The 70,160-nt window shown below is 50.2% G+C and overlaps 2 long non-coding RNA genes across 2 annotated transcripts; both read right to left on the bottom strand.

Annotated features, from left to right (window-relative positions):
- Window positions 1-23,435: 23,435 nt before the first annotated feature.
- On the bottom strand, window positions 23,436-24,958 carry LOC132209036 (uncharacterized). Its single transcript, XR_009445103.1, has 2 exons — window positions 23,769-24,958; window positions 23,436-23,659 (listed from the first exon to the last, which is right to left on the bottom strand). It is a non-coding gene; the product is annotated as an uncharacterized LOC132209036 (long non-coding RNA).
- Window positions 24,959-26,329: 1,371 nt separating this feature from the next.
- Window positions 26,330-57,105, bottom strand: LOC132209038 (uncharacterized). Its single transcript, XR_009445106.1, has 4 exons — window positions 56,945-57,105; window positions 40,990-41,126; window positions 32,046-32,314; window positions 26,330-26,720 (listed from the first exon to the last, which is right to left on the bottom strand). It is a non-coding gene; the product is annotated as an uncharacterized LOC132209038 (long non-coding RNA).
- Window positions 57,106-70,160: the final 13,055 nt, after the last annotated feature.

Raw genomic sequence — 70,160 nt, forward strand, 5'->3', positions numbered from 1 at the left:
CTGCTTGACTTGTTGTGTTCATCCAGCTCTACACTTTGTTATCTCAGATTCCCCAGCATTGGCAGTTCCCGCTAACTATGTGGGCGCTCCAGTTTCCTCCCACAGACCAAAGATGTGCAGGCTAGGTGGATTGGCCATGCTAAATTGCCCGTAGTGTTCAGGGGTGTGTGGGTTCGAGGGGGATGGGTCTGGCTGGGATGGTTCAACGGGCGGTGTGGACTTACTGGGCTGAAGGGCCTGTTTCCACACTGTAGGTAATCTCATCTCTGAGCATGTGCCTCTGTCTCAGTTCTATCACGATTGCATTGAGACTTACCCTTCGTAATGGCCCTCTAATAATGGGGCACTTCCTCAAGACTGACCATACAGAATTGAGTCGCTGCCTCAGCATTGACCGCTTGACAACAAGCCACTGGTTCGGAATAGAGCTGCAATACCTCAGTCCTGACCCTCCATTCATGGGGCATGCCTTGAATTCTGACACCTGCATAATGAGGCACTGCCTCTGACAGCAATGCACTCCCTCAGTTCTGACCCACTCAGCACTGAAGATCTAACAGTGCTTCAATGTATCAGTGTTGATCCTATGAGAATGAGGCAGGCAGTCAGTGCTGAGCCTCTGATAGAGCTGCATAAAGCTCATTCCTGATGATTTAAACACATGCATACCCTCAATTCTGACACTGAGGCACTGCCTCAGAATGGACCATCTGACAATGATGCAATACCTCAGTTCTGACCCTCTGACAGTTCTGCAACACCTCAATCCGCACCCTTCAATCAGGAGGCACTCCCTCAATTATGAGCCCTTTGTGGGTTCGTTCTGTGGCAATACCTCATTGCTGCAGTGTCAGTGCTGAGAGCGGGCCTTTTTATTCACTCATCAGTACCTAAGGCACTGGCTAATTGTCAGCAGCTCAGTTCTGAGGCAACGTCTCTTTGACAGAGTGTCAGCACCAAGGCAGACCCTCACTGTAATGGTGTCAGAATTAAAAGATTGTCATTTAGAGGGTCTAAGAAGTGGTGTTTCAGATCAGTCAGAGGGTCTATACTGAGGCATTTCAGATCAGTCAGAGGGTGCCTCATTTTAATGCACTAAGACTTGACAGAATGCCTCATTGTCAGAGGGTCAGAACCAAGTCAGTGCCTCATTATCAGACACAGTCCAAAGAGAGGGCCTTGATGTCAGTAGCTCTGTTATAAGGTGATACCTCATTGAAGGATCATTCTTGAGTGTGTGCCGCATTGTTCGTGGGTCAGTACGGAAGGAGTGCCTCAAAACTGGGGAGAGTCACGTAATTAGAGATTTGGAGCTGAGGTCAGTGCCTCATTGTTACAGGGTTAGTTCTGAGGCAGGCTCACATTGCTAGAGGGTTAGTTCTGAGTGAGTATATTAGTTGCACACAGTAAATACTGAGTCAGTACCTCAATGCATTGGGTTCAGAGTTGATGGAGTACAACATGATCAGAAGTTCAGTCCTGAACGATTGCAGCTCTGTCAGAGGGTCAGAACTGAGGGGGCTGTGCTTTACTGTCAGTGGATCAGTTCTGACACAGTACCTCATTGCTGGAGGGTCAGATCTGAATGAGTACCACATTGTCAGAAGGTCAGTACTCAGCCAGTGCCTCAAACAGAGAGTACCCATGCAAATAAGCAGTAAAAACACCCATGTAAATTAACTCTTAAAACACAGAGGATCCTGCAAACAAACGCGAAAACAGAGAGCCTCCTGGAAATAAACCCAAAAACACAGAATGCTCTGCAAATAAACTCAAAAACACAGATGGGACTGTAAATAAACCATGAGACGTGGAGCTCATTGTTTCAGGGGGTTTTTTAAACAAAGACCCAACCGTAACAAAATCATGAAATGAAAATCCTCCTGTAAATAAATGCTAAAACCTAGAGCTCACTGGAAATAAATCCTAAACTACGCTGCTCACTGTAAATAAACCAGGCAGCCTTCTGAAAATAAACCTTAGAATACAGCCTTTTCATGTAAACCTTAAATCACAGAGCTCTTTGTAAATAACCCTAAAACACAGGCCTCATTGTAAATAAACCCGAAAACAGAGAACTCCCCCCCGCCAGTGTATAAGCACTGCAACACAGAGCCCCCTGTATAGAAGCCATAAATCACAGATCTACCCTGTAAATTAAGTCAAAAACATACAGGACACTGTAAAACACAGAGCCCCCTACAATTGTACACTCAAATACTCAGACCCCTTTAAAATGAACTCTAACACACATCCCCCACGAAGTTGAGAGGAAAAGACACGGCTGAATAAAGCTGAAAACACAGCGCACCTCTTCATGCACCCGAATACTGACCCGACCTGTGAACTATCTGTCAGACAGGGCCCTTCACAAATAAACCCTAAAAGACAGAGCTCGCGATAAATAAAGAGCGCCCTGTAAATAAACCCTAAAACACTGAGTAAAAACCCAAAGAACTGCGGATGTTGTAAATCAGAAAACAAATACAAAGTTGCTGCAAAAGCTCAGCAGGTCAGGCAGCATTTGTCAGCTGAAAAACAGAGCTAACCGGTTCCGGTTCGGTGACCCTTCCACAGAACCTCCCTCAGTTCTGCTGGGCTTTTCCAGAAACTTTGTTTTTGTTCTTGATTTGCAGCATCCGCAGTTATTTCAGTTTTCAATTCACCAGGCAGTCAGTAACATCAAATGGTTGTGTATCACATATTTACCAGTCAGACTCAAACACGCCAAACTCGTTCGCTCACGTGGTCTGAGAGAACAAGGTGTCGAGCCGGATGAACACAGCAGGCCAAGCAGCAGGAAGGCCGACGGTTCGGGCCTAGACCCTTCTTCAGAAAAGTGGTCACTTGTTAATCTTGTAACCTTTGGCCCTGAATATCCTGTGGTCTGCCCTGTTTACTCATATCGGTTAGCACTTAACAAGGCTTCCGGAGGTTGGCTGGTGTGTCTTTAGTGATACAGGGCCAATCGCCTTCAAATATCCTTTTGTGTGGTTTTTCTGTGACATTATATCATAAGCCTCTTTACTGTTGCACTGAAGGTCCTCTTCACCGAAGTACCCACAGCGCTCCATGTGACCACTATCGCGCTCTCATTCATTCATAACTTTACTGACCACTCACTAGGGTCCTCTGTTTACTGTTACGCATTTCATTCATTCATTCATAAAATTGCGATCTTGCCATACTTTTCACTAATAAAGGGAGACTATAAATTAAAATGTCCTACCACGCATTACTGCCTTTTCACAGTTTGAACTCGTGTTGCTGACAGTGTCCAAACCTGTGTCTACATCAGAGTCAATCCCTGACTATGTTAATTTTCTAATTTATTCAGAACAATATCTTCCCATCCATCGTGTCACCCGAAACTATGAATAATTATAATATTAATCAGCCCTCAACAAACGTCTCCCAGGACTTGAATAGCTGGCGGGACATCAAACAAGTTTCTGCTTTACCACGTCTCTGTTAGATACATATTGACTAGGGCCCGCGATCACTTTCAGAAAGTTCCTACTCTCTCTCAAAACAGCTCTTCCGTGAAATTGAGTGAGAAGAATGAGAAGGTCGGCAAGAGTGAAATCTCAAGTCCCGGCCGCGGTAATCAGGCCACTGACCTTTCTGCTGTCATCAACTGATTGTCAGCCCAATCAAATCACATCGGGTTGATAATCTTTCTGGTGTCGTCTAATTTTAAAAAAATAAAAAGGATCCACACCAGTCATTGCCCTATTTCAAATACCTCAGTCCTGTCCCTGTAAGAGCCCTCAGTCCTGACCCGATTGGCAGTCAGACAACACTGCACGTCTACGGTACTGACCCTCTGACCATGAGGTACTCTCACAATGAGATGTTATTGTATAACATCCCATTGATTTCTATACTTCTACAAATTAAAGTCTTTCATCTGCCTACGCACAGGGATGCAGGCACTGCCCTGAAGCTTCCTGCCCAGCTAGGAATTCAGTGTAAAACTTCTGTAACTCTTTGTCTTCCCACACATCGGTATGCAGACACTGTCTTAAGCTTCCTGACTGAATACAATTAGAATTAAACTGTGTCAAATAGGGTTCGGTGGGGAACATTTGTAAAGGTGTGAAACTTCTAAAGCATGCAATTTCTGTCGCTGACAAAGGGGCCAGGGCACTGAATTTGTGATTTCAAGTTGCCAGTGTGTCTGGTTAGAACAATCTGTCCGGATAACAACTTGAAATCGCCTCATGCCATCAGCAGCCACTTCAAGAGCAATCGATACTATATCCTGTGAAAATGGGAACTGCAGATGCTGGAGAATCCAAGATAATAAAATGCGAGGCTGGACGAACACAGCAAGTCCAGCAGCATCCTGAGATGTGCTGTGTTCATCCAGCCTCACATTTTATTATCTTCGGGACTACATCCTGGTCTTTCACGTTCTTGATGTAATAATTGTTTGGTATCCTGTCTTTGTCTGTTGTAGTAATTATTTTAGGTATCATGTCATTGTAAAATGTGTAATTATTTTATGTATCATGTATTTTGTAAAGTATGAAGAGCGGGGACTGTCCGCTGCTCGGGGAGAATTACCTGCGAGACTCTGCGCTCTGTGCCGGGTTAAGTACTGTGATTCTCCACAGCTTGTACTTGCTTGGTAATAAAAGGATTCGTGTTTTCCGAAACAGGTCAGTGTGTTGTTATTGCAACAAATCCGTGAGGGTCTCCGAAAACGAACATGACAACAGTACTGATTCGCTGACAGTGAGGTCCTCCATCAGTACTGACCCTCTGATAATGAAGTGCTCCCTCAGTACTGACCCTCTGACAGTCAGGTTCTCCCTCAGTACTGACCCTCTGACAGTGAGGTAGTCCCTCAGTACTGACCCTCTGACAGTGAGGTTCTCCCTCAGTAGTGACCCTCTGACAGTGAGGTTCTCCCTCAGTACTGATTCTCTGACAGTGAGGTACTGCCTCAGTACTGACCCTCTGACAGTGAGGTACTCCCTCAGTACTGATTGTCTGACAGTGAGGAACTCCCTCAATGCTGACCCTCTGACAGTGAGGTACTCCCACAGTACTGATTCTCTGACAGTGAGGTACTCCCTTAGTAGTGACCATCTGACAGTGAAGTACTCCCTCAGTACTGATTCTCTGACAGTGAGGTACTCCCTCAGTACTGACCGTCTGACAGTGACGTACTCCCTCAGTACTGATTCGCTGACAGTGAGGTACCCCCTCAGTACTGACCCTCTGACAGTGAGGTGCTCTCTCACTCCAGTACTCTCACAGTGCTGCAATAACCATCATCCAATGGTACTCCCTCAAATCTGACTCTTTGACAAAGAGGCCCTGCCTCAGAACTGACTTGCTGACTGAGGTACTAACTCAATCCGACTAATTCGCAGTGCTGCAGTGGGAGCTGTGTTTTTTCATGTTGATTTACAGTGGGCCTTCTGTTTTAGGCTTTATTAACTGGAGGTCCTGTGTTTTGGGGTTTGTTTACAGTCGCCTCTGCGAGTTTATTTGCAGGAGGCTTAGTTTAAGGGAGGATTTGCAGGGGGCACTGTGTTTCAGGATTTATTTACTCGGAGCTCTATGTTTTACACTTTATTTACAGGGACTCTGGCTTTTATGGTTTCTTTTACATTTTATTTCCTGAATGACCCTTCTTAGGATTTATTTAAAGGGGTGTCTGTGCTTGAGAGCATATTTACAGGGTTAACAAGGTGTAGAGCTGGATAAACACAGCAGGCCAAGCAGCAGCAAATGAGCAGGAAGGCTGGCGTTTTGGGCGAGACCCTTCTTCAGAAATGGTAGGGGGAGGGGGATCTGAAATAAATAGGGAGAGGGGGGGAGGCAGACAGAAAATGGATAGAGGAGAAGATCGGTGGAGAGGAGACAGACCAGCCAAAGAGGCAGGGATGGAGCCAGTACAGGTGAATGTAGGTGGGAGTTAGGGAGGAGATAGGTCAGCCCAGGGAGGATGGACAGGCCAAGGGGGCAGGATGAGGTTAGTAGGTAGGAGATGGGGCTGGGTTTTGAGGTGGGAGGAATGACAGGTTAGGGACCCTGTACCCCAATGGTGTCAATGTGGACTTGACAAACTTCAAAATCTCCCCTCCCCTGACCGCATTCCAAAACCAGCCCAGCTGGTCCCTGCCTCCCTAACCTGTCCTTCCTCCCACCTATCCCGTCCTCCCACTTAATTTCTCCTCTATCCGTCTTCTATCGGCCTCTCCTCTCTCCCTATTTATTTCACAACCCCCTTCCCCTCCCCCATTTCTGAAGAAGGGTCTCGGCCCGAAACGTCAGCTTTCCTGCTCCTCTGTTGCTGCTTTTCCTGCTGCGTTCATCCAGCTCTTCACCTTGTGACCACAGTCACAATGATCTTTAATTGTAAACTAATCTGTCATATTATTTGATCTGTTAAGGTTACAATGGTTCCCGTGCCTCCTATGGAATACACAGATGCTCTCCCTCAGCTCTGTCTCTGGGAATGCAAAGCTGCTTTCTTCTACGCTACCCTCAGAGATAACACCAGCTTTAAACCTAAGCCTAACCTCAGCCCTAATGTTCACACTTGCATAAACATGAAACCTAGCCTCAGCCCTAAATCTTATTTACTGGGGGCTGTGCGTTTATGGTTATGTACTTTATGTACTTGAGCTCTGTGCTTTAGGTTTTATCTAACGTGGGTTCTGTGTTTAATAAGAACCAAAAGAACTGTGGATGCTGTAAATCAGGAACAAAAACAAAGTTGCTGGAAAAGCTCAGCAGGTCTGGCAGCATCTGTGGAGGAGAAAAACGAGTTCACTTTTCAGGTCCAGCAACCCTTCCTCAGAATGGAAGGGTACCCAGGCTCGAAAAGTTAACTCATTTTTCTCCTCCACAGATGCTGTCAGACCTGCTGAGCTTTTCCAGCAACTTTGTTACTGTGTTTAATAGTTTATTTACAGAAGGTTCTGTGCTCTAGGTTTTATTTACAGGAGGTTCTGTGTTTTCGGGCTTTTTACAAGGGACTCTGTGTTTTAGGAAAATTTACGAGTGGCTCTTTGTTCTGAGTTTCTTTTTTACAGTGATCTCCGTGTTTTAGGGAATATTTACAGTGAGCTCTGATTTAGAGCTTGTTTACAGAGGGCACTGTGTTTTAGGGTTTATTTACAGCTAGCTTTGCGTTAGGGTTTACTTACAGGGAGCTCTCTGATTGAGGGTTTGTCGGTAGTGAGATCTGTGTTTAGGGTTAATTTACAGTGAGATCTGTGTTTTTAGAGTTTATTCACAGGGTTTTCTGTATTTCATGGTTTATTTACAGGGTTTTCTGTGTCTTTGGGTTTGTTTACAGTGATCTGTGTTTTAGGGTTTATTTACAGTGAACTCAGCGTTACAGGGCTTATCTTCAGGGCCCTCTCTTTTTTGGGCTGATTTACACGGTACTCTGTGTTTTAGGGCATATTTACCGGAAACTCTGTGTTTTAGGGTGTACATACATATGAGAGGGTCAGTATGGAGGGAGTGCCAGGCATCAGCCCTCACCCTAACCTCAGCCCAAACCCTCACCTTCACCATTGGCCTAACCCTAACCAGAACAGGAAAGAGCCTAAGGGGCCAAATTGTGGGTACGCACCCTTAAATGGAAGGAGAGGGGCACCTTCTTCCCCCTCTCCCCCAACCCGACCTACACCCCCACCCCCACACCCTATCCCATCCCCCATCCCAAAACCCTATTCACACTCCCCCTCTACTTTTTATTCTAAAGAGGAATCCAAAATTAGCGGTGTGCACCCATAATCTCTATTTCTGCGGGTGCGGGAATGCTAGATAACCCCCAGATTAGGGTTGCGCCAAAATAAAAGCAGCCTCTGGCACCCTCTCGCCGTGCCCCCCCCACCCCGCAACCTGACCTTTCTGATAAGGGGTGGGTGCCTTCCGCCTTGAAAGGGTTGGTTTGTCGGGAGGGCGGAGATGGGGAACCGATGCTGCCTTTCGGGGACCGAGCCGGCAGATCGCAGCAAAGATGAGCACCACCACGGGCGGGCCGCCAGGGGGCTGCAGTCACAAGAAACAGCGCATGGGCCCAAGCTTTGCCTGCCTTTTTGTGGGTTGCATGGAACAGTCCCTCTTCCGTAGCGACACTGGCCCGAAACCCACCTCTTCCTCAATAACTTAACGACTGTATCGGCGTCGCCTCGTGCTCCCACCAGGAGCTTGAACAGTTCATCCACTTCACCAACACCTTCCACTCCAACCATAAGTTCACCTGGACTATTTCTAATACCTGTTCACCTGGACTATTTCTAATACCTGTTCACCTGGACTGTTTCTAATACCTGTTCACCTGGACTATTTCTAATACCTGTTCACCTGGACTGTTTCTAATACCTGTCTCACCTTCCTGAACCTCTCTGTTTCCATCGCCCGCAACCACCTAGAAACTGATATCTATTTCACCGATTCACACAGCTACCTAGAATACATCTCCTCCCACCCACCTTCCTGCAAAAATAACATCCCCTGTTCTCAATTCCTTCACCTCCACCACACCTGCTCCCAGGATGAGGCATTCCACTCCAATACATCTCAGGTTTCCTAATATTTCAAGGACCGCAAATCCTCCCCCCGACCCCCACAGTGGTCGAGAACGCCCTTGACCGCGTCTCCCACATTTCCCGTAATTCATGCCCCCTCTCCGCAATAACAACCAAAACACAATCCCCCTCATCCTCACGTACCATGCCACCAACCTCTGGATCTAACGTATCATCCTCCAACCATCATCTTCAATCCGACTCCACCAAAGACATATCTCCCTCCCCACCCTTATCTGCTTTCTGGAGGGACCACTGTCTCTGTGACTGCTTTGTCTGCTCCGCACTCCCCTCCAGCCCCAATACAGCTGGCACATTGTTCCCTGCAACTGCAAGAAGTGCTACACCTGCCCCTACACCACTCCCCTCACTCCCCATCCCAGGCCCTAAGAACACTTTCCACCTCAAGCAGATGTTCACTTGCACATCTGCCAATGTGGTCTCCTGCATCCACTGCTCGCGTTGTGGCATCCTCTACATTGGGGAAACCAAGTGGAGGCTTGGGGACCGCTTTGCAGAATACCTACACTTAGTTCGCACTGAAAACTGCGCCTCCCAGTCGCGAACTGTTTCAACACCCCCTCCCATTCCTCAGACGACATGTCCATCTTGAGCCTCCTGCAGTGCCACTACGATGTCTCCCAAAGGTTGCAGGAACAGCATCTCATATTCCGCTTGGGAACCCTGCGGCCCAATGGTGTCAATGTGGGCTTCATAAGCTTCAAAATCTCTCCTCCACCACCGCATCCCAAAACCAGCCCAGCTCGCCCTTGCCTCCCTACCCTTGTCCTTCTTCCTACCTCAAGCCCCAACCTCCGTCTCCTACCTACTAACCTCATCCCGCTCCCTTGACCTGTCCATCCTCCCTGGACTGACCCAGCTCCTTCCTACATCCCCATCTACCCTCACCTTTACTGGATCCATCCCCACCTCTTTGACCTGTCTGTCTCCTCTCCACCTACCTTCTCCTCTATGTATCTTCTATCTGTCTCCCCCTCTCTCTCGTTATCTCAGAACCTCCTTCCCCTTCCCAATTTCTGAAGAAGCATCTCGGCCTGAAACATCAATCTTCCTGCTCCTCTGATGCTTGACCTGCTGTGTTCATCCACCTCTACACCTTGTTATCTCAGATTCTCCAGCATCTGCTGTTCCTACTATCTCTGCTAATGCAGAAAACTTGTTTGATATCCTGCAAGCTATTCAAGTCCTGGGAGACGGTTGCTGAGGGCTGATTAATATTATGCTTCTTCAAATGATGACACGATGGTATTGTTCTGAATAGGTTAGAAAATTAACATGTACTCAGGGATAGACACTGATGTAGACACACGTTTTGCAGCTGTCAGCAAAATAAAGTCGTGAGGATTAAAACTGTGAAAGGGCTGTAAATGGGGTGGAAGGAGCATTTTAATTCAGTCTCCCTTTCATCGTGAAAGGTATGACAAGATGGCAATTTTATGAATGAAATGCGGTAATATTAAACAAGCTGTGCCAGTAAGAGGTCAGTAAAGTTATGAATGAATGAGAGCGTGAGAGCGCTAATATGTAGTGCTTGTGGGCGCATTGGTAAAGAGGACCTTTCGTACAACAGTATAGTAAAGAGGCTTGCACCAGTAATTATTTACCAAAATTCACTGGAATCTGGGCTGGTTCCCGCAGATTGTAAACTTCCTTTTTAAACAGTGGTGTCACATTGGCTGTTTTCCAAAAAGCACGTAACTATAGGTCAGTTAGCTTAATTTCGGTTGTTGGGAGAATGCGTGAATCCATCATTAAGGAAGATAATAGCAAGACAACTGGATATAAATTGTCTCATTGGGAACAGCCAGCATGGGCTCATGAAGGGGAGATCGTGTTTAATTACTTTGGTGGAATTCTTTGAGGACATACTTGCATGGTGGACAATGGGGAACCTGTGGATATCATGTATCTGGATTTCAAGAAGGCATTTGACTAGATGCCAAGGCTGCGACACGAGATAAAGTTGCATGACATTACAGGTAATGTATTGGCATGGACAGAGGATTGATTGACTAGCAGAAAACAAAGAGTAGGGGTAAATGGGTGTTTATCTGGTTGGCGGTCAGTGGCTCGTCGTGTGTCTCAGGGATCAGTGTTGGGACTGCAATTGTTTACAATTGATACATATGATTTATAGTCGGGGATGAAGTGCTGTGTGTCAACATTTGCAGATGACACTAAGATGAGCGGTAGAGCAAAGTGTGCAGAAGAACTGAAGGCCTGCAGATGGTTATACAGTCTAAGTGAGTGGGCAATGGTCTGGCAGATGGAGTTCAATGTCAATAAATGTGAGGTCATCCATTTTGATAGGAATAACAACAAAGTAGGCTATGGTTCAAATGGTAAAAAAATTGCAGCATGTTACTGTTCAAAGTGACTTGGGTGGCGTTGTGCAGGAATCGCTAAAAGTAATATTGCAGCAGGTAATTATAAAGGCAAATAGAATTTTGTCTGTCATTGCGAGAAGGATGGAGTTTAAAAACAGGGAGGCTATGCTGCAGCTGTATAGGGTCCTGATGAAGCTCCACCTGGACTACTGTGTGCAGTTTTGGTCTCCTGACTTGAGAAGGGATATACTCTCACTGGAGGGGGCACAGAGGAGACTGACTTGGTTGATTCTAGACTTGAGAGGGTTGGAATATGAGGAGAGACTGAGTTGGCTGGGATGATACTCATTGGAATTCAGAAGAATGAGGGGAGAGTTTATAGAAACATACAAGATTATGAAGGGAATAGATAAGGTGGAGACAGGGAGGTTGTTTCCACTGGCAGGTGAAACGAGGAGGAGGCGGGTATAGCTCAAAATAAAAGGAAGCAGATGTCAGACTGAGGACAGGAGGAACTTCTTCACCCAAACGGTTGTGAATCTGTGGAATACCCTGCCCAGTGAAGCAGTTGAAACTACCTCGCTGAATGTGTTTAAGGCAAGACCAGATCACGTTATGAACATGAAAGGAATTTAGGTTGATGGTGAGCGAGTGGGTGAGTGGAGCTGAGTCTCAAAAAGATCAGCCAGGATCTTATTGAACAGCGGGGCAGTCTCGAGGGGCCGCATGGCCTACTCCTGCTTAGTTCTGATGTTTTTCTATTATAATGTTATAGAGCCTCACAGAAAAAGGATATTTTAAAGCAATTCACCCTGCATAACTGAAGACGCGCCAGCCAGAGGTTCTGAGGAAGGATCACCTGACCCAAAACGTTAACTCTTTCTTTTCCCTCACAGATGCTGTCAGACTTGCTGAGCTTTTCCAGCAACTTTGGATATTTTCCCTGATTTGCAGCATCCGCAGTTCTTCCGGTTTTTACTGTGTGTTTTGGTATTTATTTACAAGGGGCTCTTTACTTACAGCCAGCTCTGTCTTTTAGGGTTTATTTGTAAGGGGCCCTGTTTTACGGATAATGTACAGGTCGGCTCGATGTTGGGGTGTATTGACAGGTGCTCTGTGCCTTCGGCTTTGTTTCGAAGGAGCCCGGTATTTCACCTTTTACTTCCTGGGGGATATGTGTTCGTGTTCGTTTAAAGGGGTCTCTGTATTTGAGCGTATAATTACAGGGGGTGAAGTTGATATTGTAGAAGTTTGTTTAAACAGGACTCTGTGTTTTAGGGGTTATTTACAGTGAAGCCCGCTTTTTACGGATGAGAGAAAGGCGTTTGAGGGCCTCTGTGCAGGCGGCTCCGTGTGTGAGGGCGAGGAGTGCGGCTGAAGCTTGGTTTAGTTTGGGCCTGAGGCTCTGCTGAGTGCCGGATTGGGCTAGCGTGAGGGCTGAGCTTTTCCAGCAATTTTGTTTTTGTTCCTGATTTTACTGTATCCACAGTTCCTTTTAGTTTTTACTTTTTTTTAGTGTTTATCTACAGGGGGCTCTGAATGTCAGGGTTTATACACTGGGGTTCCTGTGTTTTCGGCTTTATTTCACGGGTGCTGCTTGTTTTAGGAGGCTCTATTGTTTAGTGTTCATTTACAGGGCCATCTGTGTTTGGGGTTTATTCACAGTGAGCTTCGTGTTTTAGGAGTAATTTCGTGGGTTCTGTGTGTTCGGACTTAGATACGGGGGCTCTGTTTTCGGGTTTAGTGAAAGGGGCCTTTTTTTTCAGGAGTTATTTACAGGGCGCTCCATGTTTTAGGGTTGGACATCAGCGACCATCTCACAATGATCACTCCCACAGATCTGACCCGCCGACAGTCCTGCAATCTGTTAGTCCTGAGCATCTAATCATGTAGCACTCCCATCAATTCTGACCCTCTGATAAAGAGGCACTTTCTCAGACCAACACAGTGACAATGCCACAATTCCTCACTACTGACAAAGTACGAACTTCTGACAGAGGTAATTCCTCAGTATTGAGCCTCCAATAGAAATGCAATACTTCCGTACTGACCTTGTGAATGTGTTGCTCACCATTAATTCTGAACCTGTTCCAATGAAGCTCCTCCTCTGTGATCAGTCTCTCATAATAATGCACTCTGGCTGTTCTGATCCTCTGACAATGCTGCAATTATGTATGAATTATTATCTTGTATTATCAGTACAGGACTCCCTCAATGCTTCCTCCATTACACTGAGGTCTATCCTTGAAATAGGCTCCAACAAACCTGCTCTTATTTAACGGGCCAGGCATTGCTTCACTTGTACAGATTTTGTCAAGTCCTGCTGATGTTTCTGGGAGGACTTTTTCTGACACCTCAGAATTGACCCCTGACAATGTTGCACTCCCCCCTCACGAATGACCGCACCTGAGCTGCAATACCTCGGGGCTAACCTCCTAATTATGTAGCACCCATGAATTCTAAGCCCCTAAAATGAGATGCTGCCTCAGTATTGACCCTCTGTTACTCATGCACCAAGTCAGAACAACCCTCCAGCAATGTGACCCTGCCTCAGAACTGACACTGAGAATGAGGCACTCCTTCAGCACTGCATCTTTAATCATACATTACATTGAGACATTCCTTGTGTACTGACCTTTGAACAATCAGGCATTCCCTCAGTACTGACAGTCTGACGATTGTGCACTCCCTCGGTACTGGACCTCTGATAATGAGGCACTCCCGTAGTACTGACCTCTCATAGACCTGTAACACCTCAGCCCTTCTGCTCTGACAGTGCTGATCTCCTGACAATGAGGAGCTCCATCAGATTTGACCACCTGACAGAACTGCAATACCTTAGTATTGCCCCCGTCATCAAGTGGCACTCCCTCAATTCTGACCCGATCACAATGAGGCTCTGCCCCTACGGAGTGCCTGAAAATGATGAAATCGCTCAGTGCAGACCCTGTGACAATGAGGCCCTCTCTCATTCTGACCATCTCACAATGCTGCAATACATCATTACTGATTGTGTAATGTGTGGGTCTCTCGCAATTCGAACCCATTTTTCATGAGGCACTGCGTCAGTTTTGACGCTGTGACAATAAAACAGCCCCACAGTTCTGATACGCTGACAGTGATTCAATACCTCCGTACTGACCCTCTGACAACGAGTCAGTGCCTCAGAACTGTCCCCCTGACAATAAGGGAAACCGTCATACTGACCCACTGCTTCTGAGGCCCTTCCTCCACACTGACATCCCAGTGAAAAACTATTTCAGTACTGGCCCTTGAAATGTGAGCAACTTCCTTAATTCTGTCCCCCTTAAATGGCAGCACTCCCTCAGCATTGACCCTTTGACAATAACGCACTCCCACATTTCTGACCCTGTGACAATGAGGCACTCCCTACCCCTGATGCTCAGACAGCGCTTCAATACCTCAGGACTGATACTCTGGCAATGAGGCACTCTGTCAGGACTGACCCCAGGATAGAACTGTAATATGTCACAACTGACTTGATAATTGTTTAGCAGCCTCTCAGTCTGACCCCACGACAATGAGGCACTGGATCAGTATGGATCGCCTCTGACAAATGCGCTCCATCAGAACGAAACCTCTCACAAAGAGGGACTGCCTCAAGACAATGCTGTGATTGAGTCAATCCCTCAGCCCTGAATCTCTGATCATGTGGCTCTGTCTCAGCTCTGTCACCATTACCTTGAGACTTACCCTCCGTAATGTTCCTCTAACAATGAGGCACTTCCTCAACACTGACCATCCAGCATGGAGTCACTGCCTCAGGACTGACCACTTGACAACGAGACACTGGTTAAGAACTGACCTGCTCACAGAGCTGCAATACCTCAGTTCTGACCCTCTCATCAAGGGACACTATCTGAATTCTGACACCTGCATAATGAGGCACTGCCTCAGCGTTCACCCTCTGGCAAACTCCTGAGGACCCCCTGTAAAGACTGACAGTCTCCCTGGACGTCCTATAAATACTGACAGTCTCTCCTGGACCCACAATGAACACTGACACACTCCCCAGGGACTCTTTGTAAATACCCACACACACACACACACACACACACACACACACATACACAGGGACACCCTGTAAATATTGACACACACACACAACCTGTGACACCCTGTAAATATTGACACACGACCTGGTAATCCCCTGTCAAGACCAACAGAGTCCCCGGGGACACACTGTCAATATTGACACATCTGTGTGACCCCCTGGAAATACTGACAAAGCCCCTGAAATCACCTGTAAAACTGACACACTCCGTGGGACCCCCTGTAAATATTGACACAGTCCCAGCAAATCCTGAAAATACTGACAGTCCCTGGGACCCTCTGCAAAGACTGACGCATTTCCCGGGGCCTCCTTTAAATACTGAAAAATTCCCGCGACCTACAGGGGTTCAGGGACTGTGTCAGTATTGACAGGGGCTCTTGGTGAGAGTGTCAGTATTTACAGGGTGTTCCGGGGAATTTGTAATTATTTACAGGTGCTCCCGGGAGTGTGTCAGTAGTTACAGGCGGTCCCATGGAGGGTCAGTATTTACAGGGCATCTCAGGGATTGTGTCAGGATTGACAGGGAGACTTGGGGAGAGCGTCAGTAGTTCCAGGGGGGCCCGTGGACTTTGTTTTTTCAGCGGGTGTTAGGGAGAGCTCCAGTATTTCACGGTGGTCCCAGGGAGTGTGCCAGTGTTTACAGGGATTCCAGGGGATTGTGTCAGTATGCACCGAGCCCCTATAAATTCTGACACGCTCCGCAGGACTCCCTGTAAATACTGACATAGTACCTGAGAATCCCTGAAAATGCCACCACACTCCCAGGGACCCTCTGTAAACGCTGACACATTTCCCAGGGCCCGCTTTATACACTGAAAAATTCCCTCGGCCTCCTCTGTATACTGACACACATACCCGGACCCTTGTACGTGTAGACACACTCTACGCAACTAACCACAAATACTGGGATATCCCGTAAATACCGACACACACCTCACGACACACTGTAACTACTGTCACATTCCCTGGAATCCGCTGTAAATACTGAGAAACTCCCTGGGGCTGCATGTAAATACGGACACATTTCCCAGGGACCCCTCTAAACACGAACACATTCCCTGGGACTTCACCGAAACACTGACACATTCCACGGAACCCCCGTAAACACTGATAAACTCCCAGGACCCCCTGGAAATAATTACACATTCCCCATTCCCCCTGTAAATACCGATACACAGCCCGGAACTCCCGTAAACACTGACACACTCCACCCCCGGATACCGATTCTCTCCCTGGGACACCCTGCAAATACTGATGCAATCACCGGGACCCCTGTAAATTCTGTCACACTCCTCGGGAAGCCCTCTAAATACTGACATATTCCCTCGACACCCTTTAAATACTGGCAAAGTCGCAGAGAACACCTGAAAATACTGCCACACTCCCCAGGACCCTTTGTAAATACTGATATATTCCCCGGGACCAGCTGCAAATATTGACACATTCCCTGTCCCCGCTTTTAGTACTGAGAAACTCCCTGGGACTCCCTGTATATAATGACACATTTCCCAGGGTCCCCTCTAAACACTGACACATTCCCCAGGAGCTCCTCGAAATACGGACACACAGCCCCAGATCCCTGTACAGACAAACTCCCTGCGACCCACTGTAAGTCTTGACATACTCCCTGAGACCCCCTGGAAATACCGACACACCACCCCTCCCGGGACCCCCTGGAAATACCAAAATACTGTAGGGATTCTCTGATTCTATTCTATGATGCCCTTGTCCTGTGAATGAATAAATAAAGAAACCTGGTGAAGCCGCCAAACAGCATAGCCAGCAAGTGATAGACACAGCAAAGTGATCCCACCATCAATGGATCAAATCTGAGCTCTGCAGTCCGGCCACACCTCGTCATTTACTGTGGTGCACAATTAAACAACTGATTGGACGTGAAGACTCTGCACATATCCCCATCCTCAATGATGGAAGAGACCAGCACATCAGTGCAAAAGATAAGGCTGAAGTATTCATAGCAATCTTCAGCCAGAAGGGCCAAGTGGATGATTCATCTCGGGCTCCGCCAGCATCACAGATACCGGTCTTCAGTAAATTCAATTCACCCCACGTGATGTCAGGAAACACTTGGAGACACTGGATACTGCAAAGGTCACAGGCCCTGACAATATTCTGGCAATAATACTGAAGACTTGTGCTCCAGAACGTGCCGCTCCCCGTGCCAAGCTGTTGCAGTGCAGTTTCAACACTGGTATCTACCCGACAATGTGGAAAATTGCCCACGTATGTGCTGTATTTCAAACATAGGACAAATCCAACCTGGCCATATACTGCCCTATCAGGCTGTACTCAATCATCAGGAAAGTGATAGAAGGTGTCAGTAACATTGTTATCAAGCAGCATCTGCTCAGCGACGGCCAGTTTGGGTTACGTCAGGGCAGCTCAGCTCCTGACCTCATTACAGCCTTGGTTCAAACATGGACAATACAGCTGCATTCCAGAGAGGAAGTGAGAGCTCCAGCCCTTTACAACAAGACTACATTTGACCAAGTGTGGCATCAAGAAGCCCGAGCAAAACTGGACTCAATGGGTATAAGGGGACAAATTCTCCACTTGCTGGAGTCATACCTGGCACGCAGAAAAATGAATGATCGTATTGGAGGTCAGATATCTTCGCTCCAGGGGATCCCTGCAGGAGTTTCTCGTGGCAGTGTCCGATATATAACCATCTTCAGCTGCTTCATCAATGAACTTGCGTTCATCATAAGGCCAGAAGTTGGGATGTTCCTGATGATTGCACAATGTTCAGCATCATTCATGATTCCTCAGATCCTAAAGCAGTCCTTGTCCAAATGCAACTAGATCTGGGCAATACCCAGGCTTGGTCAGACAAGTGGAAGTTACATTCACACCACAGAAATACCAGGCAATAACCGTCACCAACAAGAGACAACCACCCCTTGACAAACAATTTGTTACATTCACTGCATCCCACACTGTCACCGTCATGGGGGTGAGCTTTGAACAAAAACTGAACCAGACGCACCACATAAACACAGTGACTACAAGGGCAGGTCAGAGGTGAGGAATGCTGCGGCGACTAACCCACCTCCTGATTCCCCAGAACGTGTCCACTGTCTGCAAGGCATAATTCAGGACTGTGATGGAACGCTCCCGATTTACCAGGATGGCTGCATCTGTAACAACATGCAAGAAGCTTGACTCCATCCAGGACAAAGCAGCCCAGTTGACTGGCACGATATCGACAATCATCCACTCCCTCCACCACCAATGACGAGCGGCCTCAGCAGCACTGTGTATGATCCACAAGATGCACGGCAGAAATTCGCCAAAGCTCCTCATGCAGTCCCTTCCAAACCCATGACAGCTTCCATCTCGAAGGACAAGGGCATCAAGTACACGGGAACACCTCCTTCAATCCCACTCCAAGCCACTCGTGATTCTGATTTAGAAATATATCCGGAATCCTTCACTGCGACTGTTCAAAAGATGGGAATTCCCTCCCTCATGGCACTGTGGGGGCAACCCACAACAGGCGAACTGCAGCGGTTCGAGAAGGCAGCTCACCACCAACATCTCCAGGGCAATTAGGGATGGGCAATAAATGCTGGACCAGTCAGTGACACACACATCCAACAAATAATTGAAGAAACAAACTCTTATTAATTAGTGATTTTTCACAGTCTCACAGCCAGCCATGCCTCATATACACACATCTTAGAGACAATGTGGTGACCGTAACCAGACCCACAGTGAGCCTGGGCTCATCCACACTCCTCCCAGTCACATTTCTGATTTGAAAAATACACCTTTTTCACAAGAAATCTCTTTGTATATGTACAATGTCACAACTGCAGTTGCGTTCTGTCCAGCTGCGTATCAAATAAACAAATAAAGCATTGGACTTTGGCTCCACCCAATGAACCAAAGACCTCTCTTAGACATACAACAAAAATATTTACATACATGTGAGACACGGGGAGGGTCCGACAACTGAATGGACCCTCATTTACCTTCAGCAGGAAAACCTCAGACAGTGGTCCTTCCCGACTGTGCCTCGGCAGCAGCAGCCCCATCGTCCCAGTTATGCCCCAAGCTTTTAGTGCATCCCAGTTATGCCTCGTGGACACACCACCTGGTTACTGACAGGGAGCCTGGCAGCATCTACACGCTTCCGCGTCATGATGCGGTGACTGTAAATGGTCTCACAGTGGCCCTGGCCTCATTCGCACAACTCACAGGAAGTCCTACTTGACTGTAAACAGTCTGACAATTGCCCTCACCTCATTGACACACCTCCAGTAATTATACAGGGACACAAAACAGTCTCACACCGATCATGGCCTTATTTACACTCCTCCCAGAAACTAAACAGTGATTGTAAACAGTATCACAGTGGGCCTGGCCTCATCTCCATGCTTCCGACTTACTATACAGTGACTGTGAACAGTCTCACAGCAAGTCTGTCCTCATCCGTGCACCTCCCAATAACTATATGCTGAAGGTAAACATTGAGCCTGGCCTCATCCACACACTCCCTGTAGCTATACGGTAACTGTAAAAGGTCTCACACTGAGCCGAGAGAGAGTAGGAACTGCTCATGCTGGAGTCTGCGATAACTGGGTGTGGGCTGGATGAACACAGCACGACAGCCGGCATCAGAGCAGCAGGAAAGCTGATGTTTCGGGTTTCACCCACAGCCACTTCCAGGGCAGTGGACTGTGGCACAGGCCAACAAGGCGCACATCCACAATTTGACAGGATTCTCAACACCCGCCAATCTATGTTTTGTTGTTTGTTGGAAAGTTCTGATGATGAGACATTGTACCAAATGACTTTGTCAGTCTGCTCTGGGAACCACACGACAGGATCCAGCCTCTCCTTTTCCCACGGGATCTCGAGCACGCTGCGTGCTGACCACTACCTGATGGACTGGCGGTCAGACGTTTGTTTCTTTGCAAATTTCACAACAAAGGACATATGTTATAGAACGGTCCAACTACTTGGAGCTTTCCGTGGCAGAGAGGCCAGTCCCTTCGTTCGCAACACTGGGATCAGGTCGGACCTCAGGACATAGTGACACTTGGTCTTTACGTACTGAGATAACACAGCTTAATGCACAACAAGGTGGACATCAGGATGAGGGTGACATTGGGTACGTTCTTCCCCCACTTAGTCAGAGCTTAGTACATGGAGTTGTTGCAGACACAGTCTATCTTAGGCTTCCAGTAGGAATGGAAGATGGCTCGGATGAGGGAAACAGTGCAGTGTGGGTGATGGGCCAGAACTGTGCCATGCACAACAACAGAGAGTGCCTCACACCTGATGACCAGGATTTTACCCACAATGTGCACCTCCCAAGGCTTTCTGCACGCCCCAGGCTCTCTGAACTGTGTGCCCAGCACTTTTGGGTAATCTGCCCTGACGGTGAAGGGAATGAAGGATCATTCAGGCCAGATCCCAAAGAACATGGCCTCACTCTTGTCTCGATTTACCGTGGCTCCCGAGGCCAGTTTGAAAGGGTCACAGCTGCTCATGAACCTGCGCACTGACACTGGGGCTGAGCAGAGATTGGTGACATCGTTATCTTACAGGGATGCTTTGACCTGTAGGCCCGCTCTACCTGGAATAATCACACTTCTCAGGCTCACATCCTTACTGATGGACTCAGCAAAGGGCTCGATAGAGTGGGCAGCCCTGCCAGACCCTGGATCTGATGGGTAAGCTCTGTGATTCCCATACGCAGATTGAGACTGCGCTAATGATGTCGGTGTAGATCTGTCGGGCCCAATTGCAGATTCTCTCCCCAAAGCCCATTTTATAAAGCACATCCCACATGTTGGTCTGCAATATCCTGCCAAAGGCCTTCTCTTGGTCCAGGCTGATGAAGCAGGTATCCACCCCTCTGTTCTGCCTGCCGGTGATCGTATCCCTAGGAGCGCGAGGCTCTCAGAGATCGTCCTCTCCCCTGCAGCACAGGTTTGGTCAGGGTCAATCACCAATCGCAGAGCAGACCTGACCCAGTTACACATGACTGAGACAGGATTTTGTAGGCTACACTCGCCAATTATCTTGGTCGCTGATTTCTAACTTCCTCCCTCAATCCCTTCCACTTGTAGGTCAGGGTGATGATACCATTCCTCATGGATTTGCGCATAGTACCTGACAGAAGCATACTGTCGTACAGCTCCAGCAGCCTGAAGGATGAACAGAGCTCGATACGTTTGTCTCAATCTGACATCCTGACAACACCAAGCTCCAGCAGGCCCTGGCCACTCAACCCCCAAAGAGCTGAATACAACTCAGCTGGAAAGGTATCATCTCCCACAGTTTTATTCTTTTCTAAGGACTCGAAGGCCTTCCCCAGCTCATCCAGAGATAATGGTCAGTCCAGGTTCTCCTGCTTGGTGTTGTAAAAGACCCCCAGGATCGAGGACAGGAATGACTGGGAGTCACGGCACTGTCTGTGGGCATAGTGTCATAGGGACTGGCTTAAAAGGATTTGCTGAGCTTCAGGATGTCAGATTGAGACAAACTTATCGAGCTATGTTCATCCTTCAGGCTACTGAGCACAGAGCTCTCCTTTAGCCTCTTCAAGAAGGAATGTGAACACATCTCATTCGGTCACATGCAGCTGTAAAGGACACTGATTAGGCCTCCATTGGAATACTGTTTCTAATTCCAGTCTCCCTGCTGTCGGAAAGATGTTGTGAAACCGGAAAGGATTCAGAAATGATTTACAAGGATGGTGACTGGGTTGGAGGGTTAAAGCTAAAGGACGAGGCTGAATAGACTGGGGCTATTTTCCCTGGAGCATCAAAGGCTGAGGAGACCTGATAGAGATTAGTAACCGCATGAGAGGCATGGATAGGGTTTATAGACATTGTCTTTTCCCGGGGGTGGGAGAGTCCATAACTGAAGGGCAGAGGTTTAAAGTAACAGGGGAAAGATCTAAAAGGGATTTAAGGTACATTATTTTCATGCAGAGGGTGGTGCATGCGTGCAATGAGCTTCTGTCAGGTACTATGCGCAAATCCATGAGGAATGGTATCATCACCCTGACCTACAAGTGGAAGGGATTGAGGGAGGAAGTTAGAAATCAGCGACCAAGATAATTGGCGAGTGTAGCCTACAAAATCCTGTCTCAGTCATGTGTAACTGGGTCAGGTCTGCTCTGCGATTGGTGATTGACCCTGACCAAACCTGTGCTGCAGGGGAGAGGACGATCTCTGAGAGCCTCGCGCTCCTAGGGATACGATGGGCTGGTTTTGGGATGCAGTTGGGGAGGGGGAGATTTTGAAGCTTGTGAAGTCCACATTGATACCATTGGGTTGCAGGGTTCCAAAGCGGATTATGAGTTGCTGTTCTTGCAACCTTCGGGTGGCATTATTGTGGCACTGCAGGAGGCCCATGATGGACATGTCGTCCAAGGAATGGGAGGGGGAGTTAAAATGGTTCGCGACTGGGAGGTGCAGTTGTTTGTTGCGAACCGAGTGGAGGTGTTCTGCAAAGCGGTCCCCAAGCCTCTGCTTGGTTTCCTCAATGTTGAGCGGGTCAGGAGTGAGGGGGCAGGTCACTGTGAGGGGGCCAGGACTGCAGGGGCAAGTCACTGTGAGCGGGTCAGCACGGAGGGGGCAGGTTGCTGTGAGGGGGTCAGCACGGAGGGGGCAGGTTGCTGTGAGGGGGTCAGGACTGAGGGGGCAAGTCGCTGTGAGCGGGTAAGGATGGAGAGGGCAAGTCCTTGTGATTGGGACAGGACTGAAGGGGCGAGTCGCTGAGAGGGGGCCAGGACTGCAGGGGCAAGTCGCAATGAGCGGGTCAGGACTGCAGGGGCGAGTCACTGTGAGCGGGTCAGGACTGCAGGCGCTCGTCGGTGTGAGCGGGTCAGGACTGCAGGCGCTAGTCGGTGTGAGCGGGTCACGACTGTAGGGGCAGGTCGCTGCGAGTGGGTCAGAACGGAGGGGACAATTCGCTGTCAGCGGGTCAGGACGGATGGGGAAAGTCGCTGTGAGCGGGGCAGGACGGAGGGGGCAAGTTGATGAGAGCGGGTCAGGACTGGAGGGGGCAATTCGTTGTGAGCATTTCACTGAGGCACTGTCTCCCATTTCCATCTGTCAGTGCATCCCATTTGTCTCAGTCACTGCATCCCTATTTCCCTCTCACACTGCATCCCTATTTCACTCAGTCACTGCATCCCATTTCACTCAGTCACTGCATCCCATTTCACTCAGTCACTGCATCCCATTTCACTCAGTCACTGCATCCCATTTCACTCAGTCACTGCATCCCATTTCACTCAGTCACTGCATCCCATTTCACTCAGTCACTGCATCCCATTTCACTCAGTCACTGCATCCCATTTCACTCAGTCACTGCATCCATGCTGCATGGTCTATGCTATGTATAAATGTGGCATAAAATCCTGACTTGTATGTTCATTTCCTCTTGTAATAACATGTGGCATCATTAGCATCCTTAATCACTTGCATTTAATCGGAAAGCCTGGTACAAACACCAGATAACATGACAGTCCGAACAGAACGCATTTTCCAATGCTTTAAACATATAGTCATGTGTGTCTCAGTGAATAAAAATCCTCCTCATTTTACCGCAATTAAATCTCATAATAAAGGGTGTATGTCTGAAAGTCGTCTCATCCGAAGGAAACCAGACTTGCTCCAGGAAAGCTGCTAAAATATATCAAGAAAAATATTTATGAAATGATTCTAGAAATTTCTGCAACACAAAGATCAAAGGAAACAATAGTTTGATGAACACACTGTTAAGTGTTGCACTTACACATCACATTTTGGAAAACAAACCACACTGATTTTCTACTTTATAAAAAAAATTGTTCCAAGTCTTCATTATGCAGCACTGCAGTGAACTGAAAAGGTGTAGAATTTTAACATGCATAGAAAGTATGTGCAGAAGTTAAAACAAACAAAAAAAAACTTCTGTCCTAAAAAGACAATATTATATTACAAAAAGGCAGGGAAGTTTGAGAACACAGCATCATGCTACCTGCAGAGATAGAGTTTTGCCTGCGTCATAGGGCCGATCAGGGATGGCATAGGGAACTTGTGTGTGGAGCCTGAGGAGGTAGGGGAAGCCCTAAATGAGTTTTTTGCTTCTGTCTTTACGAAAGAAACGAACTTTGTAGTGAATGAAACCTTTGAAGAGCAGGTGTGCATGCTGGAATGGATAGAGATAGACGAAGCTGATGTGCTGAAAATTTTGTCAAACATTAAGATTGACAAGTCGCCAGGCCCGGACCAGATTTGTCCTCGGCTGCTTTGGGAAGCGAGAAATGCAATTGCTTCGCCACTTGCGAAGATCTTTGCATCCTCGCTCTCCACTGGAGTCGTACCTGAGGACTGGAGAGAGGCAAATGTAATTCCTCTCTTCAAGAAAGGAAATAGGGAAATCCCCGGCAATTATAGACCGCTAAGTCTCACGTCTGTCGTCTGCAAGGTGTTAGAAAGGATTCTGAGGGATAAGATTTATGACCATCTGGAAGAGCATGGCTTGATCAAATACAGTCAACACTGCTTTGTGAGGGGTAGGTCATGCCTTACAAACCTTATCGAGTTTTTTCAGGATGTGACTAGAAAGGTTGATGAGGGTCGAGCTGTGGATGTGGTGTATATGGACTTCAGTAAGGCATTTGATAAGGTTCCCCATGGTAGGCTCATTCAGAAGGTCAGGAGGAATGGGATACAGGGGAACTTAGCTGCTTGGATACAGAATTGGCTGGCCAACAGAAGACAGCGAGTGGTAGTAGAAGGAAAATATTCTGCCTGGAAGTCAGTGGTGAGTGGAGTTCCACAGGGCTCTGTCCTTGGGCCTCTACTGTTTGTAATTTTTATTAGTGACTTGGACGAGGGAATTGAAGGATGGGTCAGCAAGTTTGCAGACGACACAAAGGTCGGAGGTGTCGTTGACAGTGTAGAGGGCTGCTGTAGGCTGCAGCGGGACATTGACAGGATGCAGAGATGGGCTGAGAGGTGGCAGATGGAGTTCAACCTGGATAAATGCGAGGTGATGCATTTTGGAAGGTCGAATTTGAAAGCTGAGTACAGGATTAAGGATAGGATTCTTGGCAGCGTGGAGGAACAGAGGGATCTTGGTGTGCAGATACATAGATCCCTTAAAATGGCCACCCAAGTGGACAGGGTTGTTAAGAAAGCATATGGTGTTTTGGCTTTCATTAACAGGGGGATTGAGTTTAAGAGTCGTGAGATCTTGTTGCAGCTCTATAAAACTTTGGTTAGACCGCACTTGGAATACTGCGTCCAGTTCTGGGCGCCCTATTATAGGAAAGATGTAGATGCTTTGGAGAGGGTTCAGAGGAGGTTTACCAGGATGCTGCCTGGACTGGAGGGCTTATCTTATGAAGAGAGGTTGACTGAGCTCGGTCTCTTTTCATTGGAGAAAAGGAGGAGGAGAGGGGACCTAATTGAGGTATACAAGATAATGAGAGGCATAGATAGAGTTGATAGCCAGAGACTATTTCCCAGAGCAGAAATGGCGAGCACGAGGGGTCATAGTTTTAAGCTGGTTGGTGGAAAGTATAGAGGGGATGTCAGAGGCAGGTTCTTTACGCAGAGAGTTGTGAGAGCATGGAATGCGTTGCCAGCAGCAGTTGTGGAAGCAAGGTCAATGGGGTCATTTGAGAGACTGCTGGACATGTATATGGTCACAGAAATTTGAGGGTGCATACATGAGGATCAATGGTCGGCACAACATTGTGGGCTGAAGGGCCTTTTCTGTGCTGTACTGTTCTATGTTCTAACTGTGGGCACTGTAAATCAGCAACAAAAGCAGAAGTTGCTGGAAAAGCTCAGCAGGTCTGGCAGCATCAGTGAAGAGTGAGATCTGAGGAAGGGTCACAGGACGCGAAACATTAACTCTGACATTGTCTATGTCATAGTGAGTTATGTCTATTGCTTCAGCAAAATCCAACCAACTCTGAATGAAAATCAATGCTTAAGGAATATCCAAAACATCCGCTGTCCCCGTTGTGGCTTCCTCCACATTGGGGAAACGATGCAGAGGCTTGGGGACCGCTTTTCAGAACACCTCCGCTCAGTTTGCAATAAACAACTGCACCTCCCAGTCACGAACCATTTCAACTCCCCCTCCCATTCCTGACAGGACATGTCCAACCTGGACCTCCTGCAGTGCCATAATGACGCCACCCGAAGGTTGCAGGAACAGCAACTCATATTCTGCTTGGGAACCCTGCAGCCCAATGGTATCAGTGTGGATTTCACAAGCTTCCAAATCTCCTGTCCTGCCACTGCATCCCAAAACCAGCCCAGCTCGTCCCTGCCTCCCAACCCTATTCTTCCTCTCACCCATCCCCCCTCCCACCTCATGCCGCACCCCTATTTCCCCTCATCCCGCTCCCTTGACCTGTCCGGCCTCCCCAGACTGACCTATCCCCTCCCTGCCTCCCTACCCATACTCTCCTCTCCACCTATCTTCTCCTCCATCCATCTTCCATCCGCCTCCCCCTCTCTCCCTATTTATTCCAGAACCCGCACCCCCTCCCCATTTTCTGAAAAAGGTTCTCGGCCCGAAACGTCAGCTTTTGTGCTCCTGAGATGCTGCTTGGCCTGCTGTCTTCATCCAGTTCCACACGGTGTTATCTCGCGGTCTCCAGCATCTGCAGTTCCCATTATCTCTCCAAAACAAAGGCTGCTGTCTTTCAAAACCCAATCTCAGATTTTGCAGATAGTCCTCACCCTGAAAAAATACCAAATATGTATAAACAGGAAAACTGGAGGTGAAACCATTCAAAAAATTTTCATTGGCACAACAAATGTTCCAACTGTAAAAGCAGGTTAAGCACCTGTATATAAGGAAACTTTAAACAGACACTTACAGCCAACAAATGTGAGAAATTTCCATTTCTTGCTGGATTACCAATTTTGCTGTTGGGAAAATAGGCCTAGGCTTAGCAATGTAAATTCAAACAAGATAGCCCCCTCTCAGAACTCAACACTCAGTCGTAGAGTTCTGTTTTCACAGGTTGGCGTATAATAGCATCAAGCACAATACACCAAATCTTCTTTGGTACCTTTTCCTTCCATAAAACTGCTTTTAGTAGATGCGCACAGAAATCATTTTATACACGTTGAACAGTTGGTAAGTTCAAGAGGCCAGTTCCAGCACTTCGACTTGCATCTGCTTCATCATCAAAACAGAACAAAATAAAGACCCACTCTTTGTAAGTCACGTTTTCCATTTTTAGTGACAAGGTGAAGTGCGAGAACTGCTCACTTGATGTTAAAAACTCCTAAGTATGTACCTATATATTTCAATTCTGTGAAATATGTGGAATGAGTTCGAGAGAAGGATTAATTTTCTTGTGCTGGGAGAGAGCTGGGACAGATAAAATAGGTTGAATGGCCTCCTCCCATGCTAAAAATGTCCATAACTGTTCTTGGCCCTGCGAAATTGAAGTGGCCATCCTTTCATTCTGACTGTGAGACGCAGCATGTTACGATAGATGGCATAATGAAGAAATCTTTTGTTATTAATAAATTTTTCAGCACTAGGCATTCTTCCGAAGTCAAATGTTCGATATGTACCTGTTGCACTGACTTGGTTCCAAACAGTTATAATGTGGAGGTGTTGGTGTTGGACTAGGATAGACAAAGTCAGAGCTCACATGACATCAGGTTATAATCTGACAGGTTTATTTGAAATCACACAAGCTTTGGGAGTGCAGTCCCTTCATCAGGTGCGGTCAGGGAGGTAAACACACAGACACACAATTGATAAGCAGACAGATCAAAACATCCTACAACTGGTGTGAGTGGAGTGTCAGATAATAAGTCTTCATCCAGGATGTTTGTTTGTTTGCAGATATTTTGTTGAAGAAACACACAACTTGTAGTTACAGTCAGTGTGGTATCTTATAAATTCTTGCTTTTGAAATAAAGGTTAAAACTCTCAGACAGATTCTGAACACAAGCCTCTAAACTACAAGTCAGAGTCTGACCTGAGATGTCACCTTTTGTACATTCCTGTTGCGCTGCCTGATTATCATGACAACACAGCACTGACATGGACTTTATAAACGCTTTACTTGCCTCTAACACTCTTGGTCACCTGTATAGAGTTATTATCTGACACTCCACTCACGCCAATTCTATGATCTTTTGATCTCTCTGCTTATAAGCTCTCTCTCTCTGTGGTCACCTCACGAACTGCACCTGATGAAGGGGCTGCACTCCAAAAGCTTGTGTGATTTCAAATGAACCTGTTGGACTATAAGCTGGTGTCATGTGACTTCTGACTTCAAACACTTATAGAATGTGTTTTCAATTCTACCGTGACTTGACAATAAGTCAACTTCTTAAAATTTATAAAATGAGAATGTCAAGTGAAGTATGTCTAACCTTGAGCGTTTAAAAAAGGAAATATTACAACCACAGTCCAGTCAGACAGTAAAGACAGAAGGAATGATTGAATCGACTGTGTCTGACACCACACAATTAATCCCCCTGATGGAAGAAAGGTTGGCTGCGTTCTCTTTCTTCAGGAACGTCCAGCTAATACCACCTTACTACTGCTTGTTTTATTCATCTGATGTTCCATCTAATTCCTTGCAGTCTTGGTCAAACCTTCATGTAATTTATTCAAATTTTCAATGAAATAAATTTAACTTTATATTCCACAATTTTAACATCTCCTTTTAAGGTTTGAACAGTTCAGTTCGTACAGTGCACATGTTGTGTTATTAATTGGAGAACATGGTGGAAAAATCAAGATATATTGACAAGTCAACAAATGGCTAACTTCTGTTTCCTTGTCAGTAATGCCTTTTGAACAGAACATTAAGTTGCGCAACTATGTAGAGATAACAATTTAAAACTGGGAAGACCACTTTGTGGTCCCCACACCAATCTCTATTCACTACCTACTGATTGCATTACTCCGCCTTGGCAACAATGTAATATTACGCTTGTCTCAGCACAACCTTGGCATCTTGTTTATCCCATGATGAACGTCCGACCACACATTCATGCAATCCCTAAAGCTGTCTCTTTACATCTTTTCAATCCTGCCTACCTGTCTCTTGTCTTGGCTCATTAGCAGTGAAACCTTCATCTGGAACTACTTCACTTCTGGACCTGACAATTCCAATGCATTCCCTGTTGGAGTCCCACATTTGCCCATTGAAAACTTGACGTCGTCTCAAACTCCACTGCCCGAGTCTCACCTTGAACCAAATCCTCTTCTCTGTACTTTCTACCTGACTGATACGATTAACAGTAATTTTATTAAATTCTCATTTTTGTTTACAAATCGTTCCTTGGCTACGCCTATCGCTATTTTCGTAATCTCCACCAGTCCAACTATACTTCAGGATATCTGCACTCGTCTAATTATGTCCTCTTGCCCACTCTTGATGTTAAACGGCCCACTACTAGTTGCCAAACATTTAATTGTGTCGGCTTCAAACCCAAGAAGAGACTTCCTACACCTTCAGCGAGCAAACTCACATCCCGAACCTCAACCCGAGCAACAAATCTTCTCAAAACTCGCTAACTTCCTACACCTCTTAGCCTCTGTACGTTTTCTCTTTTAAGGCACTTTTTAAAACAATCCTCTTTCATCAAGCTCTTGACCGTCAGAACTAACAACTTAATAAGGCTCAGTTGTATTCTGGGATTGTGAAGACTCCTTTCAGACGCCTTCAAAGTTTCCCTCCATTAAAGAGATTTTATAAGTGGTTCAAGTCATTGCCAAGCAGAGGGGGACGAATTGGGGAGTTACTTCAAAGAGCTATGATATGCCAAACGACCTCCTTCCACACTGGCCAACTCTGATTCTACAAAAACAAAAATGATTTTCAGACTTGGGAAGATCCCTCAAAAATGTCACAAGTAACCAGCTTATGGGCAGAGTCGAGCTGCTGAGATGATAGACCAGGATTTAGGGGTACCAGGAGTGATAATATGCTGAACACAATCAAATTTTGAGGTTGTAGAATGATGTGGTCTTCATCATTTTTGACACTTGGACCATTTTCCTTCCTTTCCACAGAACAAGTCAAATAGCGGCAGCACAATGTTGCATGGCTGCTCAAGCCTGCTCCACCGTCGATGATGATTGTGGCTGGTCTTCCACATCAATTAAACTTTTGCTCATATCTCATCCTCTTCTCAAAACATTGATCTATTCACGTGTAGTATCCCTCTCGCTACCTTCATGAGAATTCATTCCAATCACTGAACTCCTAACGCTGACCCACCCCAGGTCAAAAAATTCATAGAACATAGAACAGTCCAGCACAGAACAGGCCCTTCAGCCCACAATGTTGTGCCGACCATTGATCCTCATGTATGCACCCTCAAATTTCTGTGACCATATACATGTCCAGCAGTCTCTTAAATGACCCCAATGACCTTGCTTCCACAACTGCTGCTGGCAACGCATTCCATGCTCCCACAACTCTCTGCGTAAAGAATCTGCCTCTGACATCCCCTCTATACTTTCCACCAACCAGCTTAAAACTATGACCCCTCGTGCTAGCCATTTCTGCCCTGGGAAATAGTCTCTGGCTATCAACTCTATCTATGCCTCTCATTATCTTGTATACCTCAATTAGGTCCCCTCTCCTCCTCCTTTTCTCCAATGAAAAGAGACCGAGCTCAGTCAACCTCTCTTCATAAGATAAGCCCTCCAGTCCAGGCAGCATCCTGGTAAACCTCCTCTGAACCCTCTCCAAAGCATCCACATCTTTCCTATAATAGGGCGCCCAGAACTGGACGCAGTATTCCAAGTGCGGTCTAACCAAAGTTTTATAGAGCTGCAACAAGATCTCACGACTCTTAAACTCAATCCCTCTGTTAATGAAAGCCAAAACACCATATGCTTTCTTAACAACCCTGTCCACTTGGGTGGCCATTTTAAGGGATCTATGTATCTGCACACCAAGATCCCTCTGTTCCTCCACGCTGCCAAGAATCCTATCCTTAATCCTGTACTCAGCTTTCAAATTCGACCTTCCAAAATGCATCACCTCGCATTTATCCAGGTTGAACTCCATCTGCCACCTCTCAGCCCATCTCTGCATCCTGTCAATGTCCCGCTGCAGCCTACAACAGCCCTCTACACTGTCAATGACACCTCCGACCTTTGTGTCGTCTGCAAACTTGCTGACCCATCCTTCAATCCCCTCATCCAAGTCATTAATAAAAATTACAAACAGTAGAGGCCCAAGGACAGAGCCCTGTGGAACTCCACTCACCACTGACTTCCAGGCAGAATATTTTCCTTCGAATACCACTCGCTGTCTTCTGTTGGCCAGCCAATTCTGTATCCAAGCAGCTAAGTTCCCCTGTATCCCATTCCTCCTGACCTTCTGAATGAGCCTACCATGGGGAACCTTATCAAATGCCTGACTGAAGTCCATATACACCACATCCACAGCTCGACCCTCATCAACCTTTCTAGTCACATCCTCAAAAAACTCGATAAGGTTTGTAACCTTAATAAGGAACTGATCTCGCCTGTATGGCTGAGCTGGCTTTTAAAAAGTTTGCCAGTGAGAGAGTCCCAGTGAGAAACATTCATTAAAAAAAATAATTGCATGGATTGCTCTCCAATCCTAAACTCTATTCAAATTCAGTTGGTTTGTGATGCAGAGTGATGCCCTGCAGAGAGGGCTCAATTGCCGTACCAGTGAGCTTACCACAAAGGGTCTTCGCCTCAACCGCTCTACTTGACTGAGGCATGGTGATCTTCAGGTTAAATCATAACCAGTTGTCTCTCTCTAAGGAGTCGCCAAATGGCGTGCTAAGACTTGACCTTTAACCCTGATAACATGGCAACAAGCAGATAACTCAGCTGATGTCACTGACTAATAGAATCCTCAATTATACTGATATTCATGTTGTGATATCATCAGAAGGCATGCTCAACTAAGTTTTAATTTGCAAATTCAGTGAACAACCATTCAATCAATATTACTGAAGTACTCATATTACTGATCGTCTCGATACAACATTCTGGTTACATCTGTTCATAAGTGAAGTGTAATGTAATTGCACTTACTGTGGTTTTATCAATGTGATCCTGCAATGAGTCAATAAGCAGGTCACCCACAGGTTGCCAATCAGTGTGGACCCCCTCAGCTGTTATCACATGAGCCTCAAGATCATCCAGAGCTTTCTGCAGTTCTTAAAGTTTCTCCAACGCCTTTTCCACCTGTTTCTGCCAGTTGCTCGCACGGGTTTTCAATTGCTCCCAATTTTCCTTCACTTCTGTTGACTGTTTGCGGACAGCTTTGGCAATTCTCTGGGCTCTCTCTTCCGGGGTAGGTTCTGGAAATATGAAGTGCAAATAATTTATCAACTGTTCATGATTTTGATCGATAGATTTTCTTTCTAAACCCCTTTCCTTTCAAAGGTCTCTCTGGACTTTCTCCTGAAATTGGGATATATAAGACTGAAGCACATCAATGATAAATTCTGTAATTAGCTAGCAGATCGTGGAGCCATGAACAGAGAATCACAGACAACCAATACAAAGCCAAATAAAATTCCGCAGATATTTGAAATTTGTCACTACCAAGGAAGCTTGAAAAAAGGAAAAGGATTAGTGACTAAATGGGTACAATTCTCAACAAAAGATTTGAAAAATCCTTTCAGTGTATCTTTCGTAGCTATGAGACAAACATCCAACACAAACCAACTTTCATCTTTCAGGACTGGCAAGTTAGAATGATAAACCCAAAGTCTACCCTGCATAGTTCTCTCTCGAACTCACTTAATGAGGTTGTTAAGATATGTAGAGATAACAAAGTGTGCAGCTGGATGAACACAGCAGGCCAAGCAGCATCTGAGGAGCACAAAAGCTGACATGTTGGGCCGAGACCTTTCATCAGAAAAGGGGGAGGGGGAGAGAGTTCTGAAAGAAATAGTGAGAGAGGGGGAGGCGGATCAAAGATGGATAGAGGAGAAGATAGGTGGAGAGGAGACAGACAAGTTAAAGAGGTGGGGATGGAGCCAGCAGAGGTGAATGTCGGTGGGGAGGGAGGGAGGGGAGAGGTCAGTCCGGGGAGGACGAACAGGTCTCCGGGGCGGGAAGAGGTTAGGAGGCAGGAAATGGGGGTGGGGTTTGAGGTGGCAGGATGGGATAGGTGGGCTGGTTTTGGGATGCGGGAGGGGGAGGGGTGATTTTGAAGCTTGTGAAGTCCACATTGATACCATGGAGTGCAGGGTTCCCAAGCGCAATATGAGGTGCTGCTCCTGCAACCTTCAGGTGGCATCGTTGTGGCACTGCAGGAGGCCCAGGATGGACATGTTACCTGAGGATTGGTAGGGAGAGTCGAAACAGTTCACGACTGGGAGGTGCAGTTCTTTCGTGCAAACTGAGCACAGGTGAAGCGGTCCCCAAACCTCTGTTTGGTTTCCCCGATGTAGAGAAGGCCACAATGGCAACAGTGGATACAGTCTACCACATTAGCAGATGTGCAGGTAAACATCTGTTTGATGAGGAAATTCTTCCTGGGGCCTGGGATGGGGGGGAGGTATCGGGACCAGTGAATTTTCAACGTTGTGATGACAACATTTATGGATATGCAGGGAAAAGTGCTGGGTGCCGGGAGTGCTAGAGGGGAGTGTGGAGCGGATAAGGGGGTCACCTAAGGGTGGTGGGAAAAACGTCTTTGGTGGTGGGGTCGGATTGCGGATGGCAGAAGGGTCGGAGGACGACGCATTGAATCCAGATGTTGGTGGGGTGGTACGTGAGGGCGACGAGGACACTGTTTTGGTAGTTATTATGGGGTGCGGGTGAGAGGGATGAGTTGTGGGAAACGCGGGTGACACGGTCGAGGGTGTTTTTGACCACTGAGGAGGGGGAAGTTCCGGTCCTTGAACAACCCTCAACAGTTTCTCTTTCAATTCCTCCCACTTCCTACAGACAAAGAGGGTGGCCAGGGTAGCCAAATGGGCCCAAGCTATGCCTGCCTCTTTGTAGGTTACATGGAACGCTCCCTCTTCCGTACCTACACTGGCCCTCAACCCCACCTCTTCCTCCGTTACACTGATGACTGTATCGGCACCGCCTCGTGTTCCCACAAGGGGCTCTAACAGTTCATCCACTTCACCAACACCTTCCTCCCCAACTTGAAGTTAACCTGGACAATCTCTGATACCTCTCTCTCCTACCTGGACCACTCTATTTCCAACCACTGAGAAACAAATATCCATTTCAACTCCACCAATTCCCACAGCTACCAAGATTACACCTCCTCCCACCATATTCCTGCAACAATTCATCCCCTATTCCCCATTCCTTTGCCTCTGCATCTGCACTCCCAGGATGAGGTATTCTATTCCCGTATATCTCAGATGTCCTCATTTTTCAAGGACCACAACTTGCCCCGCTCTGTGGTTGATAACGCCCTCGACCGTGTCTCCAGCATTTCCTGCAACAAATCCCTCTCACCCCACCCCGCAACAACAACCAAAACTAAGTCTCCCTCGTCCTGACGTACCACCCCACCAACCTCCGGATACAACGCATCATCCTTCGAAACTTGCAGATTCTCTGGGAGGCTACGGAGGAGGTGGCGGAGCCTTGGGCCTTGATCTTTGAATCCTCATTGTCTACAGGTCTAGTACCAGAAGGCTGGAGGGTTGCAAATGTTGTGCCCTTGTTCAAAGAGGGCAGTAGAGATGACCCAGGTAATTATAAACCCAGTGAGCCTTCCGTCTGTTGCAGGAAAAGTTTTGGAAAGGATTATAAGAGATAGGATTTATAATCATCGAGCAAGCACCAATTTGATGGGAGATAGTCGACATGGATTTGTCAAGGGCAGGTCGTGTCTCACAAGCCTCATTGAGTAATTTTGGAAGGTGACCAAGCACGTGGATGAGGGTCGGGCAGTTGACGTGGTGGACATGGACTTCAGTAAAGCCTTCGATCGGGTTCCACATGGTAGGCTATTGGAGAAAACATGGAGACATGGGATTGGGGGAGATTTAGCAGGTTGGATTAGAAACTGGCTTTGGCTAAGGAGGCAACCAGTGGTGGTTGATAGAAAATATTCAGCCTGGAGTCTGGTTACTACTGGTTTGTCTCAAGGATCTGTTTTGGGACCACTGCTGTTTGTCATTTTAATAAATGACTTGGACGGAGGCATTGGTAGATCGGTTAGTAAGTTTGCAGATGACACTCAAGTCGGTGGAGTGGTGGACAATGTGGAAGAATGTTGCAGGTGACAGGTAGACTTGGATGAACTGCAGAATTGGGCGGAAAGGTGGCAGATGGAGTTCAATGCGGATAAATGTGAGGTGATTCACTTTGGGATGAATAATAGGAAGGCAGAATATTGGGTCAATGGAAAGATTCTTGGTGGTGTTGCTGTGCAGAGGGTGTCCATCTATGTCGATCCCTGAAAATTGCCATCCAGGTTGATAGTGCTGTGAAGGCGGCTTCCGGTGTTTTAGGTTTTATTGGCAGTGGGATTGAGATCCAGAGCAACTGTCCAAAAAACTGGTGCGGTCTCATTTGGAATATTGCGTACAGTTCTGGTCGCCCCATTACAGGAAGGATGTGGAAGCATTGGAAAAGGTGCAGAGGAGATGTTGCCTGGTCCGGAGTGAAGGTCTTCTGAAGAAAGGCTGAGGGACTTGGGTCTGTACTCATTGGAGAGAAGGTGGTTCAGAGGGGATTTAATAGAGACATACAAGATGATCAGTGGATGAGACAGGGTGGACAGTGTGGGTCTTTTTCCGAGGATGATGACGTCAGCTTGTATGAGGGGGCACAGCTAAACAGTGAGGGATAATAGATTTGAGATAGATATCAGAGGCAGGTTCTTTACTCAGAGAGTGGTAAGGATGTGGAACCCCCTGCCTGCCAATGCAGTTAGCTCAGCCACATTAGGGGCATTTCAACAGTCCTCGGATAAGCATATGGATGATAATGGGATCGTGTAGGGGGATGGGCTTAGATTAGTTCACTGGTCCATCCACATCATCGCAATGAGCAAAAAAGCACACCGTTGTCTCTACTTCACAGGAGGCAAAGGCAATTGCATGTGCCCACAAGGGCAACTTTCATTGATGTACCACAGAAAGCATCCTATCTGGATGCATATCACAGCACGGTTCCTCTAGCAAAACAATCCCTAATTATTATGGCTCCTGCCTTTCTTCTTCCAGGCAGAATTGGTTCTGCTTTGTCATAACTAATTTGGGAGAAAATCCACACTCAGTCTAAGTTAATTCTTCCAACAATTCAGATACCATGGAATACTGAGCAATGAGTTGGTGTGTGAGAAAAAGAGAGAGAGAGAGAGAGAGAGAGAGAGGGAGAGGGAGAGGGAGAGGGAGAGAGAGAGAGAAAGCCAGAGAGGTTGGGGGGTGGGGGAGGGAGAGAGCGCGCGCGAGAGAGAGAGAGCGCGCGCGAGAGAGAGAGAGCGCGCGCGAGAGAGAGAGAGCGCGCGCGAGAGAGAGAGAGCGCGCGAGAGAGAGAGAGAGCGCGCGAGAGAGAGAGAGCGCGCGAGAGAGAGAGACCGCGCGAGAGAGAGAGACCGCGCGAGAGAGAGAGACCGCGCGAGAGAGAGAGACAGCGCGAGAGAGAGAGACAGCGCGAGAGAGAGAGACAGCGCGAGAGAGAGAGACAGCGCGAGAGAGAGAGACAGCGCGAGAGAGAGAGACAGCGCGAGAGAGAGAGACAGCGCGAGAGAGAGAGACAGCGCGAGAGAGAGAGACAGCGCGAGAGAGAGAGACAGCGCGAGAGAGAGAGACAGCGCGAGAGAGAGAGCGAGAGACAGAGAGAGAGCGAGCGAGACAGAGAGATGGGCGATGAGGGAGAGACAGACAGACAGAATAGGTGACAGAATGTGAGTGTGTGAGCGCCTGCATCAGACACTGAGAGAGATGTTGCTGAGGTGGAGATAGTTGAGAGTGTCGATCACCAACAATCTCTCCTGGTCCACCCAGATCGTCGCAATGGGCAAAAAAGCACACCAAATGTCTCTATTTCCCCAGCAGGCGAAGGTAATTTGGAGTGTCCGCAAGGTCAACTTTCATTCATGTACCAGAGAAAGCATCCTATCTGGATGCATGTCACAGCATGGTTTGGCAACAGCTCTTCCGAAGACCACAAGAAACTGCAGAGTCATGAACACAGCATAGTCCATCATGCAAACCAGCCTTCCATTCGTTGATTCCACCTCTACTTCCCGCTGCCTCGGGAAAGAAACTGACATAATCAAAGGCCCTTCTCACCCGCCAATTACACTCTCTTCTCCCTTTTTCTGAAGGGAAGATGTAAAAAAAGTTTGTATACATGCGTGAAAAGATTCAAGAACAGCTTCTTCACCGCTGTTATTGGACATCTGAATAGGACACTGAAAAGCTTAAATCTAATTTTGATCTTGCTCTCTGTGCATCTTCTCTGTAGCTGTCACTATGTTCCGTTTCACTAATGCGCCTTGTTTGATATCACCTGTCTATACTGCATGCAGAAGAAAACTTTTCACTGTACCTGGGCACATGTGACAATGATGACTCAAATCAAGATAATAACACGTGAGGCTGGATGAACACAGCAGGCCAAGCAGCATCTCAGGAGCACAAAAGCTGACGTTTCGGGCCAAGACCCTTCATCAGAGATGCTGCTTGGCCTGCTGTGTTCATCCAGCCTCACATATTATTATCTTGGATTCTCCAGCATCTGCAGCTCCCATTATCTCTGACTCAAATCAAATTGACTGTGTGCAAGAGAGAGGTGAGCATATGATTGTGCTCAAGAGTGCAAAGGCAGTGCATGAAAGTGTGTGTGTGTGCGCATGACAGAATGTGTGTGCCAGTGACTGTGCTTGAGAGTGTGTGAAAGGGAGTTAGCACAAGAAGGGAGTGTTACAGCATGCATGAGGGAGTGAGTGTGTCTGTAAGTGTGAGTGAGCTTGACAGCAAGTGAATTTGCAAACCTTAGTGTGTGAGGGAGAGATTTGTGGTAGTATGTGTGTACTTGAGAGTGAGAGCATTGGCAAAAGATCCTGCGACAGTGCATGCAACTGTGCCACAGATTGTGTGCAAGACCGTGTACGACTGTGTGACGGTATGGAGTATGAATGAGTGAGAATGTGACAGAGTGTGTTCGTGAGAGACTGTGTTCCTGACTTTTTTGTGTGTGTGTGTAGTGTGTTTGTGCATGAGGGACAGAATATGCATGTGCAACATAGTGTGACTGTGAACCTCTGTTGGTGCCTGTGAGTGAAGTGATGGGGGAGAACAGGGAGAGGAGAGATAAAGACAGAGAGAGAGAGAGACAGAGAGAGAGAGAGAGAGAGAGAGAGAGAGAGAGAGAGAGAGAGAGAGCGCATGAGAGAGAGAGAGAGAGAGAGAGTGCATGAGAGAGAGAGAGAGATGAGATGAGGAATTAGAAATGATGGGTGGTCAATACCTGGAGGAAAAAAAGAACAGTGTGTGAGTGTTAAGAGAAGCCGCTGGATGTAACATGGAGGCTATTTTTTTTTTATTGTACTAAATGAAAAGCAAGTGTCACCTCTCAGTGTTAGGGGACAGGAGATGTGCATTAGAGAAGGAGATATCGTCAGCCTTGTCAGAGACAGCAGACAAGTTGCAAATGCATAGAAACTGACATTAAAGCTTTCTTATCAATGTGTAAAGAGGTGAGACAAATATGACGAGTCAATATTGTACCTTTGCGCTCAGGAAAATCATGGAATCATGAATCAGAGAACCCTTACAGTGTGGAAACAGGTCGGTCAGCCCAACATGTCCACACTGCCCCTCACAGCATCCCACCCAGACCCATCCACCTATAACTCACCTAACCTACACATCACTGAACACCTTGGGAAATTTAGCATGGCCAATCCACCGACCTTGCACATCTTTTGACTGTGGGGGCAAACTCGAGCACCCGGAGAAAACCCATGCAGGCACATGGAGAATGTGCAAACTCCACACAGAAAGTCACCAAAGGGTGGAATTGAGACAGTGGTGTTAACCAGAGCCACTGTGCTCTATATTATGTGAATTCAGCTGCAAGCATTTTTTTTTTAAAGAAGGGAAACTTAACATCGTCACAGGATTAGAGTGCTTTCAATTTTCTATCAGCTTGGAAAACTTTATCCATATCTGCTTTCACAAGGGCAAGGTGATGGCAATGGTGTGAGACCGGTTAGTATGCAGCAGCTCGCCGTGCAAAACATTAACGGCACTTTCATTGCTTTTTTCCTAGGGGCATAACAGAAAGACAAGAACATGAAAAAATCCTGAAATCTTTCTCCAATTTCAATCTCAAAGGGACCATCCGTTCCTCAAAAGTCATAACCAAACTGAACATGGGCCTCCTGCAGTGCCACAAATGATGCCACCCCAAAGTTGCAGGAACAGCAACTCATATTCCGCTTGGGAACCCTGCAGCACAATGGACATGGCTGACAGCTCTGTCAACCACGAATGCAAGGAATGCTCAGTTGAGGAAGAATGCAGACATTTCGGAATCCCTCCAGCAGAAGATGATATCATTAGAACAAATGGATCTGTCTGGACAGTCCTGTTTGTAGATTTTGGGAAGTAAGACTCTATTGTTTGTCATCAAGGATATGGTTGAGTGATCATATTCAGACTGAAGAGACCAAGAATGTGAGGCTGGAGAATGGGTGCAGAACCACGCCTCTCGGAATTCCTGTACGTGTCTATGCTTGGCTTGGGCTACTATGGTTACCTTGTCGCAGTGTCCTCTGAGAGGCGTGATTCTCCATCCATAATGCAACCAACAAACAGATACAATTGGACCCCCACACACAAACCCATACAGATCAAAACCGGAAATGACAGTACTCATGGTAACAGACTGGACAGTGTCAATTCCAGACAGAGTAGAATAACATCGTTTCATTGGAGGCTGTCCCGATGATGTCACCGATCATGGTGACGAAACGTCTGAATGAGAAGAAGCCAGCTCGGCAAGCAAGTTCACAACCTCAATCAGAGAACTGGCTGTTTTGAACTACCTTGTTCAAGAGTTTCAGTTTTGATTTTGAATGTTAAATCTCTCCCACATAGGGATGGAGGATTACTGTTAACAGCTGCATTCCAACTAATTCATATCGAATCATTATTGTTTTGACCAGTCTTCGGGTCAGGCTCCCTCGGTGACTGAGTCTCCCAAATTGTTAAGTTCCCTCGTGAAAGACTCCCCTTCTTTACACACCCAAGTAGATCCACCTCAGTTGGTATCAATTAAGCTGATTAAAAAGGATCTTTGTCTAGTGGATACCTTCCTATGTTTCAGAAGGAGTCAAGGTAACTCAGGGTGACACGGTGACTCAGTAGTTAGTAATGCTACCTCACAGCACCAGGGACCTGAGTTCCATTCCAGCCTCGGATGACTGTCTGTGTGGAGTTTGCACATTCTCCCCTTGTCTGTGTGGGTTTCTGCTGGGTGCTCTGGTTTCCTCCCACAGTCCAGAGATGTGCAGGTTAGGTGGATTAGCAATGCTGAATTACCCACAGTGCCCACGGATGTCTAGGTTAGGTACATTAGCCATGGGAAATGCAGGCTGACAGGGATAGAGTAGGGGAATGGGGATGGGTCTAGGTGGGATGCTCTTTGGAGGGTTGCTGTGGGCTTGTTGAACTGAGTGGCCTGTTTCCACACTGGGCATTCTATAAAACTAGCTTCTCCTGAACTCCTGAGAGAGTGAGTTTATCAATTGCTAAATGCAAGAAGTCATAAGGCACCACAAATATGCACAAGTTAGAAACAAGAAATCAGCTCAAAAACCATAAAAGGTAAGAGGGATACGGATACTTCAGCCTTTGGATTGTTTGTGAAGAATAGAAAGTGGGATGTTTTGGCCACTAAATTGGGCGATCCCCGTGATGTTGATCTGAATTCAGCAGTTAATTTTGAGATTCTTGTTGAAATTCTTTTGACCTTGTTTCCCTTTTGACATTGCCCAGGTTTGCAGAGCTCAGAGCAAGAGATTTTCTTTTCTTCTTACCTGCAGCATAGGGCGAGGAAACAGCTGTCCCAGAGCCGTGACCTCCGCAACTCCTGAGACCACACGAGCACGTTCGCCCAGGAATACACACGGACTGATATGAAAGAACTATCGGGATAACAACACTCAGCGTGGTCCTGGAAAAGACAGCATGTACAAACAGAAAACAGCTGTAAATAGTGTCAAGAGGTGAAATCAAGTGATAAAGCTAAATTCATGGCTCTTTGCTTGCGTGCTCATTGTATTCAGAACAAAATCAACAAATTAAAGCACATTTCTAGGTTGACGGGCATGATTTTATAGCTATTACAAAGACATGGTTACAAGGAGATCAACACTGGAGGTAAGTGCGCAGGGCTATACGGCATTCCAAAAAGACAGGCAGGAGGGAAAGTGACTGTAAGCGAAGAAATTAGTCTGAGAGCAAGAAACGATCTTGGGTCGGAAGATGTAGAATCCAATTTTATTTATTTGTTAATGGGAGGAGGACATCACTAGCTACGCAGTGTTTATTGTCCATCCCTAATTGCCCAGGGGACAGTTCAAAGTCAATCATATTGCTGTGGGTCTGCAGTCACATATAGACCAGATCATGTCAGGGTGGCAGTTTCCTTCCCGAAAGCACATCAGTGAACCAGGTGAGTTTTTCTGACATTTGGCAATGAATTCATGGTCATCATTATATTCTTAATTCATGATTTTCTTTTGTATTGAATTCAAATTCCACCATCTGCTGTGCTGGAATTTGAACACAGGTCCCCAGAATGTTATCTCAGTCTCTGAATTAACAGTCCAGCAATAATACCACTAGGCCATTTCCTCCCCCATCGTGGAACAAGAAAGCCTGTAGCTGATTCCCACTTGGGAAAAACAGTGAACCAGGAGCTTCTTAAATGGGCGATCGCATCTCCTTACATTTTAAGACAGCCATGGATAATCAGGACCTTGTGGGAAGGGACGAAATTGGGGGAGGGAAAATTACATCAGTGTTAGGTAGGAGCTGAGCAGTATTAATTGGGAGGAGCTTTTATTGAACAAAAGCTCAATAGTGGGAGTTATTTAAAGACCTCCTCTTCAGTTCAGAACTGGCCTATTCCAGGGAAGGAGGAATGACAAGGATGGCAATCGAAGGACAAACGGACATAAGAAATAAAACAGGAGTAGGCCATCTGTCTCTTCCAGCTCGTTCCGCTGATCTTTTTTGCGGACTCAGCTCCACTTACCCTCCCATTCACCAGAACCCTCAATTCCTTTCCTGTTCAAAGATCTATCTGTTTTGGCTTTCAAAACATTCAACAAGGGAACCTCAACTGTTTCAGTGGGCAGAGAATTCCACAGATTCACAACCCTTTGGATGAAGAAGCTCATCCTCAACTCAGTTTTAAATCTGTTCACACTTATTTTGAGGCTGTGCCCCCGAGTTGGAATTTCGCCCATCAGTGGAAACAATTTCCGATCCATTTGTTTCATAATTTTGAAAGTTTCTATTAGATCACCCCTCATTCTTCTAAATTCCAGTGACTGCAATCCTAGTCTACTCAATCTCTCCCCATACAGCAACATTTTTAATTCTGGAATCAACCTCGTGAACCTCCTTTGCACCCCCTCCAGTGCAAGTACATCCTTTCTCAAGTGAGGAGACTAAAACTGTACAAACTACTCCACACCAAGCCTCACCAGCACCCTATACAACTGTAGCATACCCTCCCGATTTTTAAACTGCATCACTCTTGCAATGAAGGACACTATTCCATTTGCTGTCTCAATTACCAGCCGCATCTGCAAACTACCTGATTCAGACACAAGGCTGCCCAGCTCACTCTGCAGAGCAGCATGCTACAATTTTTCACCATTTAAGCAGGACTCCATTTTTCCATAATTGCTACCAAAATGGATACCCTCACATCTACCATCATTGGACTCCATCTGCTAGACCCTTGTCCATTCACTTCAACTTTCTTCATCCTTCCACAGATTTTCATTGTCCTCTTCAGACTTTATTCTCTCACTCATTTTAGTGTCATCTGTGAACATAGAAAAATACAGTGCAGAACAGGTCCTTCGGCCCTCCATGTTGCGCCAACCTGTGAACTAATCTAAGCCCGTTCCCTCACACTATCCCATCATCATCTCTATGCTTATCCAAGGACTGTTTAAATGCCCTGAATGTGGCTGAGTTAACTGCATTGGCAGGCAGGGCATTCCACGCCCTTACCACTCTCTGGGTAAAGAGCCTGCCTCTGACATCTGTCTTCAATCCATCACCCCTCAATTTGTAGCTGAGCCCCCTCGTACAAGCCAACATCATCATCCTGGGAAAAAGACTCTCACCGTCCACCCTGACTCATCTTTCTCTGATCGTCTTGTATGTTTCTATTAAAGGCCCTCTTAGCCTTCTTCTCTCCAATGAGGACAGACTCGAGTCGCTCAGCCTTCTCTCATAAGACCTTCACTCCAGACCAGGCAACATCCTGGTAAATCTCCTCTGCTCCTTTTCCAATGCTTCCGAATTCGTCCCGCAATGGAGCGACCAGAACAGGTCGCACGAGCGTTTTGTGCAGTTGCAGCATGACATCACGCCTCTGGAACTCAATCCCTCTACCGATAAAGTCCAACATACCATATGCCTTCTTCACAGCACTATCAACATGGGTGGCAACTTTCAGAGATCTATGTACATGGACGCCAAGGTCCCTCTGCACATCCGCACAACCAAGAATCTTTCCATTGGCCCAGTATTGTACCTTCCTATTATTCCTCCCAAAGCGAATCACCTCACATTGAACTCCATTTGCCACCTTTCCGCCCAATTTTGCACTTTATCCAAGTCTCCCTGCAACATGCGACATTCTTGCACATTGTCCACCACTCCACCGACTTTAGTGTCATTTGCAAACTCACTAACCCATCCACCTATGCCTGCGTCCAAGTCATTTATAAAAATGACAAACAGCAGTGGGCCAAAAACAGATCCTTGAGGCACACCACGAGTAACCGGACTCCAGGCTGAATATTTTCCATCAAACACCACTGGTTGCCTTTTTACCGAAAGCCAGTTTCTAATCCAAACTGCTAAATCTCCCTCAATCACATGGCTCCGTATTTTCTCCAATAGCCTACCATGTGGAACCTTATCAAAGGCTTTACTGAAGTCCACGTACACTACGTCAACTGGCCTTCTCTCATCCACATGCTTGGTCACCTCCTCAAAATCTCCATGAGGTTTGTGAGACACGACCTGCCCTTGACAAATCCATGTTGACTATCTCCAATCAAATTGTTGCTTCCGAGATGATTATTAACCCTATCTCTTATAACCCTTTCCAAAACTTTTCCTGCAACAACGTAAGGCTCACTGGCTGTAATTGCCTGGCTCATCTCTACTACCCTTCTTTAACAAGGGCACAACATTTGCAATCCTCCAGTCCTCTGGTGTTAAACCTGCAGACAATGAGGACTCAAAGATCAAAGCCAAGGGCTCCGCCACCTCCTCCCGAGCTTTCCAGAGAATTCTCGGAAAAATCCTCTCAGGCCCAGGGGATTTATCTAGCTTCACACCTTCTAGAATTGATAACATCTCCTCCTTACTAACCTGAATCCTTTCAAGTCTAATAGCACGTATCTCAGTCGTCTCCTCGATGATATTCTCCTCTTCCTCAGTGAAAACAGATGAGAAATATTCATTTAGCACCTCTCCGATCTCTACCCGGTCCACACACAACTTGCCACTTCTGTCTTTGATTGGCCCTATTCCTACCCCAGTCATCCTTATATTCCTCACATACCTTAAGAAAACTTTACAGATCTCCTTTATTCTACCTGCGAATGACTGCTCAGGACCCCTCCTTGCTCTTCTTAACTCTCTCTTTAAATCCTTCCTTGCTCATCTGTAACTCTCCATCGCATCAACTGATCCATCTCATCTCAACATCACATAAACCTCGCTCTTCTGCCTAACGCGAGATACAATTTCTTTAGTAAACCACGGTTCCCCTACCTTATCACTGACCCCTGCCTGACAGGGACGTACCTATCAAGGACACGCAATATCTGTTACTTAAACCAGCTCCCCATTTCGATTGTCCCCATCCCCTGCATTTTGCTACCCCATTCTTTGCCTCCTAAGTCTTGCCCAATTATAATTGCCTTCCCCCATCTGTCAGTCTTGCCCTGTGGCATGTTCCTCTCCCACTCCATCGCGAAACTAAACGTAACCGAATTATGGTCACTCTCTCCAACGTGCTCATCTACCACTAAATCAAACACCTGGCCTGGTTCACTGTCAAGTACCAGATCCAGTGTGGCCTCCCCTCTTGTCGGCCCTTCGACGTACCGTGTCGGGAAACGCTCCTGCGTGCATTGGACGAAAACTCATCCATCCGACGTACGAGAGTTACAGCATTTCCAGTCAATGTTTAGGAAGTTAAAGTCTCCCATAATGACCATCCTGTTCCTTTCACTCCTGCCCAGAATCGTTTTGCCAATCCTCTCCTTCAGATCCCTGGAACTTTGCAGAGGCCTATTAAAAAACACCCAGCAGCGTGGCCTCTCCTCTCCTGTTTCTGACATCAGCCCATACCACCTCAGTAGACCAGTCCTCCTCAAAACTTTTTTCAGCCTCCGTTATACTGTCCTCGACAAACAAAGCCACATCTCCCCCTCTTTTCCCACCTTACCCGATCTTACTCAAAGATCTGAACCCTGGAACCTGCAACATCCATTCCTGATCCTGCTCTATCCATGTCTCCGTAATGGCCACAACATCGAAGCCCCAGGTACCTATCCATGCTGCAAGCTCACCTCGCTTATTCCGGATACTCCTGGCAGTGAAGTAGACGCACTTCAATTCAGCTTGCTGTTTGCCAGCACACTCCTGTGACACTGAGATCCTGTCCATGTCCTCTCTATTCTCTTTCTCCTGTGTACTGAAACTACACCACAGTTTCCCATCCCCTTGCTAAGCTAGTTTAAACCCACCCAAAAAGCACTAGCAAATTTCCCGCCCAGGATATTAGTGCCCCTCTGGTTCAAGTGGATACCGTCCTGTTTGTACAGGTCCCACCTTCCCCTGAATGAGCCCCAATTGTCCATGTACCTGAAGCCCTCCCACCTGCAGCATCCCTGCAGCCACGTGTTCAGCTGAAATCTCTCCCTGTTCTTTGCCTCGCTATCACTTGGCACGGGTAACAAACCAGAGATAACCACTCCGTTTGTTTGAGCTCTCAGCTTCCAGCGGAGCTCCCTGAAATCCTGCCTGACATCCCTATCCCTCTTTCTACCTATGTCGTTGGTACCTATGTGGACCATGGCTTGGGGCTGGTCACCCTCTCCCTTCAGGACCCCAAAGACACTATCCGAGATAACACGGACCCTAGCACCTGGAGGCAACGCACCAATCGTGAGTCTCTTGGGTTCCAAACAAGCCTTCTATCTGTCCCTCTAACTATTCAGTCCCCAATGACTAACACTCTCCTCCTATACCCCCTTCCCTTCGTTGCAAGAGCGACAGACTCTGTGCCAGAGACCTGCACCCCAGTCAGTATTGAGGTAATGCCTCATCGTAAGGAGGTCAGAATTGACGGAGTGGCAGATATTTAGAGGGTCAGTACTGAGGCAGTGCACAACCGTCAGAGGGTCAGTACTTAAGGAGAACCCCATTATCAGAAGGTCAACACGAATGGAGAGTCACATCGTCAATGGTTCAGTCCTGAGGAACACTTCATTATCATAGGGTCAGTCCTGAGGCAGTGCTTCACTGTCAGAGTGTCAGTATTAAGGTTTAGAATTGAGGGAGTGCTATCTGATTATGTCACTCTGACAATGAGGCACTGCCTCAGGAATGAGCCTCTGACAATGAGGCACTTTCTCACTTCTGAATCTCTGACAAGGAAGCATTCCCTCAGTGCAAACCCTCTGTATGGACCCGATGTCAATGAGGCACTCGCTGAGTACTGACCCTCTGACAAAGTTCCAATAGCTTGCTACTGACCTTCTAATCATGTTTCCCCCTCCCCCATTTCTAAATCTGTTACATTGAGGGCACTGCCTCAGAACTGACACACTGGCTATAAGGCAGTCCGTAAAGACTGACCCGCTGATCGTGAGGCTGTCCCTCAGTTAATGACCCTCTAAATATGAGGCACTCCCGTAATTCTGACCGTCAGGAGCTACCTCAATGTTGACTCACTGATATAGAGGCACTGCCTCAGAATTGACATGCTGACGATGGGGCACTTGCTCAGGACAGACCCTCTGATAGAGCTGCAGGTTTGATATTAGAGCAGTGATGCACCGCGAGCAGGTCAGTATTAAGGGAGTGCCACACAGTCAGTGGACCAATATTAGGGGAGTGCCACACTGTCAGAGGATCACTCTTAATGGAGTGCTGCACTTGTGATGAGTGAGTACTGAGGCAGTGCAGCACTGCAAAGGGTCAGTCATGAGAGAAAGCTCCATTTTCAGAGGGTCAGCACAGAGGAAGTGCTTAATCAGAGAGTTATTTCAGAGAGAGTGCTGTATTGTCAGAGTTTCGCACTGAGGGAGTATCACACAATCAGAGGTCCAATATTAAGGAAACACTGCACTGTTGGAGGGTTGATATAAAGGGAGGGCTGCACTGTCAGACGGTTAATGATGTGGGAGTGCTGAAATATCACAGAATCAGTCCTGAGAAGTGCTGCACATTCAGAGAGTTAGTGCTGAGGGAGTGGTCTAATGTGAAAAGATTGATATCAAGGGGCACTGCCGAAGGATCAGGAGTGCAATACTGTCAGAAAAACAATATTGAGGGAGTTCTGCTGTGTCAGTGGGTCAATATTACAGGATTGCTACACGATCCACGTATCAATGTCAGACAGTCAGTCCTGAGGGAGTGCTGCACTGTTGGAGGGCCAATATTGAGTGTGTGCGACACTCAAGAGGATCATTTTGTTGGACTTGTGCACTGTCAGAAGTTCAATTGTAAGCAAGTGCCACACTGGTCGCGGGTTAATATGATGGGAGTGCTGCACTGTCAGACGGTTAAAGATGAGGGAAAGCTCATCATCTGACAGGGCATCACTCCCTTCAGACGAACCCTCAGGCGGTGCAGCACTCCAACAAGTTAGTTTCAGAGGCATGTTGTCCCATCAAATTGACCCTCTGAGACAGGAGCATGCACTAAATATCGACCCTCTCACAATGCTGCACTGCCTTAATATCGGCCCTCTGGCAGGGCGGCTCCCTTCCAGTACACACCTTCCAAGAGCACAGCACTCTCCCATCATTGACCCTCTGACAGTGCAGTACTCTCTTAATACCTAATGTGTCACACTGCTCTACACTGTTGGAAGGTCAATACTGAGAGTGTGCTGCACTGTTAGACAGTCAATGATGAGCGAGTGATGCATGTGCGACATTCCCTCAATTCTTATCCCATTACAATGAGGCACTGCATTAGTATGGCCCTCTGACAAAGTAGCACAGCTTTAGAACTGACCCACTGATCATGAAGCTTTCCCTCAGTACTGGACCTCAGAGTGCTCCTCAGCCACAACACTGACTCTCTAATCCTGCAGTACTGTCTCAATTCTGACCTCAGTCCCGACCCTGTTACATTGACATTGCAGTTCTTCCTTACCATGGACACTCTGGCCATGGGACAACACTGTTGGCCCTGTTGCAGTGCAGAATTCACTGACACTCACCCTCTCCCAGACCTTCAATACTGAATGTCTGATAGGACTGCGGGCAGCTGACTCTGACAGTGCAGCATTCTCTCAGTATCGACCCTCTGACAGGAATTAGGGGACTGCTGCATTGTCAGAGAGTCAGGACTGAGGAAGAGCTGCACTATCAGAGGGCAAATATTAATGGAGTTGTGCACTGTCACAAATTCAATATTAACAGAGGGCTGCACTGTCAGAGAATCAATGATGACGGGGCAGTGCGTTGTGAAAAGACCTGTAATAAAAGGCATGCGGTCTGTCAGAGGGACTAAACGGAGAGCTTCACTGTGAGAGGGCCAACATTAGTAAATGTTCCAGTCTCAGAAGGTCAATGTGATGGGAGAACATCTCTCTGACATTATCTTGTTGGCGGGTCAGCGCTGACGTAGTGCTGCACCGTCCGAGGGGTCGGAGAAAGGGACTGATGCACGACCAGGTCATCAGGGAGTGCTGAAGTGAGGGGGTCGTCAGCGATAACTGGGTGAGCTCTGAGGGACAGTGTGGGGTCAGCACTGCGGGAGTGCTGTTCTGAGGGGGATCAGGACTGAAGGGGGTCAGCACTGAAGCAGGTCAGCGTTGAGGGAGTGCTGCACTGAGGGGTTCAGAATAAAGGGTATGCTACACTGAATGGGTCAGAAATGAGAGGGGGGTCAGCACTGAGGGAGAGCGGCACTTTAAGATGTTCAATATTAGTGTGTCCTGCACTGTGAAAGGGTCAGTATGAAGGCAGCACTGCAATATCAGAGAGGCAATGATGAGTGTGTGCTGCACTGCTGAAGGGTTAAATTTGAAGTGGTGTCCCACGGCCAGAGTGTCAATGGTAAGGGAGCATGGCATTCTCAGAGTGTTATTGCTGAGAGAACACCAGTATGACGGAGGGTTAATACTGTGGCAGAGATGCACCGTCAGAGAATCAGTCATCAGAGAGTACGCAGTGTTGGACGGTCAGTACTGAGGGAGTGTTTCACAATCAGAGCGTCAGTTGTCTGGCAGTGCTGGAAAAGCTCAGCAGGTCTGGCAGCATCTGTGGAGGCAAAAACAGAGCTAACATTTCGGGTCCAGTGACCCTTCCTCAGGACTGTTCTGAGGAAGATCCCCAGTTCTGAGGAAGGGTCAATGGACTCGAAACGTTGAATCTGTTTTCTCCTGCACAGATGCTGCCAGGCCTGCTGAGATTTTCCGGCAACTTTCTTTTTGTTCCCGACTTACAGCATCCGCAGTTCTTTTGTTTTTTATGTCTGGCAGTGCTTGTTTGCTTGTGACCTTCTGAAAGCACAGCACACCCATAATCTTGGCCCTGTGACAGTCCAGCACTCCCTCAGTACTGATCCTCCAACAATGGAGCATTCCTTCAATACTGACCAGCAGCGCAGCACTTTATTTCTGAGAGTAGTCTGAAAGAAACTACCTTTGCTTACCGAGAGAGACAGGGAGAGCAAGTGCGTATTCTGTAGGTGACTCAGGATGTATTGTAACCTTAACAAGTCAAACAGTATTTCAGATTAGTTTATAATTAAAGATTATTCTAACTGTCTTCCTGGAAAAGTAGTCCCTACAACATGGGGCTGATACTAATACACTCACTCAGAAGTGACCCTCCAGCAAAGCAGCCCTGCCTCAGAACTGACCCTGTGACAATGAGCTACTCCATCAGCAGTGAATCTGTAATCACGTGGCACTCCCACAATTCTGAAAACATTACACTGAGGCACTCCTACAAAGGCCTCTGCGTTTTAGGGATTATTTACAGTCATCCCTGTGTTTTACAGGTTATTGAAAGGGGTCACTGTTTTCGGGTTTATTTTCACCCTCCAATCTTGCAGCACTCCCTCAATTCAGGCGTGTAGCAGTAATGTCTCCAGACTGAATCTTGACAAGTGTTGCAAACCCTCAATTCTGATCTGCTCAAAATGAGCCACTGACTGAGTATTGGCCTTCTGACAAAAAGTCACTTATTCAGAACTGGCCTTCTGACAATGTGACACTCGTCCACATCTGACCCTCCAGCAATGAGGTACTGCCTCAGAACTGATCCGCTGACAGTAAAGCACTGCCCCCTCAGTTCTGACCCTCTGACAGAGCTGCAATACTTCAGGACTGAACTTCTAATCATCTTGTACTCCATCAACTCTGAATCCAATGCACTGAGGTACTGACTCAGTATTTACAGTCTGCTCCTAATACACCCTCAGAATTGACCCTCAGGCAATGTGACCCTGCCTCAGAACTAACTCTGTGACAATGAGGCACTTACTCAGCGCTGAATCTCTAATTGTGTAGCACTCCCTCAGTTTTTAGGCACTCCTTCCAGACTGGCACACTCTCAAGGCTGATCCTGCAGCAATGAGGAATTGCCTTACAACACAGCCATGAACAACAAGGCCCTCTTTAGGACAGTGTCTGATAACGAGGCACTCACTTGGTTCTGAGCCTCTGACAATGAAGCACTTGCTCAAGTCTGACCACATTAAAATGAGGCACCCTCAAACTGATCTGAAACACCTCAGTTTCGACCTTCTGATGGCTCTGAAATGCCTCACTTTGTATCCTCTGACCGGTCTTTTAATTCTGACACAATTACAGTGAAGGTCAGCCTCCGTGCTGACACTCAGAATACATCACTCCCTCTGACAGTGTTGCACACCCTGAGCATCACTGACAGTTTCAGCGTTCCCTTCATATGGACCAACTCACAATGCAGCACTCCCCTAACATTATTATTTATATTGACGATCTGACAGTACAGCCCACCTCAGTGCTGACCCTCCGACAGCGCAGCATTCCCTCATTACTCACCCTTCGATACTGTAGCCCACCTTTGGTAATGACACTCTGACAGTGTCACACTCCCTTACTATCGGCCCTTCAACAGTGCAGCACTCCCTCAATGATGACACCGTAACGATGCAGGATTCCCTCAGTCCTGGCTCTGCAACAGTCAAGCATTCAATCAACACTGACCCTCTGTTAGTGCAACACACCCCTAATATTGATCCTGTGACAGTGCAGCACTCCCTTAATATTGGCCTTCCGACAGAGTGGCACTTTCTTGACGAAGACACTCTGACAATACAGTTTTCCCTCATTGCTGATCCTCTGGCAGTGCAGCATTCTGTCATCATTGGCACCTTGCCAGTGGAGCTACATGCTTCTTATTGACCCTCCACAGTGCAGCACTGCCTCTCTACTGACTCTACAACATTAATATCGATCCCCGAACGGGTGGTTCTCTTTCATACCCACCCCCACAAAGAGAAGCCCTCCCTCATCTTTAACCCTCTGACAGTGCAGCACTCCCTTAATATTAACCCGCTGCCAGTGTGGCACTCCGTTACAGTGCAGAACTCCAACAAAGTGATCATCTGAGTGTCGCGCACACACTCAATATTGACCCTCCAACAGCGTAGCCCTCCCTCAGAACTGACCGTCTGACATCCAAACACTGATAGTGTCGCAATTCTGTCATGTCGACCCCCACTGACGCAGCAGAACTCTCTCAATATTAGCCTTCGGACAGTACTGCGCTACTGATCCTTCGGCGGTGCCTCTTGATATCAATCCTCTGACATTATAGCACTCCCTCAGTACTAACTCTCTGAACGTGCAGCACTCTCTCAGGTCTGATTCTGCGCTATTTCAGCACTCCCACGTCATTAACCCTCTGACAGTGCAGCACTCCCTTTATGTTATATTATATTTATCAACCCTCCAACAGTGCACTATTTCCTTAATATTGGACCTCTGATTGGACAAGCTGACAGCATCTCATGTTCTTTCTCGACAGAGAGTCAGTTCTGTGGTAGTACCTCATTGTAATGGGTCAGAGTGGGTCTAATCAGTCCAACCCCAAACCTAACCACGGCTTCAGGCCTAAGCCTAGCCTCAGGCCTAACACTCACCCTCAACCTAAGCAGAAGCCTCAGCCCCAAACCTAAATGTGGTCTGAGCTCTAACCCTAACCATAGACTCAGCCCTAAGCCTAACCTCAGCCTTAACCCAAAACCTCTCCCGAGCCCTACCCCGAACTCCAAACTTAACCTCATTAGTCACCCTAACACAAGTCTCATCCCTCACCCTAACTCTACCCTCATCCAAAACCTCGTCCAATCCTCACACCTAACCCCTAGCCTCGGTCCTAACCCAAACCCTCACCCTCGCCACCCTCTCACGCTAACCCTCATTGTTAATTAGTGAGTACTGAGGTATAGCAGCACTGTCAGAGCATCAGAATAGTGGGAGTGAACTATTGTCAGACTGTCGATACTGAGGCAGTGTCTCATTATAGAAGGGTCAGAATTGAAGCAGTGCCACACTAACAGAGACTCAGTACTGAGGTACTGCAACAGCGTCATAGAATCTGAACTGTGGGTGTGCATTATTGTCAGAGGGTCATGATCTGAGGCAATGTCTCCTTGTGAGAGGGTCAGTACTGACCGAGAGCCTTCCTTGCCTGACGGTCAGTACTGAGGCACTGCTTCTTTGTCAGGGGGTCTGGAGGGATAGTGTCTCATTGTTGGTCAGTCCAGTGTGAGGCAGTAGCTCATTGGTGGAGGGTCAGTCCTCAGGGTGGGCGGATGATGTGGAGGTGCTGGTGTTGGACTTGGGCGGACAAGGCTGAGTATTGACACTCTGCTACAAATGCACTCTCTCGTTCTGACCCTCTGATAAAGGCAAACTCCCTAATTGCTGACACTCTGCCAAGGAGGCACTGGCTCAAACAGACCCTCTGACAATAGGCCACTGACCCTCTGATAGAGCTGCAGTACCTCAGTGAGGCAGTGGCACTCCTTGAATTCTGATCCCATTACAATCAGGCACTGCGTCAGTACTGACGCTCTGCCAAAGAGGTACTGCCTGAAAACTGATCCAATGACAATGAAGCACTCCATCAGGACTTACCTCTGACAGTGCTAGATTACCTCTGTACTGACGTTCTAAAACGGGTGGCACTCCTTCAATTCTGACCCCCTTACAACATAGCCCTGCTGCAGTGCCGACCCTCTGACAACAATGCATTCTCTGAAGCCTGATCCCCTCAAGATGAGGTCATACTTCAGTATTAACACTGACAAAGAGTCACTTCCTCTATATTGACCCTCTCATGGTGCGGCACACCCTCAGTTCTGATCTTACGACAATGGGGCACTTTTGACCAGCTGACAATGGTGCTCTCCCTCAGTTCTGACACCTCCACAGTTCTGCACTACCTCTACTGACTCTCAGTACTGACCCTATTCTGATCCATTACAATGAGGCGCTGCCTCACTTGTGGCTGTATAACAATGATGCACTCCATCGATTCTGCGCCGCACACAGTGCTGTAATACTTCCGTCCTGCCCTGTAATTGTGTGGCACTCCCTTAATTTTGACCCCCTTACACTGAGGCTGTGCCTCAGTATTCACCTCTGAAAATAATGCACTCCTACAGATCTGGCCCTCTGATGCTACTGCAATAACTGAGTTTTTATCGGCTCGTCACGGGGTTAGCTTCAATGCTGATGCCATTACACGGAGGCAGTTTCTCAGAACTGACCTTCTCACAATGGCACTCCCTTCGGACTGTCAGATACAGCCACACTACCTCCGTTTTGACCCTCTCATCACGTGGCAGTCCCTCAATTCTGAACTCCTCACAATGAGTCGCTAACTCAGTACTGACCCTCTGACAAAGAGGCACTCCCTTAGGGCTGACCTTGCACCAATCAGATACTGCCTCACACCAAACCCTCTCGAATAATGAGGCACTGCTTCAGTACAGACCCTCTGACAAAGACGCACTGCCTCAGAACTGACTCTCCAGCGATGGCGACCGGCCACAAAACGGACCTGCTGACAATGAGGCACTTCCTACCATCTCCAATCATGTGGCATATCTCTAATCCTGTGGCCCTCTCTCAGTTCTGTCGCCATTGCATTGAGGCATTCCCTCTTCGTTGATCCTCTGAACTCCCTCAAGACTGACCATCCACCGTTGATGCACTACCTCAGATCTGACCCACCGACAGTCCTACAATCTGTCACCATTCCATGTAGCATTCCAGCAATTCTGACCCCATTTCAATGAGACGCTGTTTCAGATGGTCACTCTGAAAATGAAGCGCATTCTCAGGACTAAATCTCTGAAATTAAAGCACTTCCTCAGTACTAACTCTCTGGCAGGCAAGTGTTGGGGGTTAGGTTCGGGCTGAGGTTAGACTTGGAGCTTAGGCGAGGGTTGGGGTTGAGGCTAAGCGTTAATTGGGGCTGTGTGTTAGGGTTAGGGTTAGGGCTGAGGCCATAGCTAGTGGTAAGACTGAGGCTCACTGTAGGGCTGAGACTAGATGTTCGGTCTGAGGATCAGCATTAGGGCTGAGGGTAGGGAGGGTTTACGCTGAGGATAGGGTTAGGGTTAGGGTTAGGGTTAGGGTTAATGCTGAGGTGAGGGTTAGCCTGAGGCGAGCGTTTGTATGGGTTTAGGGCTGAGGCTGGGTTGAGAGTCAGGGTTCGGGCAAAGAAACGCTGCCTCAGAACTGACCTGCTGACAATTAGCCAGTACCTTAGGTACTGATGAGCTAATAAAAAGGCCCGCTCTCAGCACTGACACTGCAGCAATGAAGTCTTGCCTCACAACTAACTCACAAAGGGCTCATAATTGAGCAAGTGCCGAATGATGAAAGGGTGCGGACTGAGGTGTTGCAGAATTAATACAGAGGAGGTGTCTCTTATTAGAGGGTCTGCCTGAACTCTTGGTTGAAGTGTTCAATAAATTGCTACAACCCGAAAGAAGTAATTCTTCCCTGAATTAATAGGCAACCAATTTGAAAATGTGGCCTCTGGTTGTAAAATCTTTCACAAATGGGAGTCATCTCTACAGATATACACTATCAAGACTCTTAAGAATCTTAAATGTCGAAAAAATAAGTTTTTTTTCAATCTTATAAACTCCAGTGAATGTAGCCCAACTTTCCTAAGCATAGCAATCCCCTCCGCCATTTCCGAAATCAACCCAGTCAACACGAGGTGTTCAGCCTCCGCAGCACTCGCTCTGTGGCCGTACATGACTTGTAAGTTACCATCCTGCTGCTACAACTCTACTTCTATTTACGATGCAGTCCTCCGTCCATCCGAACATACTACCCTTGAACACACGGGCTCTTTTCTTTTGAGACACCTTATGAGCTGTACCTTATCAAATGCTTTGTTGAAATCTCAATGTACTACATCAACTGGTGGTCCTTCGTCAGTAATGTTTGTTTCCTTCTCAAAGCACTGTAGCAAGTTTGTCAAGTATTATTTCCCCTTTATGAAAGGATGTTAACTCTGTAGGATGTTATAGCACACTCAGTACCCTGTTATTTCATCTTTCATTGCCGGCATGAACATCTCCCCAGGTTGACCTAAATTGGCAATACTTGCTTACTATTTTGTCCAAGTATCTTTGTAATAATGGTGTTATGTTCACAATCTTTCAATCCTCTGAGAATTTTCCACAATCTAAGGATTCTTGGAAGATTATCATCAGTGCCTCCATTGTATCTGGAGCTGCGTTGTTCAACATGAGAGGATACAACTCATCATACCCCTTGGATATTTTCTGTACTGATTGGAGTTATGTTTGGAATTCTGTGCAGTGACATTCACTTTTAACAGTTTGCTAAATACTACCACGAACAGAAATTGTCATCCAGCTGCAACTAAACTAAAGCTTTCAGCACACAAGGAAGTGTTTCAATTCAATATGAACCTCTTAACTCCTGAAAAGGGTAATACGATTTTCCTCAGTCCATAAATATTCTTTCTCCAACATCCTGAGATGCATTATCCGTATTTCTTCAAATTTACCACAGAATCTGTTTCACTCACCCTTTCAGCAATACGCATGACAACAATTCGGCATTTTTAATCCCTCTGTAGCCTCCGTTGCACACGTGCATTGTTAGATGATTATTTATTTGTGTGCCTGCTTTTTTGCTCGAATGGAGAAAGGTAAATTTCTGTTCTTAAGTCATCAGAACTATTGCCTCCTCACTCTCATCTTCCTTGTTTTATCCTGTGCTGGAATATTTAATTTGTTGACAGATCTGAAATATGTTGTTGAATGGATCGGGTTTTGTAACATTGCATTCCCCATAGCCCATCTACCGATGCTGTTGCTTGTTCTAACAGTTATTATCTCGCAGAGTGGAAAATGCAGTTTGAAAGCAATGGAACGTTATCGATGAAGAAGTTGATGCATAAATTGCTGCGATCTTCCGAACTACAAACTCACCTTCAATTCTTTCTCGGTCAGAGCATTTTGCCGGCGCAAATGAATCGTGTTCTCAATGGGACTTCCAAAACCAAGGAATTGAATTTGCACATTGATTTCTTCTTCCCTCTTCAGAAATGCAAAGTAGTATCGTGATGAAGCTTCCAAGGCGATGATTGTGTCCTTCAATGAACGGAAAAGTGACTCTTAGATTCATGGAAATATTTCACGACTTCTATAGACATCAAAGGCAAACATTCTCCCTGCATATGACCCAGTCTCATTTTATCGTATCTTTCTGATTTTACATGCCACGGGATAATCATTGCAGTGTAACAGAAATGTTGATCATGGAAATTTATCACTGTTTTCATAAATAATGGCAAATTTTCAACATCTTGCAATTGTATTAAGGCTCAGTCTCATCACACCTCGCCTGCTGCACAAAGACATTCTTACACTGCTTTCCATGTTAGGGCTGAAACAAAACACAATCATGACACAAATGCATCAACACACCACTTTCAATAGGATCTGATATCCTTGCCAGGCACTGGAGGGGTTGCGGAGACTGGTGAGTGGATAAAGTCGTTCCTCTGTTCAAGCAGGAAAACAGGGACTTTCCAGGAAACTGCAGACTGGTGAGTGTCTCATGTCTCAAAAGTATGGGCTAATAACGGACAGCCAGCATGGCATTATGCGGGGCAGGTTATGTCTTACCAAGTCAGTTGAAGTTTTCACGGAGGTGACAAGGGTGATCAATTCGGGTAGAACAGTTGATAACATATACATGGATTTTACGAACGTTTTAACAAGGTTCCTCATGGTATGCTCATCCAGAAGATTAGGATCCATGAGATCCATGGTGACTTGTCCTGCCCATATAAGGCAGACGGTAGCGGTGGAAGGCTAACAAAGATAACACAGTGTAGGGCTGGAGGAACACAGCAGGCCAGGCAGCATCAACAATGTCAGCTTTCCTGTTCCTCTGATGCTGCCTGACCTGCTGCGTTCCTCCAGCTCCACACTTGGTTAACTCTGATTCCAGCATCTACAGTTCTTGCCGTCTCAGTGGTGGAAAGCTGTTTTTCTGGCTGCAGCTCAGTGACGAGTGGTGTTCCGCATCGATGTGACTTCTGCTGTTTGTGATATATGTAAATGACTTGGTGGCAAATGTAGACGGGGGATTACTAAGTTTGCAGATGATATAAGGACCAATGGACTTGTGGGCAGCATGGAAGGTTGTCAAAGGACACAGCAAGATACAGACCAATTGCAAACTCGAGCAGAGAAATGGCCGATGGAATTTAATCTGGGCAGGCATGAGGTGTTGCATTTTAGGAGACCAAGTGTTAAGGAAAGGGATACACAGTTAATGGCAGGACTCCAAACAGCAGTGAAGTCCAGAGGGATCTTGGGGTCCTAGACCATAACTCCCTGACAGTAGCCACACAAGTAGATAGGGTGGTCAAGAAGGCACATCGCATGCTTGCCTTTATGCTGAGGGAAACTCAGTGCAAGAGTCAGGATGTCACATTGCAACTTTACAAGACTTTGTTGAGACCACACAGAGTATTGCATTCAATTCTGGCCGCCACATTACACTAAGGATGTGCAGGCTTTAGACAGGGTGCAGAAGAGATTTACCAGCATGCTGACTGGAATACAGGGTATGAACGAGGAGGAGGAGCTGGAAAAACTCTTCGTTTTCTCTGGGGCAGTAGAAGCTGAGGGCAGGCTTGATAGAAGTCTATAAAATTAGGAGATACATAAATACAGCTAACGGTCAGAAAATTTCTCCCCCGGAGTTGAAGTGTCCACTATTAGGGGGCATGCATTTAAGCTGAGAGGGGGGTAGTTCAAAAGAGATGTGAGGGGCAAATATTTCACACTGAGCATGTTGTAAGTGTGGAATACATTGCCCGGGGTGGTAGTGGATGCAGATACGATGAAAGCATTTAAAAGGGTCTTTTAGTTAAGTGCACGAATATGCAAGGAATGGAGGACTATGGATCAAGGACAGGCAGAAGGGATTATTTCATTTCTTGTCATGTTTGGCCCAACACGGTGGGCCAAAGGGCACATTCCTGTTGCTGTAGTGTTCCAAGTTTTATGCTCACTTGTATCATGATTACAAAAAGTAGGATTGGGAAGAATTTTTGAGAAGCGTTTGAGAACATTATTTCATGTAAGGACAAACGGGATAAGGATTAGGTGACACAGCACTAACAGATTTTGGAGCCCATGATGAATCATAGGGACCTCACAAGCACCAATGATCAGAGGGATCTCAGGATCTTGACGTGTATGCCTGTTGATCGCCCAATGTAATGGACGAGGTCGTTGAAGTGGTTTGGAAGGCACATTGGATACTTGTCTTTATTGGACTTAATATTAAGTGACAGAGTTTCAGAATAGGCAGGGTATGTACAAAATGTTGGTTAGACCCAACAGTGAAGTCAACGATGAGAAAATACAGTGAGACTTGGACAACGATCAGGCTTGGCCTGATAAAGGTTAAGTTACATTTGCACCATACAAGTGCTCAGCAGCAATCAGCTCCAACAAGAGAGAATATGACCATATCCAAAAAATTCCATGTCCTTACACTCACATCATCCTTACATTTATTTTTTTTTAAATGTGCAAGCGCTATGCAAGTCATGCAAGGCTACGGGCCAGGTGTTGGAAATCAGGTCAGAACAATTCAGTGCTTGTCCTTGACTGTCACAGAATCCGTGAGCTTAAGAATGTATTTCTCCTGTATTGTAGACTACTGAGGTGCTTGGCTATCCACTAAACCAAGGTTAACACTGATCTAAAACTAAACTGGGTCAGTTCTCGAACCAGCAGTAGCCAGGTCCATGGTACAAACCACCCTGCTGTGGGACAGGGTCAGGCAAATCCAAGTGAGCGAGCGTGGTTGGAGACTCATTCATTGGGGGCATAGATTCTGTCGCCACATTTGAGACACCAGGGCTGTGTGTTGCTTCCCTGGTGCCAAGGTCAAGGACATCTCTGAGTGGTTGCAACAAATTCTTAAGGTGGAGCGTGAGCAGCCAAAGGCCACCGTGCACGTTGGTACCAATGGCATAGGCAGAAAGAGGGAAGACATTCTGCGGACTATGGACAAGGAGTTAGCAAAGAGGCTGAAAGGCAGGACCCAGAGGGTAATAATTTATGGGTTGCCACAAGTGCCACATGTTAGAGAGTTGTCATAGAAAGATAGGTGAGATGAATGTATGGTTAAGGAGCTGGCACAGGGGGCAGGTTTGCGGCTCATGATAATTGGGACCGTTTCTGAGCAAGGGGCAACCTGTGCAAGAGGGATGGGAGGCAAGACGCTGTGAGCGGGACAGGACAGAGGGGACAAGTCGTTGTGAGCGGGTTACGACGGAGGGGACAAGTGCCTGTGAGCAGATCAGGAAGGAGGGGCAAGTCGCTGTCAGCGGGACAGGATTGCAGGGGGCAAATCACTGTCAGCAGGACAGGGCTGCAGGGGCAAATCGCTGTCAGCGGGTCAGAGCTGTGGGGGGCAAGTCCCTGGGAGCGGGTCAGGGCTGTGAGGGCAAGTCCCTGTCAGCGGGTCAGGGCTGCTGGGGACAGCCCCTGTCAGCGGGTCAGGGGGTCAGGGTGCGGGGGCAAGACCCTGTGAGCGGGTCAGGGCTGGGGGGGGCCAGTCCCTGTGAGCGCGACAGGACTGAGGGGGCAAGTCCCCGTGAGCGGGACAGGGCTGCGGGGGCCAGGCCCGGTGAGCGCGACAGTACTGCAGGGGGCAAATCGCTGTGAGCAGGTCAGGGCTGCAGGGCCAGTTCCTGTGAGCGGGTCAGTCCCTGTGAGCGGGTCAGGACTGCAGGGGGCCAGTCCGTGTGAGCGGGTCAGGACTGCAGGGGGGGAGTCACTGTTAGCGGGTCTGGACTGCAGGGGGCCAGTCCCTGACAGCGGGTCAGGACTGCAGCGGGTCAGGACTGCAGGGGGCCAGTCCCTGTCAGCGGGTCAGGGCTGCAGGGGGCCAGTCCCTGTCAGCGGGTCAGGGCTGCGGGGAGTGGAGTGCCTGTTAGCGGGTCAGGGCTGCGGGGCCAGGCCCGGTGAGCGCGACAGTACTGCAGGGGGCAAATCGCTGTGAGCGGGTCAGGGCTGCGGGGCCAGTCCCTGTGAGCGGGTCAGGACTGCAGGGGGCCAGTCCCTGTGAGCGGGTCAGGGCTGCAGGGCAAATCGCTGTGAGCAGGACAGGACTGCAGGGGGCCAGTCCCTGTGAGCGGGGTCAGGACTGCAGGGGGCCAGTCCCTGTGAGCGGGTCAGGGATGCGGGGGGGAGTCACTGTTAGCGGGTCTGGACTGCAGGGGGCCATTCCCTGTGAGCGGGTCAGGGCTGCGGGGGCCAGTCCCTGTCAGCGGGACAGGACTGCAGGGGGCAAATCACTGTCGGCGGGACAGGGCTGCAGGGGCAAGTCGCTGTCAGCGGGACAGGGCTGCGGGGGCAAGTCGCTGGGAGCGGGTCAGGCTGTGAGGGCAAGTCCCTGTCAGCGGGTCAGGGCTGCTGGGGACAGTCCCTGTCAGCGGGTCAGGGGGTCAGGGTGCGGGGGCAAGACCCTGTGAGCGGTTCAGGGCTGCGGTGGCAAATAGCTGTCAGCAGGTCAGGGTTGGGGGGGCCAGTCCCTGTGAAAGGGTCAGGGCTGGGGGGTCAGTCCCTGTGAGCAGGTCAGGGCTGGGGGGGTCAGTCCCTGTGAGCGGGTCAGGGCTGCAGGGGCAACTGGCGCTGAGTGCGTCAGGAGTGAGGGCGCAAGTCGCCGTGAGCGAGTCAGGACGGAAAGGGCAAGTCGCCGTGGACGGGCGAAGACTGCAGGGGCAAGAGGCTGAGGGGGTCAGGACAGCTGGGGACGGGTCATGACAGAGGAGGCAAGTTGCTGTCAGTTGCTAAGTACTGCAGGGGCAAGGGGCTGTGCGCGGTGAGGACAGAAGGGGCAAGTGGCTGTGTGCGGGTGAGGACGGAGGGGGCAAGTGGCTGTGAGGAGGACGGGTGGCGGAGGGTGGGGGCAAAAGGAGGTGGAGCAGGAGGGTGGGGGAAACGAGGAGTAGGAGGAAGGGTATGGTCAAAGGAGGGGGGGTTGTGGGGGCGGAAGGAGGAGGGTGGGGCGGGAAGAAGGAGGAGGGGGGTGGGGCGGGAAGGAGGGGGTGGAAGAGGGTGGGGGTGAGAGGGGAGGATGGTGGGAGTGGAGGAGGGTGGGTGGAGTGGAGAAGGAGGAGGGAGGGGTGGTGGGGGGAGGAGGCGGAGGAGGAGGGGGGTGGGGGGAGGAGGAGGAGGAGGATGTGGGGAGTGGAGGAGGAGGAGGAGGAGGAGGAGGAGGAGGAGGAGGAGGAGGAGGAGGAGGAGGAGGGTGGGTGGAGTGGAGGAGGAGGGTGGGTGGAGTGGAGGAGGAGGGTGGGTGGAGTGGAGGAGGAGGAGGAGGAGGAGGAGGAGGAGGAGGAGGAGGAGGAGAGTGGGGGGAGTGGAGGAGGAGGAGGAGGAGGATGTGGGGAGTGGAGGAGGAGGGTGGGTGGAGTGGAGGAGGAGGAGGAGAGTGGGGTGAGTGGAGGAGGATGTGGGGAGTGGAGGAGGAGGAGGAGGAGGAGGAGGAGGAGGAGGAGGAGGAGGAGGAGGAGGATGGGGGGGAGTGGAGGAGGAGGAGGAGGGTGGGTGGAGTGGAGGAGGAGGAGGAGGGTGGGTGGAGTGGAGGAGGAGGAGGAGGGTGGGTGGAGTGGAGGAGGTGGAGGAGGAGGAGGAGGAGGAGGAGGAGGAGGAGGAGGAGGAGGAGGAGGAGGAGGAGGAGGAGGAGAGTGGGGAGAGTGGAGGAGGAGGATGTGGGGAGTGGAGGAGGAGGAGGATGGGGGAGTGGAGGAGGAGGAGGATGGGGGAGTGGAGGAGGAGGAGGAGGAGGAGGGAGGAGGAGGAGGTGGGTGGGGGGGAGGAGGAGGAGGTGGGTGGGGGGAGGAGGAGGAGGTGGGTGGGGGGAGGAGGAGGAGGAGGAGGAGGAGGAGGAGGAGGAGGAGGGTGGGGGGAGTGGAGGAGGAGGAGGGGGAGGGGAGGAGGAGGAGGAGGAGGAGAGTGGAGGAGTCGAGGAGGAGGAGAGTGGAGGAGTCGAGGAGGAGGAGGAGGAGTGGAGGAGGAGGATGAGGATGAGGAGGAGGATGGGTGGAGTGGAGGAGGAGGAGGAGGAGGAGGAGGAGGAGGAGAGTGGGGGGAGTGGAGGAGGAGGAGAGGATGTGGGGAGTGGAGGAGGAGGAGGAGGAGGAGGAGGAGGAGGAGGAGGAGGAGGAGGAGGAGGATGAGGATGAGGAGGAGGATGGGTGGAGTGGAGGAGGAGGAGGAGGAGGAGGAGGAGGAGGAGAGTGGGGGAGTGGAGGAGGAGGAGAGGATGTGGGGAGTGGAGGAGGAGGAGGAGGAGGAGGAGGAGGAGGAGGAGGAGGAGGAGGAGGAGGAGGAGGGTGGGGAGAGTGGAGGAGGAGGAAGGTGGGGGGAGTGGAGGAGGAGGAAGAGGGGAGTGGAGGAGGAGGAGAGGGTGGGGGGAGTGGAGGAGGAGGAGGAGGGGGAGAGTGGGGGGAGTGGAGGAGGAGGAGGAGGGGGAGAGTGGGGGGAGTGGAGGAGGAGGAGGAGGAGGAGGAGGGGGAGTGGAGGAGGAGGGGGAGGAGAGTGGAGGAGTGGAGGAGGGTGGGGGGAGTGGAGGAGGGTGGGGGGAGTGGAGGAGGAGGAGGATGGGGAGTGGAGGAGGAGGAGGATGGGGGAGTGGAGGAGGAGGAGGATGGGGGAGTGGAGGAGGAGGAGGATGGGGGAGTGGAGGAGGAGGAGGAGGAGGATGGGGGAGTGGTGGAGGAGGAGGAGGAGGAGGAGGAGGGTGGGGGGAGTGGAGGAGGATGAGGAGGAGGAGGAGGAGGAGGAGGGTGGGGGGAGTGGAGGAGGAGGAGGAGGGGGAGGAGAGTGGAGGAGTCGAGGAGGAGGTGGAGGGTGGGGGGAGTGGAGGAGGGAGGGGGAGAGTGGGGGAGTGGAGGAGGAGGAGGAGGATGTGGGAGTGGAGGAGGAGGAGGAGGATGTGGGGAGTGGAGGAGGAGGTGGATGTGGGGAGTGGAGGAGGAGGAGGATGGGGGAGTGGAGGAGGAGGAGGAGGAGGGTGGGGGGAGTGGAGGAGGAGGAGGAGGAGGAGGGGGAGGAGAGTGGAGGAGTCGGGAGGAGGAGGAGGGTGGGGGCAGTGGATGAGGAGGAGGAGGAGGGTGGGGGGAGTGGAGGAGGAGGACGAGGGGGGGAGTGGAGGAGGAGGGGAGGGGGGAGTGGAGGAGAAGGAGGAGGGGGAGTGGAGGAGGAGGAGGAGGGGGAGTGGTGGAGGAGGGTGGGGGAGTGGAGGAGGAGGAAGGGGTGGGGGGGAGTGGAGGAGGAGGAGGGAGAGGGAGAGGGAGAGGCTAAGGAGGAGGATGAGGAGGAGGGTGGTCGGGGGGGAAGAGATAACGTGAACTGCAGATGCTGGAGAATCCTGTTTCACAAAGTGTGGAGCTGGATGAACACAACAGGCCAAGCAGCATCTCAGGAGCACAAAGGCTGACGTTTCGGGCCCAGACCCTCTATCACAGACGGGGATGGGGTGGAGGAACTGGAATAAATAGGGAGAGAGGGGAGGCGGACCAAAGATGGAGAGAAAACAAGCTTCAAAATCTCCCCTTCCCCCACTGCATCCCAAAACCAGCTCAGCTCGTCCCCTCCCCCCACTGCATCCCAAAACCAGCTCAGCTCGCCCCCTCCCCCCACTGCATCCCAAAACCAGCTCAGCTCATCCCCTCCGCCCACTGCATTCCACACCTGTTCTTCCTCTCACCCATCCCTCTGTCCCACCACAAGCCACACCTCCATTTCCTCCCTCTCCCTCATCCTACCTCCTTGACCTATCCATCTTCCCTGGACTGACCTATCCTCACCCGACCTCACCTATACTCTCCTCAATACCTGTCTTGTTTTCTCTCCTTCTTCGGTCCGCCTCTCCCTCTCTCCCTATTTATTCCAGTTCCCTCTCCCCATCCCCGTCTCCGAAGAATGGTCTAGGCCGAAACGTCAGCTTTTCGCTCCTGAGATGCTGCTTGGCCTGCTGTGTTCATCCAGCTCCACACTTTGTTCACGTGGATTCTCCAGCATCTGCAGTTCCCCTTATCTCTCCTCCTCCTCCTCCTCAACTCCTCCATTGCCCCCCAGCCCACTCCTCCTCCTTCCACCCCACCCTCCTCCTGCTCCGTGATAACAAAGGAGGGGAAGGAGGAGGGTGGGGGGGAATGAGGAGGAGGGTGGTGGGGGGGGGGAGGAGGAGGGTGGTAGGGGGGGAGGAGGGGGGTTGGGGGGGGGGAAAGGAGGAGGAAGAGGATAGGAGGGTGGAAGGAGGAAGAGGATAGGGGGGTGGAAGGAGGAAGAGGATAGGGGGGTGGAAGGAGGAAGAGGATAGGGGGGGGAGAAAGGAGGGGGGTCGGGGGGAGAAAGGAGGGGGGTCGGGGGGAGAAAGGAGGGGGGTCGGGGGGAGAAAGGAGGGGGGTCGGGGGGAGAAAGGAGGGGGGTCGGGGGGAGAAAGGAGGGGGGTCGGGGGGAGAAAGGAGGGGGGTCGGGGGGAGAAAGGAGGGGGGTCGGGGGAGAAAGAGGGGGGTCGGGGGGAGAAAGGAGGGGGGGTCGGGGGGAGAAAGGAGGGGGGTCGGGGGGAGAAGGAGGGGGGTCGGGGGGAGAAAGGAGGGGGGTTGGTGGGGAAAGGAAGAGGAGGGTGGGGGGGAAAGGAGGAGAAGGGTGGGGGAAAGGAGGAGGGGGTTGGGGGTGGAAGGAGGAGGGGGGTAGGGGCTGGAAGGAGGAGGGGAGTAGGGGGTGGAAGGAGGAGGAGGGTGGGGGGAAGAAGAGGAGGGTGGTGAGGGAGGAGGTGGAGGGTGGGGGCAAAGGAGGTTGTGGAGAACGGTGGTGGGGAAAGGAAGAGGAGGGTGGGGGGGTGGAAGGAGGAGGAGGGGTGGGGGGGGTGCAAGGAGGAGGAGGGTGGGGGGGTGGAAAGAGGAGGCGGATCGGGGTGGAAGGAGGAGGGGAGTCGGGGGTGGAAGGAGGAGGAGGGGAGTCGGGGATGGAAGGAGGAGGAGGTTGGGGGGAGGAAGAGGAGGGTGGGGGAAGGAGGAGGAGGGTGGGGAGGGGGGAGGTGGAGGGTGGGGGCAAAGGAGGTTGTGGAGGAGGGTGGTGGGGAAGCAAGAGGAGGTTGGGGGGTGGAAGGAGGAGGAGGGTGGGGGGATGGAAGGAGGAGGAGTGTGGAGGGGGGCGGATGCAGGAAGAGGGTCGGGGGGGAGAGAAGGAGGAGGAGGAGGGTGGGGTGTTTGAGAGCGGGTCAGGTCTGCAGGGGCCAGTCGCTGTGAGCGGGTCAGGTCTGCAGGGGCCAGTCGCTGTGAGCAGGTCAGGACGAGGGGGCCAGTCGCTGTGAGCAGGTCAGAACAGAGGGGGCCAGTCGCTGTGAGCAGGTCAGGACAGAGGGGGCCAGTCCCGTGAGCAGGTCAGACAGAGGGGGCCAGTCGCCGTGAGCAGGTCAGGACAGAGGGGGGCAAGTCGCCGTGAGCGGCTAAGGGCAGAGGAGGCCGGTCCCCGTGGGCGGGACGGGGCCGGTCCCGTGGGCGGGACGGGGCCGGTCCCCGTGGGCGGGACGGGGCCGGTCCCCGTGGCGGGAACGGGGCCGGTCCCCGTGGGCGGGACGGGGCCGGTACCCGTGGGCGGGACGGGGCCGGTCCCGTGGGCGGGACGGGGCCGGTCCCCGTGGGCGGGACGGGGCCGGTCCCCGTGGGCGGGACGGGGCCGGTCCCCGTGGGCGGGACGGGGCCGGTCCCCGTGGGCGGGACGGGGCCGGTCCCGTGGGCGGACGGGGCCGGTCCCCGTGGGCGGGACGGGGCCGGTCCCCGTGGGCGGGACGGGGCTGCGGCGGCCGGTCCCCGTGAGCGGGTCAGGGCTGCGGGGGACAGTCCCCGTCAGGGGGTCCGGGTGCGGGGGCAAGACCCTGTGAGCGGTTCAGGGTGCGGGGGAGACGGTCCCCGTCAGCGCGACGGGGCTGCCGGGGGCCGGTCCCCGTCAGCGCGACGGGGCTGCCGGGGGCCGGACCCCGTCAGCGCGACGGGGCTGCCGGGGGCCGGACCCCGTCAGCGCGACGGGGCTGCCGGGGGCCGGACCCCGTCAGCGCGACGGGGCTGCCGGGGGCCGGACCCGTCAGCGCGACGGGGCTGCCGGGGGGGCCGGACCCCGTCAGCGCCGACGGGGCTGCCGGGGGCCGGACCCCGTCAGCGCGACGGAGCGGGGCTGCCGGGGGCCGGACCCCGTCAGCGCGACGGGGCTGCCGGGGGCCGGACCCCGTCAGCGCGACGGGGCTGCCGGGGGCGGTCCCCGTCAGCGCGACGGGCTGCCGGGGGCCGGTCCCCGTCAGCGCGACGGGGCTGCCGGGGGCCGGTCCCCGTCAGCGCGACGGGGCTGCCGGGGGCCGGTCCCCGTCAGCGCGACGGGGCTGCCGGGGCCGGTCCCCCGTCAGCGCCGACGGGGCTGCCGGGGGCCGGTCCCCGTCAGCGCGACGGGGCTGCCGGGGGCCGGTCCCCGTCAGCGCGACGGGGCTGCCGGGGGGCCGGTCCCCGTCAGCGCGACGGGGCTGCCGGGGGCCGGTCCCCGTCAGCGCGACGGGGCTGCCGGGGGCCGGTCCCCGTCAGCGCGACGGGGCTGCCGGGGGGCCGGTCCCCGTCAGCGCGACGGGGCTGCCGGGGGCCGGTCCCCGTCAGCGCGACGGGGCTGCCGGGGGCCGGTCCCCGTCAGCGCGACGGGGCTGCCGGGGGCCGGTCCCCGTCAGCGCGACGGGGCTGCCGGGGGCCGGTCCCCGTGACCGGGGGAGGGGGCCGGGCCCCGTGACCGGGGGAGGGGGCCGGGCCCCGTGAGCGGGTCAGGGCTGCGGGGGCCAGTGCCTTTGAGCGAGACAGGGCTGCGTGTGAAATAGCTGTGAGCGGCTCAGGGCTGCGTGTGAAATAGCTGTGAGCGGCTCAGGGCTGCGTGTGAAATAGCTGTCAGAGGGACAGGGCTGCGTGTGTGAAATAGCTGTCAGAGGGACAGGGCTGCGTGTGAAATAGCTGTCAGAGGGACAGGGCTGCGTGTGAAATAGCTGTCAGAGGGACAGGGCTGCGTGTGAAATAGCTGTCAGAGGGACAGGGCTGCGGGACAGTCCCTGTCAGCTGGTCAGCGGGTCAGGGCTGCGGGCAGCCGGTCCCCGTGAGCGGGTCAGGGCTGCGGGGCAGCCGGTCCCCGTGAGCGGGGCAGCCGGTCCCCGTGAGCGGGGCAGCCGGTCCCCGTGAGCGGGGCAGCCGGTCCCCGTGAGCGGGGCAGCCGGTCCCCGTGAGCGGGGCAGCCGGTCCCCGTGAGCGGGGCAGGCCGGTCCCCGTGAGCGGGGGCAGCCGGTCCCCGTGAGCGGGGCAGCCGGTCCCCCGTGAGCGGGGCAGCCGGTCCCCGTGAGCGGGGCAGCCGGTCCCCGTGAGCGGGTCAGGGCTGCGGGGCAGCCGGTCCCCGTGAGCGGGTCAGGGCTGCGGGGCAGCCGGTCCCCTGTGAGCGGGTCAGGGCTGCGGGGCAGCCGGGTCCCCGTGAGCGGGTCAGGGCTGCGGGGCAGCCGGTCCCCGTGAGCGGGTCAGGGCTGCGGGGGCAGCCGGTCCCCGTGAGCGGGTCAGGGCTGCGGGGCAGCCGGGTCCCCGTGAGCGGGTCAGGGCTGCGGGGCAGCCGGTCCCCGTGAGCAGTTCAGGGCTGCGGGGCAGCCGGTCCCCGTGAGCGGGTCAGGGCTGCGGGGGACGGTCCCCCGTGAGCGGGTCAGGGCTGCGGTGGACGGTCCCCGTGAGCGGGTCAGGGCTGCGGGGGACGGTCCCCGTGAGCGGGTCAGGGCTGCGGTGTCAAATAGCTGTCAGAGGGACAGGCTGCGGAGGACAGTCCCTGTCAGCTGGTCAGGGGGTCCGGGTGCGGGGGCAAGACCCTGTGAGCGGTTCAGGGCTGCGGTGGCAAATAGGACCACGGGTCAGAGGTGCGGGGGGGCCGGTCCCCGTGAGCGGGTCAGGGCTGCGGGGGCCGGTCCCCGTGAGCGGGTCAGGGCTGCCGGGGCAAATCGCTGTGAGCGGGCAAGGGCTGCAGGGGGCCAGTCCCTGTCAGCTGGTCAGGACTGCAGGGGGCCAGTCCCTGTCAGCGGGTGAGGTCTGCAGGGCTGGGGGGGGGGGGGGGTGCCTGTGAGCAGGTCAGGGCTGCAGGGCCAGTTCCTGTGAGCGGGTCAGGACTGCAGGGGGCCAGTCCCTGTGAGCGGGTCAGGACTGCAGGGGGCCAGTCCGTGTGAGCGGGTCAGGACTGCAGGGGCGGGAGTCACTGTTAGCGGGTCTGGACTGCAGGGGGCCAGTCCCTGACAGCGGGTCAGGACTGCAGGGGGCCAGTCCCTGTCAGCGGGTCAGGGCTGCAGGGGGCCAGTCCCTGTCAGCGGGTCAGGGCTGCGGGGAGTGGAGTGCCTGTTAGCGGGTCAGGGCTGCGGGGGCCAGGCCCGGTGAGCGCGACAGTACTGCAGGGGGCAAATCGCTGTGAGCGGGTCAGGGCTGCGGGGCCAGTCCCTGTGAGCGGGTCAGGACTGCAGGGGGCCAGTCCCTGTGAGCGGGTCAGGGCTGCAGGGGCAAATCGCTGTGAGCAGGACAGGACTGCAGGGGGCCAGTCCCTGTGAGCGGGTCAGGACTGCAGGGGGCCAGTCCCTGTGAGCGGGTCAGGGATGCGGGGGGGAGTCACTGTTAGCGGGTCTGGACTGCAGGGGCCATTCCCTGTGAGCGGGTCAGGGCTGCGGGGGCCAGTCCCTGTCAGCGGGACAGGACTGCAGGGGGCAAATCACTGTCGGCGGGACAGGGCTGCAGGGGCAAGTCGCTGTCAGCGGGACAGGGCTGCGGGGGCAAGTCGCTGGGAGCGGGTCAGGGCTGTGAGGGCAAGTCCCTGTCAGCGGGTCAGGGCTGCTGGGGACAGTCCCTGTCAGCGGGTCAGGGGGTCAGGGTGCGGGGGCAAGACCCTGTGAGCGGTTCAGGGCTGCGGTGGCAAATAGCTGTCAGCAGGTCAGGGTTGGGGGGGCCAGTCCCTGTGAAAGGGTCAGGGCTGGGGGGTCAGTCCCTGTGAGCGGGTCAGGGCTGGGGGGGTCAGTCCCTGTGAGCGGGTCAGGGCTGCAGGGGCAACTGGCGCTGAGTGCGTC

Source organism: Stegostoma tigrinum, unplaced genomic scaffold, assembly GCF_030684315.1.
Source record: "Stegostoma tigrinum isolate sSteTig4 unplaced genomic scaffold, sSteTig4.hap1 scaffold_63, whole genome shotgun sequence".
NCBI classification, from domain to species: Eukaryota; Metazoa; Chordata; class Chondrichthyes; order Orectolobiformes; family Stegostomatidae; genus Stegostoma; species Stegostoma tigrinum.